The sequence below is a fragment of the Cottoperca gobio genome, chromosome 3, assembly GCF_900634415.1.
Source record: "Cottoperca gobio chromosome 3, fCotGob3.1, whole genome shotgun sequence".
Taxonomy (NCBI): domain Eukaryota; kingdom Metazoa; phylum Chordata; class Actinopteri; order Perciformes; family Bovichtidae; genus Cottoperca; species Cottoperca gobio.
This window is the reverse complement of record NC_041357.1, coordinates 29532720-29604410: the sequence shown is the minus strand read 5'-3', so window position 1 is coordinate 29604410 and position 71691 is coordinate 29532720. Positions and strand designations below refer to the sequence as shown.

At 42.3% G+C, this 71691-nt stretch overlaps 5 protein-coding genes and 1 pseudogene across 6 annotated transcripts in view; 4 read left to right on the top strand and 2 right to left on the bottom strand.

The window, feature by feature from the left end:
• Positions 1 to 986, top strand: part of LOC115004325 (CUB and zona pellucida-like domain-containing protein 1) — a 7334-nt gene extending 6348 nt beyond the window's left edge. Inside the window, exons 10-11 of the mRNA XM_029426086.1 lie at positions 192 to 393; positions 498 to 986. Coding sequence (XP_029281946.1) covers positions 192 to 393; positions 498 to 634 — 339 coding nt within the window. The 3' untranslated portion in view covers positions 635 to 986. The remainder of the gene's footprint in view (positions 1 to 191; positions 394 to 497) is intronic.
• Positions 987 to 3778: 2792 nt separating this feature from the next.
• LOC115004293 (craniofacial development protein 2-like) lies at positions 3779 to 4358 on the bottom strand (annotated as a pseudogene).
• A 2503-nt stretch (positions 4359 to 6861) lies between these two features.
• pnoca (prepronociceptin a) lies at positions 6862 to 12108 on the top strand. The gene is made up of 2 exons (XM_029426084.1): positions 6862 to 6870; positions 11377 to 12108. The coding sequence occupies exons 1-2, from the start codon at positions 6862 to 6864 to the stop codon at positions 12034 to 12036; spliced, it is 669 nt and encodes a 222-aa protein (XP_029281944.1). The 3' UTR covers positions 12037 to 12108.
• A 12022-nt stretch (positions 12109 to 24130) lies between these two features.
• pdpr (pyruvate dehydrogenase phosphatase regulatory subunit) lies at positions 24131 to 37099 on the top strand. Of its 2 annotated transcripts, none has more exons than XM_029459404.1 (18): positions 24131 to 24264; positions 24925 to 25198; positions 25861 to 25994; positions 26666 to 26747; positions 27120 to 27283; positions 27459 to 27580; positions 28176 to 28293; positions 29143 to 29292; positions 30979 to 31171; positions 31339 to 31463; positions 31559 to 31714; positions 31797 to 31930; positions 32363 to 32511; positions 32712 to 32824; positions 33582 to 33676; positions 34008 to 34097; positions 34207 to 34389; positions 34821 to 37099. In XM_029459404.1, exons 2-18 carry the CDS (start codon positions 24936 to 24938, stop codon positions 35226 to 35228), a joined length of 2679 nt encoding a protein of 892 aa, XP_029315264.1. In that variant the 5' UTR covers positions 24131 to 24264; positions 24925 to 24935; the 3' UTR covers positions 35229 to 37099. The 2 variants fall into 2 exon arrangements, with proteins under 2 accessions (XP_029315264.1, XP_029315271.1); XM_029459411.1 differs by lacking the exon at positions 24131 to 24264 and having other exon boundaries at positions 24936 to 25198; positions 34821 to 35716; positions 35801 to 37099.
• A 1590-nt stretch (positions 37100 to 38689) lies between these two features.
• On the bottom strand, positions 38690 to 46383 carry mrps11 (mitochondrial ribosomal protein S11). The gene is made up of 6 exons (XM_029428696.1): positions 46197 to 46383; positions 45341 to 45445; positions 44518 to 44616; positions 43226 to 43355; positions 39106 to 39171; positions 38690 to 38878 (listed from the first exon to the last, which is right to left on the bottom strand). The coding sequence occupies exons 1-6, from the start codon at positions 46283 to 46285 to the stop codon at positions 38771 to 38773; spliced, it is 597 nt and encodes a 198-aa protein (XP_029284556.1). The 5' UTR covers positions 46286 to 46383; the 3' UTR covers positions 38690 to 38770.
• Positions 46384 to 46846: 463 nt separating this feature from the next.
• On the top strand, positions 46847 to 50491 carry mrpl46 (mitochondrial ribosomal protein L46). Its single transcript, XM_029428694.1, has 4 exons — positions 46847 to 47154; positions 48000 to 48201; positions 48587 to 48757; positions 50126 to 50491. Exons 1-4 carry the CDS (start codon positions 46894 to 46896, stop codon positions 50371 to 50373), a joined length of 882 nt encoding a protein of 293 aa, XP_029284554.1. The 5' UTR covers positions 46847 to 46893; the 3' UTR covers positions 50374 to 50491.
• Positions 50492 to 71691: the final 21200 nt, after the last annotated feature.

Below are 71691 nucleotides of genomic sequence, written 5' to 3'. Positions count from 1 at the left end.
CAACCATTTCCCTTTTATCTACTTTCATTTGTGTTCAACAATTTCTTAATGGATTTCTAAATGTAGTAATCGTGTCGGGTGTTTTCAGATTCGGTTCCACATTTCGATTGGTTGTTACAAATTGTGACTTTAGTAATTGTGGATCTGATGCCTGACGATCATGTAATGACAGCATGTTCTGTTGTCTTCAGGTGTACATCAGCTGTTCAGTCCTGATGTGTGAGGCAGGGAGCCACGGCACCAGGTGCTCGCAGGGATGCATCAACACTCCCTCATTGCCAACCGGTCTTCACCACCACCGAAAGAGAGAGGCTCACGCTCAGAGTTCAAGGCACTTTGTTTCCCAGGGTCCCCTGCGTTTAAAGAGATCAGCAGAAAGCACCGGGAGCGCAGGTATGAAAACAGGGAGTGTTTTCCTAAGAACACACCTGCATAGTTTGAGTCCCAGTTAGACTTTGGACAAGATCTAATCTAAATTGTGCTTCTCTTTCCTCCAGCGGTCAACCTGAATCTGAACCTGGTATTCATCGCTGGATGTCTTCTTGCAGCTGTCGGCATGATCAGTGCAGTGGTTCTGTACAAAGTCAGAATGTCAAAGGTGAAATACCAACCGTTACCCACAGATGAACGTTAAGAAAGCGGCATGTGCAGAATACAATTTTAGTATTAACGACATTTAACAACAAGCTTTTTTAAATTGGTTTTGCTATCAGATATTGGGTGTTCATGTTTCTTATGTGCAAATTTAAATAAAACATTTAATGTCAACACTTTTAGAAATACTTAAGTGAAGAAGAATCTGTACCTGTGCAAATAGGAAGTTTTATATGAATCAACACTGAGGATGTTCAAGCACTGCAGCTGCTGATTGTTTACTTGTGAAGTTTACTGTTTACCCCGAGATCCCATGTGCCTTTACAGATGCTTCTGCTATTATGTATTGCATGACAAAAGGATTGACCTAACTGATGATACACGTGCTTAATGATCAATAAAAACATATATTCTCTTACATATCTTTTTGTTTTTGTCCACTTTATTTCTCTTTCTCTCTTACACACAAACACACACTTCTGCAACTTACTATTTTAATGATTAATCAAACCATTACTTTCTCAATTGGTTTGTGTGGTCCATCAAATGTCAGGAAGCATCTAAAGCTGAAGACGACTTCTTCAAATGGCTTGTTCAGTTTGATCAACAGACACAAATCCAAGGACTTGAACAATTAATCACTTATCAAAGTAGTTACTGATTACTTTCTGTTGATCGACTGACCATTTATGCTCTCGTGGTGAACTGTGGACTCAATAAACAAGCATCACTAAAGATATTATTATCTTTTCATTGTTTACATTCAGGCATCCATTTACAAAGTACAGCCTCAGCTTTGTGTTTACTGAGAAATAAAATGTTAAATAAGTATGTATAAGTATATGTAAACAATATATACATACATATATACATATATTAAAGTACATTCTGCATTAGAAGTCTTATTGCGTTATTACGCCACAAGATGGTGCAACTATTCACTTTATTGTGAGTCCTACACATTGTTTTAGCACCAATGTCTATCTACTGTCATGCAAAAGCGTAATGTAGGTCACTCGGTGAAATGGTTCAAATATGTATTGCTGATAAACTCCATATTTTATTTGTAGTAAAGACGTTTGACCAATAAATTCCCACTCCCACGTATTTTGTTTGTTGCCATTTATAGATTTATAAGGCGGTTTTCATGTATTTCAATGTTAATCCAAAGGGGAAAATGTTGAATTCTATTTTAGTAAAATTATACAGTTCTTTTGTTGTTGTAAAAACCTTTTGTAGGTAGATGTCAACAATTCTATATACAGTGGCCATTCTAGACCAATATCACTCCGGGGGCCTGGCCGGGGCCAAGTGTTGTCAGAACTACTACTAGGTCGTCCTCAGACGGGCCTTCCATCGGTGCTTCCAGTCATCCCGATCCTCCATGCATCTGGCTAGCTCGCCAGTATTTTCTGCTCCCGCATCTTTCCTGAGTACATCCACGTTTGTTATTGCGGGACGCCCTCGTGATCGGTGCCCGTGTGTTGGCTCCCACAGCACAAGTTTGCTGGCTGGCAGCTCTTGGTGTCTCTGGCAGTGACCTGCCAGCCTCGTTCTCCTCACTGCTGTTTTCTCACCCACCCTTAGCGCCCCCTCATACAAGTGCGGGTTGGTGACATGCTCATCCTTGTTGATGCCAAGTACCACACGCAGCATTCTTGTGTAGCACCCATCTAGGGATTTCTGCAGTGTGGGCTTCAGGGTCCAGCACTCCCCTGTTGCATGGAAGAAGCTGAGTTTCATTTGTCGGGGGAGGTTGGAGTTCCACACACAGGTCATGCTGTTCAGGGCCCTCCATGCAATCGCCTTCCTCACTTTAAGGTCTTGCTCGGACGAGTTGACCCACGAGCCCAGGTATTTGAAATCATTGACTTCCTTTAGAGCAGTGCCTCCTGTTGTTTTTAGAGATGGATGGTCCGGGGGGATGTTATATGTTATGAACTCAGTTTTCTTGGCATTTAGGTGAAGGCCAACCTTGGCGCACTCTGTCTCCACTCTGCCCAGGAGTTCCTGTGCTTGCTCTACGCGATCAGAGAGCAGACTGATGTCATCCGCATAGTCCAGGTCCGTTAGGACTAGAGCAGGGTGTCGTCTCGACCTCCTAGGTGTTATTGTGAGGCCAAGTTCTAGCTCCCGTCCACTGATGGCCTTCCTGAGCGCATAGTCTAGGACTATGATGAAGAGGAAGGGGGCAAGGGTGTCCCCTTGCAACACCCCAGCCAGGATGTCAAACTCTTCACTGTTGCCATCTGGGGTTACCACCTTTCCTCTTGTACCCTTATACATGGTCCCTATGGCCTGGAGTAAATTGGAAGGGACACCGTAAGCCTTGAGTATCTTCATCATCACGCCTCTGTGTATCGAGTCAAATGCCTTTTTGAAATCGATGAAGCACAGTACCGCTGTCAGGTTGTTCTTCTTAACCTCCTCGATGATTCTCCTCAAGGCCAAGATCTGGGTCACAGTGGTCCTCTTCTCTCGGAAACCGTTTTGGTTCTCTCTCAGGTGGGGGTCGATGGCGCTCCGTATCCGGTTCAGTATCATGCGGTTGTACATTTTTGCAATGACACAAGTCAGACTTATGCCACGGTAGTTGTCTGGCTTCGAGAGATCTCCGGACTTAGGCACTGGGATGATGTTAGAGAGAGACCACATATCAGGCTGGCTGTTTGTCATAAGGGCGCGGTTGCAGAACTCCAGGATGATGTCGTCAAGATCACAGTTCTTACAGACCTCTGGAGGGATGCCGTCCGGCCCAGCACTTTTTCCCTGCTTCAGTGTGGATTTCACTTTGGCAAACTCCCTGACTGTAAAGGGACCATCGTCAATGGCGAGATTCGTGAGGACGACAGGTATCACTTCCTCAGGTCCATCCACTGTCAGGTGTGTTCCCAGGAGATTTCAGAAGTGAGTGAACCAGGAGGTCACCCTCTCTTCTGGGCTGTCGCCCGCCACCTGTCCCTCCTTCAACCTTTTTCTCCCACTCATCTCATTGATGACCCTCCATGCCTCCCCGTACTGCTGTTCACCATGCGCTGCCTCCACTCTCTGCACCTTCTCCATCAGCTCCTCCCCCCTGATCTTATCGTAGGTATCGAAAAGAAGCTGTTTGGCCATATTCAATACCATGCGATTCTCTGCAGTTGGCTCGTGCCCAAAGCCTCGGTGTGCTTCCTCCACTCCCTCACGCGCCACCATGACCTCCGGATGCCTGGACCACTCGATGATCAGAGCCCACAGAGTTGAACGTGCTGTAAGGTTCAGCGTTCAAGATGGAGTTTCTCCACCTTCACCTTACTAGTATGTAGTCCAGTTGACGTTGCATACCGGTAGCCCGATCCTGGAAGGTCCATCTCTTGCCCATTCTTTTCTGGAACATGGTGTTCGCAGCTAGTAGCTCGTGCTCCATAAGTAGGGCTGCAAGATGTTCGCCATTGCGGTTAGTGGAGTTGTGGTACGTGAGAGGTGCGTCCTCCGGTCCAAGCCTTGCATTGAAGTCACCCAGGATTGCAAGGAAGTTGTGAGCCGGGATATCACGGACCGCTGTTGCAAGGTCCTCATAGAACTTCTCCACCTCCTCAGCTTGTGCCACATTGGTGGGTGAGTACACGACTATGATAGTCAGCACTAAGGATCCTGTTGGTGTGATAGTGTACCCTAAGGAGAGCCTTACGCGCCGGAGAACTCAGCAGTAACCCCACTCCGCCAGTAGCAGCTTGTGCCTCGTTTCGCCACGCTGATGAGGTGATGACAGAAGGACACATTCAAGCCGGTACAAAAGAGACGAAGCAGTGTTCAAGACTTCAATATTTTTATTAGTATAAATAATCGCGCACAACAAAACAATACCATGATTGGTTTGTTCCTGACTGATGACAGAATCTCTCCAGTGATCTTTCATGTTATTAGCGTTGTCATTTTCTCTCCTTTTTCTTTTCACACTGGACACGTTGTGTGAGTGAGGCGTGCGTGTTTGTATTTACGTTCCCATGGTAATGAGTCAGACCTTCATACTAGTGATGGGAGGTCCGGCTCTTTTCAAAGATTCGGCTCTTTTGGCTCTTACGGCTCCCAAATGACTTTTCATGTAGTGTCACTCGGAGCCTTCTATTTTAGACTAATTTAGCAATTATAAATGGTTTGTGTTGGTAAGCAATTTTTCATTCAGTGTTTTTCATAAAAGCCTTATTTTTAAACATTTTCTTCGTTACAAACAAAATTCACAGTTATTATTGTTTAACATTTAATCAAACCTTTAAATGAACAACTTAACACAGAACCACAGCAAACAAATCAAATAAATAAAGGTCAAAGTCTGAACATTATGACACTTTAGATAAAAGTCTTTAGTGCAGAGCTTCGTTTTCGGTTTTCGCTCATTTCTTCACTTTCTCCCGACCTGTTGCATTTAAATCCCTCGTCTCCCCGTCGCTCTGTGTGCACCTGGCCTGTGCCACTACACTCGCTGTCTTTAGAGCGTCTGTCCCCCTTCCTTCTTTCACATAATGGTATGATCCAGGGGTCGGGAACCTATGGCTCTTTCGATGACGCGATATGGCTCGCAGACAATTTTGAGCTGATATTTTTTAACATGATTAACAAGTAATAAATAATTACACTGTGTCGAAGCACTTTGTTTAGTTCATTTTAAATATTTAATTCCCGGAGAGCGAGTATCTCTGAAAGAGACAGGAAGCCTCATTTGAGAAATGTAGGTGGAGCTCTAAAATATCGTAATTTTTGGGAAGGTTGATGAGCTCAGAGCAGTGTGTGTGTGCATGCATGTGTGTGTGTGTGTGTGTGTGTGTGTGTGTGTGTGTGTGTGTGTGTGTGTGTGTGTGTGTGTGTGTGTGTCTGTGGTGATGTGAGTGATAAGGGTGGAGGGGAAGGTCTGACTCCTTATCTGCTCCTTCGCAGAGATGACTCGATTACAGTAATTGTTCCGGCCACTTATCAGACCAAAGCAGGAGATGGTGTGTGTGTGTGCATGCGTACATGCTTGCGTACGTGTGCATCTGATTTGTGTTTGATGAAAGATAAGTGTTGGGGATTCTCAACATTATCCAAGCTGCTCTTCAACTCGGCATACACAACAGGTCGTTTCATTCGGGCAATGTGATTGGTTGTAGCTGTAGTCCAAGATTTCTAGTTGTTTGTGCACTTTTTGTGTTTGTGTGTAATATCGCACTTAATAATCCCACTTACAGATGCATAGTTATGATATATTTTTACTTTCTTTTGTTTTACAATACAGTCTACTTTGTGTTTTCATGCACTTCTCAATATTGATATTTTGCTTCCATAACATGTTTTCTATTAGACGAGTGGAAAGAAAATATCAAAATCCACGTCCAGAGTTTATGTTTCTAACTTTGTGTGTTTGTGTCTGTAGATTTCTCCTAAACTCTCCAAGAGTTACATTACACAATGCCTCATTTACATATTTAAACATGTCAGAAAACTTGTAATATAAAAAGTAATTGTGTTATTGTGAGTAATGAAGTGGGGAAGTTTCATGGTGTTTCATCTGTTAGTTCATTTGTTACCCTATTCACCTGTAGTGTGTCCCCTCAATTCAACATTATCCTCCAGCGATTGTGTCTTGGGTGCCTTGCTCAAGGGCACTTGTTACTGAGGATCAAGAGGGCACTGCACATTCTTCCTCCCTGTGCAGGGAGTGATAATGTGATGTATTAAAGGTTCCACATAGTGGGTACATTACCTGCATTTCTTGTTTCCAGGTCTGTTTGCAGACAGCGGTCACAACAGGTTACAAGAGTCAGCTGGTGATTGGACGGCTGCTTGGTTGAATTCCCAAAAGACTTGGATGAAGACATAATTGAGTGATACTACCTTCCAGCAGTGTAACACACAGTTTCAGTGCTTTGTGGATAATGATGTCTGCCCCTGAACACGCTTTAGTCCCCAGGTTATACCCTCTCCCTGTCTATCACTCAATCAAGGTTGAAAACAAAGCTTTACGATACTTTTGGGAAACTAATATTGTCAATCAGACAGACTTGTTCATGCCCAAACCTAATATTTTATCTGCCAGTTAAATACTTAATGTTGAACAGAGCTCTGAAGTCATCGGGAGAAATCTGGAGAACACGATGTGATGTCATCCTGTCCATTACAAGAAGCAAAGCAATGCATCAAACCTCCCACATCTCCCAAACCTGAAGCTCCAGCCAACCAAACCCTAATGGGATCTCAAATGGTTGCTTAATATAATTGTCTTTATTGCGTATTGTCTCAGTGCAGGGCATGGCGGGGGTTAGGGCTGCAGTTAGTGTTGAGTGAGTGGGAAGGTATGCGTCTAAAAGCAGAGCCCTGTTCAGGAGACAGTGGAGATTGCTCTTTATGGCCTTGGTGGCTGAGGCCCATGCCAGAATATGGCCGTCCATTACAGCGGGCTCTATAAGGTTAATGACTTCAGCAGCTTTATGGCCATAAGCTCATTACTTAGACAGGCCAATCTAATCAGCAGCGCACTGTGACCACCGACATAGCAAACCGGTTAAAACGGGCCCAAGGGTTCTCCCTGTGCAGTAGAGATGCACGGATCGGCTCTGACGTCATCCGAATCCGCATGTACGCATAAATCATCCACCCACACCAAATAATAATTTTCTCCAATTTAGAGACACGCACCTCTACTGGCGCGATGAGAGTCTGCACATATTGCCTGACGAAAAAAGTATCTTAAAATATGTTGTTCACATTTTACAGAATGCAATTAATATCATAATCATGCCAGTTTCACACTTGGTGTTTTGGTGCATACGATAAACAATAAATATATTAAGAGGAGATAAAAATACAGATCCAGGACTGAGATAGTCAAGAACATAAATTGAAAATAGAAAATGACAATAAAAATATGAAAGATGCAATAAATATGTAGAATATTCCATTTTAGTGCCGGATGTGAAGAAGCGCGGGCTTTCCATGAGTTGTGATGGTTGCAGTGGTATTACAGGCATTTCATCTGTGTGGAGATAAACACACTGACCTGGTCAGGTCAGACTTTGTGTAGATGCCCTGCAGTGTTTATGGTTTTATGATGGGCACCTGATACAGGCATGTGTGTTTTACGTCTTTGTTTATGCTACTGTATGAGGCCCACTCACTGGGAGGGACGCCATGCATGCATGCATTAAAGATCTGTAGGAGCAGAGATGAATATTGTGTTTAGTGCATTTGTTGCCTCACTCATCATTCTCTAGACAGCCACTCATTTTAAGTTGCCACGACATTTCAGGGGGTTTAATTTTAAGTTGTCATGACAACTGTATTTCCAACTAACGTCACGCTTACAAAAGAACTATGATGTACATACACTGGAAAAAAGGATAAAGGTTGTAAAAATGTCTGGAAAAAAGTCTGTCTGGGACTGTGCGTGCATGATTGTGCGTGCGTGTAAGTGAATGTTTTTTTTGTAGATTGAGAATCTTTAAGCCTCCGACATGCAGGCGGGCAGACAGTGATGAAACACAGCAGCAGCAGCATCGACTGTTCCTGCATCGACTCATCAGCCTCGTGCTTCCTGGGTCTGCAGTGTTCGATAGGAAGCTGCAGGAGTTTGTTTAGTTCATCTCACACGTCAGCGACTGACAGGGTGATTTAAAACCCAGAGTGTGATGGTACACAGTGGTCTGAAGCTGGGGGCGTGGCTTTTGAAAAAGTAATCCAACTATTGCTTCATCACATGTTCAGTCACTTTATTTTGTTCTTCTCTTATGCTCAGTTGTTGATTTCCTTCCGTATGTTTTGCAACAGGCATGTTGAGCCTCTGGATACTTGGGTGACAAAAACAACGTTCTAAGTAAGTTATCAATAACTTACAGAAACATTGTGTGCATTGTCTCCATCCCAAACACACCCAACAAGTGCAGCAGCGCTCAGTCCGTCCGTACCTTCATGTATGTATGTTGACAGAACAAGTCACGTTCATTAAAGACTAACTCATTTAATCCATCATTTCATTAAAAAACATTTTTTAAGGAATGACGACAGAGATTCAAAGCTTTATTGGCAAACCTCAATACATTTTTTTTTTTTTACTCGCTTTTCTTTTTTCTGCATACGTTTTTTTGTCCGTGAACTTAACTTAACTTAACTTCGTAAATGTACGAGCGGTGCATGATTGTGTGTGTATGTGTGTGTATGTGTGTGTGCGTGAGTGTGTGTGTGTGTGTGTGTGTGTGTGTGTGTATGTGTGTGTGTGTGTGAGAGACAGAGACATGACAGCAGAAGTGAAGCATCCAGGGAACACTGGTCGAGTGTTTCTGTTCTCTGCTCTGCTGAACACCAATCACTTTCTCTTTCAGATAAAAACCCAGAGGGGTGAGAATAGTCTAGTGTGAGTGTGTTTTTAAGTCCTTGCAGGGATGTGTGACAATGAACCATTTACTGTTTAAGAAGTCCTGTATTAAATACTTCTGCAGTTCTGCTGATCCAGCTTTCCTTGAGTCACTTTTCTCATTTTGGCTTGGACTGACCCTCGGGCGGAAAACCCCCCACAAACCATTAAGTCGGGCATCTCTCTGTCCCCGATGCTTCGGCCTGCTGTCCACATCCAGATTTCCTAGCTAATGGGTTCTGACCTCTATTAGCGCCCCTTTCCTCCACAGACTCACCTCTTCCATCCTCCTGCTCTGCTCCTGTTTCTTAAATATACTCTTTTATTTTCCTCCACACTCCTTTGAAGCAACTCACAACAGAAGCTCAGACTTGTTGATAATAATATCTCTTCTGACTCCTCCTATGTATGCTAAACCAAAATCAGTGTGACTGAATATCATGTAACATGTTTAATGGATTAATAATTAATCTCATTGTACACATTTGAATACTTGTGTTTGTATGTGTTTACTACAAGTATGACACAACTTTATTGTAAACGTCTTTACCCTGTGCACAGATAAAGCAAAAGCCACAAGTGATGGTTTGTGTTCCATGTATGGACACAAAAACATACATTTTAAAAGAGTTTGTAGAGTTTTGCAAGAGATTCAAATGTTTTGCAGGTTAGTGTGTAGAGTTTTGCAAAAATAGTCTATAGTTTCAAAGATTGTGCCGAAGCAATCAGGAAAAAAAGGCTTTTTTCTCAGAAGATAACTTATCATGCTGTTTCCTGGCTGCCTCCAAATCAATCTTGTGACTTGTGCTTTTGGAGTTGCCTCCCCCAGGTTGAGAACCACTGGTGCTGATCAATATGGCTCCCCAAACCTCCACCTCAGCCTATTAATAGAACCCATCCAGATAAGGAGCTCTGTGGGCCGGGGAGGATCCCAGATGTGTCCCTGTGGCCTGTTCATCTATGAATCGAGAAGCGTGTTGAATTGTCGGATCCTCCTTCTTTTATTTCTAATTTTTTAAAATCTTTTTATTAAGTTAAAGCAGAAAATTACCTGACATAAGACCTCAGAAAAACAAAACGAATAATAACAATCATACAAAATGTGTAAATAATAAATATATATATATACAGTATATATATATACTGTATATATATATATATACTGTATATATATATATAATATATATATATATATATATATAAAAATATATATCTTTATATATACTGTATATATATATATATTACTGTATATATATTATATAATATATTATATAAATATAATGGTTTATATATATAAAAATAGATATATGTATATATACTGTATATATATATAATATATATACATTATATGTATATATTATATATATATATATTAATGTATATATATATATATATATATACAGTATATATACTGTATATATATAAATATATATAAAAATATATATATTTATATATACAGTATATATATATATATATATATATATATATATATACATTATATGTATATATATATGTATATATATAATGTATATATATATATATATATATATATAATATATATACTGTATATATATATCTATATATATATATATATATATATATATATATATATACAGTATATATACTGTATATATAAATATGTGTAAATATATATATACTGTGTATAAATATGTATATACAGTATATATATATATATATATACAGTATATATATATATATATATACAGTATATTATATATATATATATATATATATATATATATATATATATATATATATATATACTGTATATATAAATATGTGTATATATATTTATACATATTTATAAATATGTATAAATATATATTTTTGTATATTTATATATATATATATATATATATATATATATAAATAAGAAATATGAATACATATGAACCATCCGTTGTGTGAACCTGTGTCAGTCTGTAACCACACACTTATGTTGGTGGTTATGTGGTATTTTAATCTGACACACTGTGGAATAATGAGCTTTAAAGGGTCAGCAGAAGCACCACTCAGCTGTTTAATTATTCACTATAGATAAACTAAAAACATCGTTCTTAGGAGGTGTGAAGGGTTTTGGACGGGAATCTTTACTTGAGTCTCATCCAGTCGTATACTTACTACTTCTCAAACACATGCACGCACAAGGTTTTACTGGGTGAAGTGTTCTTTACTATCTGCAGAGGACTCGTCGTCATTAAGCTTTTGTTCAGGAGGTATAATGTTAGCTTAGCATGCTAACATTTGCTAATTATCAATTTGCACAAAGTACATTTTAGGCTGATAAAAACGTCCTTAGTTTTACAAATACAAAACAAAACAAACAAAAAGGTGGTGGCACTAAATAAAGAGTTAACCAGAGGGGAACATGAACGTATTTGTATTTGTGTGATAAGAATAAAGTAAAGACGATCTCTTGTCTTTGTCTCCTTCAGGTGTGTCTCACCGAGTGCGAAGCCAACGTCTCCCCAGCCTTCTCCTGGGACTTCTGTCGTAAGGTGCTGTCATCGCCACTTTCCTCCCTCACCGGTATCGTGCGTAAGAGATCTCAGGAGGAGGTGGAGGCCCTGTTCCCTGAGGAAGAGGAGGAGCAGGTGGCAGGAGATCTGTGGCTGCCCTTTGCACTGCAGAGGTACGATCACGTGACCCGGGCGCTCGGGGTGGACGAGAGGGATCTGGGTGGCAAGGGCCGTCAGCTGAACACTGCCTACAATTCCCAGAATGCCCTGTCTCTGGAGGATGAGTATGAGGAGGAGGCAGGGCAGGAAGAAGGGGCTGCTGACATGTTAGCGAGAGGACAGGGCGATGTAGGGCTGAGTGTCTCCAAGAGGTTCGGCGGCTTTGTCAAAGGGAGGCACGGCTACAGGAAGCTGATGTCTCCCGGGAGATCGTACCAGAAGAGGTATGGCGGCTTCATCGGCATTCGGAAGTCAGCCCGCAAGTGGAACAACCAAAAACGTTTCAGCGAGTTCCTGAAGCAGTATCTGGGGATGAGCACGAAGGCCACTGAGTTCAACAGCGTGTCCGAGGACCTCACCCAACAGAATGAAGTTTAACTCCTCACTGACATCAAACTGTTTCCTGATGTGCAACGTATCTTAATGCAACGGTTCGTACCATCATACCAAAGTATCCTGCCTTTCTTATTTGTCTTGTTTTCCTCTTTTCTCCAACACCAACCTATTGAACAACTGATGGCTGGATTATTGACGCTCTCGCCATTGACCAGCTGATGACATCCCGCTATGACTAATGGGTATTGAATTTTACAGCACCACCGAGCTCTCTGTCATCATTAAACTCCTTGGTTTCAACAGGCGATCGCAAGACAGTGATTGAGAAATATGTTTAATCCATTATTTGCTCATGAGTTCTAGCTGATGTGGCCATCACAGTGTGGCTTTTAGAGGCTGATAAATCAGCCAGCGTGGTGGAGGTGGGATTGAAGCCTAATTGGCTCCGGCCTCGAAGAAGGTGATGATGAAAAGAGCAACACAATAAAGCTGTGATCTTCACGATGGAAGGGGATGGTTCATGTAAGAATCGAGATTCTTACCATCAAAGTTTTTTTAAAGAGTTTATAGGTTTTTCTCTGCAAAAGAAGCTAAATATTGCTACTGATGGACAGTTATCCTGCACAACAAGTTGCGTCGAGCATTATAATACCAGTTTTACTTTTATTTAAGTGGCAAGTTTCTGAGAAATTAAAAGTTTAAGTTTAGCATTAATGAATGTTTCCTTTTGTCTCAGGTTTACCTTTGTGTGTTCACATTATTGCGTCAGTTGTGATCACTTTTTCAAATATAAAAACTCTGCTTTCATATCATCATTTGCCATGTTGCGGAGTGGAGTAGATCCTGATATTAGCACTCTCATTAGCAATCGGGATTTTTTTTTTTAATTAGAGATACCGAAAGATTCACACACATTTTTTAACAACAACGTTTTTCCGGAGCCATGGAAAGTTGTGTGTAGACGGTGCAGGTGCAGGTGCAGGTGCAGGTGCAGGTGCAGGTGCAGGTGCAGGTGCAGGTGCAGGTGCAGGTGCAGGTGCAGGTGCAGGTGCAGGTGCAGGTGCAGTTGCAGCCCTGTCTGTAGGACTGGAATGAGTAGATCGATACGCAGAACACGATTTATTAGTTGGTTTCATAGCCTGCTTTCTTTTCGTGGTTGTGAAGAGTGAGAGAGAGCGCACATCCCCCTGCATCATGAATTCATAAAATATGAAGCATTACGTTCTTATGTGAGTGCTCTGATTAATAAATGCATTCTTTGAATTGAAGCAGTAGCCTTATGTTGTTGTTATTTAGCCTTTCTGGGGCTATTACATGGTGAAATCGATTTTGTTTTTATGATTTTTTTTTTAATGTAATATACACCTCTGCAATTGGCATGGACGTAATAAATATTAACATTTTACTCTCACTTTTGTCGCACATCAACGTAACATTTCTGTTATTTGTCAAACCTGCAGACGTTCACCTGATTTTTGTTCCTGCAATTCACTCTCACTGTGTTTCTTTCTTCTATTTTCGCTAAATCCTTTCATTAAAGTTGTAAAGATTGGCCCCCGCTTTTAAAAGGAGGGGGAGGCAGGGCCCACGGGTAATGAGCGTATAGGTCTGCAGGACTCTTGTGGGACATCTCAAGCGCTCTCAGGGCCCTCTGGTTCCCACAGGCGCCTAAGCAGACGCTCAGTCCACTTATGCCTCGTGCCGGCTCTGACAGTACGCGATACAAAGTGTAGAAGGTAGCTGTAGTGTCTCTGCAGCGAGCAAACACCTGCACATCATCATCAGACATGACGATGGTAGCGGCAGGAGGATGACCATTAACCTTAATAGACATTTGCTCAATTATATGGGACGGAGTGGAGAGAAAAGGGGGCAGTCACAGTAACCTTTCTGACGCCTTCTGAATGAATCACATCTGTGACATTTGGTCCATTGAGAGTCTTTTGCACATGTTGTGGTGGCTAACAACACCCCCGCACCACATGAAAAAGTTCAAGATCGTTGAGTATAAAACACGATGGCCACGTACTGTATGTTGTACTGCATCCATCTTATCCAGCTCATATTTTCTTCCAAAAACACATTGTTGTCTCAGTTTGAATCTGTTTTCACATCAGTCTCAAAACTTTTCTCACAGTATGTTAATGCTTGTCCATCTTCCAAAAACATCTCCCAATGAAATCCCTTCAGTGCTCCTTCAAGATGACATAGACTTTAACCAGTGAACCCCCCCCCCCCCCCCCCCCCCACCTACTTCATATTGAGGCAAGGTGTAAAAGTCGATGAATTCTTTTAACCAGGTCTTGATTGGATCAGGCCTCTCAGCGTCTGGCAGCGTGCAGATAAGACTTGTTATCTCTTCCCGACAAACCTGCAACCTCCCTCTGTCCTCCCCATGACTGGACCAGAGGAAGGGGAAGAATGAAAGAACGACAGAAAAGACAAAAATAGCCGACATTAGCATATATATAATAAACAACGGTGGGAAAGGTATATGAAAAGTGTGTAAAAGGAATTTGTCAAATACAAGAAGGAAAATGTTCTGTGTAGTAAATATAAAAGAAAATCACATTTCTTCAGCTTGTTTTTTGCTCTTGCACAGCTGGGAACATCGTCGCTGGTGTGGAATGAATAAAGACTATATCAAATACAGGAGTGTATTGAACTTATGTTTGATAACGTTAACGCTGGAGATTGGGCTAGTTTGGTTAGCTTAATTATTTATTGGTGGGTCTATGGGATGAGGAAAACTGACTGAAACATTATAGTTAGAACAACAGAGAAACTAGACAGCTCACATCTCCCAGTGACAGAATACTTCAGATAAGGTAGGTTACTATACGTAGGTTAGCAGATCTGAATATGGCCTGTTTGCTTTTTTTGTGGGTCCTTCAAAGAAAGCAAAATTAGTTAATTGAACATTGAGGTCAATGTTAAAATTCCATGGTGGTCCTGCAGAGACAGTCTGTACATCATCAGGAGGACACGTCCCCTCCTGTAGACACACACTGTACATCATCAGGAGGACACGTCCCCTCCTGTAGACACACTCAGTACAACATCAGGAGGACACGTCCCCTCCTGCAGAAAGTCTGTAACAACATCAGGAGGACACGTCCCCTCCTGTAGACACACACTGTACATCATCAGGAGGACACGTCCCCTCCTGCAGACACACTCTGTACAACATCAGGAGGACACGTCCCCTCCTGCAGACGCACTCTGTACAACATCAGGAGGACACGTCCCCTCCTGCAGACGCACTCTGTACAACATCAGGAGGACACGTCCCCTCCTGCAGACACTCTGTACAACATCAGGAGGACACGTCCCCTCCTGCAGACACTCTGTACATCATCAGGAGGACACATCCCCTCCTGAAGACACACTCTGTACATCATCAGGAGGACACGTCCCCTCCTGAAGACACACTCTGTACAACATCAGGAGGACACGTCCCCTCCTGCAGACACTCTGTACAACATCAGGAGGACCCACCATCCCCCCTCCTGTAGGACACACACTGCTACATTCATTCATGTCGAGGAACACGTCCCCTCCTGAAGACACACCTTGTACAACATCAGGAGGACACGTCCCCTCCTGCAGACACTACTGTACAACATCAGGAGGACACGTCCCTCCTGCAGACACTCTGTACATCATCAGGAGGACACGTCCCCTCCTGAAGACACACTCTGTAACATCATCAGGAGGACACGTCCCCTCCTGACGAACACACTCTGTTACAACATCAGGAGGACACGTCCCCTCCTGTAGACACACTCTGTACATCATCAGGAGGACACGGTCCCCTCCTGCAGACACTCGGTTTACAACCACATCAGGAGGACATGTTTCCCTCCTGAAGACCAGACACTCTGTAAACCCACACGGAGGAAACGTCCCTCCTCAGACCACACTGTACATACATGCGGAGGACGTTCCCCTCCTGGTAGACACCACTCGTTTTGACAAAATCAGGAGACACGTCCCCTCCTCGAAGAAACTTGTACCAACTCAGGACGGACACAGGTCCCCTCCTCAAGACACTCTGCTACATAATCAGGAGAACACGTTCCACTCCCATGAAGCAAACCTCGTACAAACATCAGTGAAGGGACACTGTCCTTCCTCCCTGCAGACACATTCTGGTCAACATTCAGGAGGACACGTCCCCCCTGCAGAGCACATCTGCTACAACATCAGGGACACGTCCCCTACTGCAGCACACTGTTACAAAATCAAGGAGGCACACGTCCCCCATTCGACACGTACTGGATACAGAGAACCTCTGAGAACTGTAAATCATCAGGCCAGGACACGTCCCCCTTCCTGAGACACCACTATGCAACATAGAGACACCTCCTGAAGGGACATGGACACATCAGAGGCTCCTCGTGACACAACTTACATTAAGACCGCTCTGAGACACATCTGTCAACATCAGGAGGAAACGTCCCTCCTGACAGACACAATCGTTACAACATCAGGTAGGACACGTCCCCTCCTTAGACAACCTCTTAACTCTATCAGGAGACACGTTCCCCTCCTGAAGACAACTGTACATAATCAGGAGGAATCCGTCCCTCCTGAAGACAGGACATTGTTCTCCACAATACTCAGGATGGACACGTCCCCTCCTGTGTAACAATCCTGAACATTACATCAAGGAGGACCTTCCCTCCTGGAGACACCTCTGTAAAACATCGCGAGGAATGTCCCCTCTGAGCCAGATCACTGTGTACACCACATGTCTAGGAGTGAACACGTCCCCCTCCTGCAGAACCTTGTACAATAGACACGTCACCCCGTAACCACTGACTAAGGCCGTCCTCCTGGCAGACAACATGTACAACATCAGTGAGGACAAGTTCCCCTTCCTGCAGAACCTACTGTACAACATCAGGCAGGAACAAGTCCCTCCCTGGCAGCACCATCTGTAAACATGAGAGGACCACGTCCCCTCATGAGACAAGTGGTACAAATTCAGGACGGAACGTCCTCACTGCGAACCCCTCAACTCGGCACGGCTCATGACACACCTGTACAACATCTCCCCCGAATTTCTTCCCCTTCCTTCACTTTTCCTTGTAAAAACTAGGAGGAACTCCCCTACTTGCACCTCCTGTCAACGGGGACACCACCTTGTAACACATACATCAAGGCAGGACACGTCATCCTAACACACTATCCACGGAGCCGTCCACATCTCTGTAGAAATTGCATCCCCATCACGGAGGACACGTACCCTCCTGCAGCACCACATGTACAACATAGGGGACATCCCTCCTGACAGACACTCTGTCTACAAAATTCCTTTCCTTTCCCCTTCCCTTAGACAGTGCCACGTCCCCTCCTGCTAGACAACTTGTACAAATCAGGAAGACACGTCCCTCCTGGAACCGAACATCGCTCGGACACACATACAGGAGACAACGTCCCCTCCTGCAGACACTATGTACAACATCAGGAGACGACACGTCCTCCTGCAGCACACCTCTGTACAACATCATTTAAAGGGACCACGTCCCTCCTCGAGACACACCTGTAACACGGAGACGTCCTCCTGCCCAGAATGTAAGGACACGTCCCTCCTTAGCAGAAGACTGTACACATCAGGAGGACATCTCCCTCATGCAGACCACTCTGTAAAAACTCAGGAGAGCCTCCTGAACCATCTGTACATGCGACACGTCCTCCTCCTAGAACGCATTCGAGGTACGTCCTGCGAACTGTCCAACATCAGGAGGACACGTCCACTACTCATGTAGACACACTGTACAACTCATCAGCGAGAACAATGTCCCCATCCTGCATAGACACTATGTACAACAGACAGGACGAACCCCTCTGCGACCCACTTGACAAGGACAGGAACACGTCTCAAACACACGTCACACAGGAGGACACGTCTCAACCATGAGACACATCTGCCACCATCAGCAGGTAGGACAAGTCCTCCCACACACTCTGTCACCAGAGGAAACGTCCATCCTAGTACACATTCACATTCAGGAGGACACGTCCCCTCTCTGAGACACACTTGTCAACCAAAGCACAGATCCCTCACTGCAACATCAAATCAGGGGACCGTCCCCTCTTCCGAAGAAACTCATGTACAAACATCAGGCAGACACGTCACCATCATGCAGCACCTTTGTACAACATACTCAGGAGAACGTCCCTTCCTGGACACTGTACTCCGGGAAACGCCCTCTGTACAACATAAGGAGGACACGTAACTCCTTCCTCCGAAGACGACCTGTACAACATCAGGAGGACACGTCCCCTCCTGCAGACCACTCTGACAATATCAGGAGACCGTCCCCTCCTGCAGACACTCTGTACAAAATCAGGCAGGACCGTACCCCTCCCCTGCAAACACTTCTGTACAAATCAGGAGGGACCGTCCCTCCTCCGCGACACACTCTGTTTAAAACTTCAGGAGGAAACGTCCCCTCACTGTAGACACTCTGTACAAATCAGGAGGACACAGTTCCCTTCCTGAGACACTCTGTACAATCCCAATCAGGAGGACACGTCTCCTGCAGACAATATGTTTTTACAACATCCCAGCCGAGGAAAAGCGCCCCTTCAGACCACTGAAAACAGCGACTCGTCCCTCTGACACCTCTGTATCAGAGGACACGTTCCCTCCTGCACGCACACTGTACACATTTCCGGAGGAATCGTCCCCTCTGCAGCACACTCTGTAAATATCAGGACGGACACGTCTACCCTCAGCAGACACTCCTGGTACACAATCATGTCGGGGACACGTCCACCATACCTGTAGAGAACCACTCTTGTACATCAAGGAGGACACGTTCACCCTCTGAGACACTCTGTACACATATGCCGAGGTACACGTCCCCTCTTGAGAACACTCGTGACAACATCAGGAGAGACACGTCCCCTCCTGGCTTAGACACACAGTAGGACGTCCCTACTGCAGACATCATGGACAACATCAGTGTGTCCCCTCCTGCCAGCACCACTCTGTACAACATCAGAAGGACCCACGTCTCCCTCCTGCAGACAACTCTGTACAATTCATCGTGAGGAACGTCCACACTCCTGAGGACACCATCTGTACATATATAGGAGGACACGTCCCTCATGCTAGAACACACTCTGTTACAATACAACATTACAGGAGGACACGTCCTCCTCCTGAGAACACTCTGTCAACATTATCAGAGGACACGTTCCCCCTGCTTGACACACCGTACAACATCGGTTAAACATGTCCCTACCTGCAGAACCTGTACAACACGAGGGACACCCCTCCTGCAGACACACTCTGTTACAACCATCAGGAGGACACGTCCCGTCCTGAAAGACACACTCCGTACAACATCAGGAGGGACATTGTCCCTCCTGCGCAAGACAACACTGTACAAACCTCAGTCGAGGACACCCGCCCACCTCGCAGAACACTCGTACAACAAATCATGAGGACAGTCACCTCCTGCAGACTACACTTGTACAACTTCAGGAGGACAGTCCCCTCCTGCTAGACACCACTCTATGACACATCAGGAGGACACGTCCCTCCTGCAGACACACACTGTATCAACATCAGGACGGACACGTCCACTCCTGAAGAAGGACACTGTACAACATCAGGAGGACCACGGTCCCCTCCTGCAGACACATATCTGTACTACTATAGGAGGACCGTCCCCTCCTGACCGGACACCTTGAAAATCAGGAGGACACGTTCCCTCCGTGAACACACCTGTAAATATCAGAGGACGGAATTTCGTCCTCCTGCAGACACTCTTTGTGACAACATCAGGAGGACACGTCCCCTTGACAGAATACCTCTGTACATACATCATCGAGGGGGGGAACGTCCCCTCCTGCAGAACACTCTGTACAAAATATCAGGAGGACACGCTGCAGCCTCTTACACTAGGAGACAGCCCTCCTGCAGCATTGCACACATCAATACCCTCCCAGAAATACAAAAGAAACTAACCCTAGACTGTCAGGAGTTCTTCTGCAACCATCGAAAATAGAGAAAGCCCCTGCACACTGTCAACTAGATCACCTCTCTGACCACTCTGTACAAATATCAGGAGGACACGGCACCCTCTGGGGACACTCTGTACAACATCAAGGAGGACACGTCCCTCCTCGCGAAACTGTTACAACATCAGGAGAACCGTCCCCATCCTCCAGGATACACCCTCGTACCCAACATCCAGTAGGACACGCACTACCTGCAGACACCCTGTACAACATCAGACGGATACGTCCCTCCTGCAGACCCACTCTGACCAACATCAGGCACCGGAAACCACGCTCCTGCAGACACACTTGTAAACATCTGGAGGAACCGTCCCCTCCTGTAGACACATAGTACACATCAGGAGGAACGTCCCCTCCTGCAGACACTCTGTACATAGTCAGGCCCGGACACTGTCCCCTGCGAGACACTCTGTACAAATCAGGAGGAACAGTCCCCTCCTGAGAGACACAGTTAAACATCAGGAGAAAATGTCCTCATGAGAAACACGCTGTCAACATCATTAAGGACAAGTCCCTCCTGCTAGCACACACTCTGTACAACATCAGGAGGACACGTCCCCTCCTGCAAGACACACTCCTGTACAACACCATCAGGAGGACACCTCCCTCCTGAAGCAATCACAACATCGGAGGAGTCCCTCATAACACTCGTACATCAGGAGGCACACGGCCCCTCCTGCAAGACACAATTGTACAAACATAGGAGGCACGTCCCTACTGCAGTACACATCTATCTACAAACATCATGGGCCACATGTCCCCCTTCTGCAGACACACACGTAGTACAACATCAGGAGGACACGTCCTCCTGAAGAAAACACTGTATAAAAAACAAACATCAGGTTAGGGACACGTGCCCTCTGAAGACTAGACAACTCCTGCCTCACAACATCAGGAGACAACGTCCCCCCCTCCCTGAAGACCACCATTCATCGCTCAAACCATCAGCGAGGGGAAACCCGGTCCCTACTGCCAGGACACTTTGTACAACATTCATACAGGCGGACTACGTTCCCTCCCCGTGTCAGACACACTGTTACATAATCCGTTGAGGACAGTCCCCCTCCTGCCCAGACCACTCTCGTACAACAACTTCAAGGAGGACAGTCCCCCCCATGAAGAAGACCATGTACAACCACAGGAGGCACATTCTCAGAGATTTATTTCCCCCTCAGTTCCTCATGTTTTATAAGAACAACGACGACATTACAAGGCATGATTTGGTGAATATAAAATAGTACATTTTCCTTTTAATTCTGAATAAAACAAATATAAAACCTGCTCTGTCAGCCTCTCTTCCTCCCGACAGCTCGAGTCTCATTGGACATCAGTTAAATGTACAATTTGAAAGACTTAAAATGAACATGCACAATAAACATCTGTATAGCTGTGATCACTTATCGCCCTTATTTCCATAAAATTATAATTCCATAATTCCCACTTAGAACTTAAATAAACTTCACGCACGGTGTTTCATACAGGACTCCACCAGGACAGATAACGGAGGTAAATGTAATCTGCTGCGTTAACTTTATTCTGATTGCTTGATTTATAACGTTTACTTCACTAAGTCATCACTCTGCTGGCTCGTCTGTAGAAAAGTGCCAAATACTTTGACATGGGCAGCTCTCTTTATTCTACCACCATCTTGTGGCAGAATGCGTAACGCCGTCTCTTTCACAGGACAATGTTGTTTCATGTTTTGGCATCATAGTCAGAGTAATGTCAGTGATGTGAAGTATATTCTTGTGATTTGTGGTAAATAAATGAAAACATGCAAAAACACAGCTGGAAGTCGAGAAGTTGATTTATCCCAAAGCAGACACAGCGCTCGATGTTCAAACACAAACACGTGCACAGGTGAGCTACAGACGCCTGTATGTGCAAACAGGATGTGTCTTCTTCAAACTGTAACGTTGTGAAATGTTTCCTGCGATGAGAACTTGTAAATAGTTGAATTTAAACATGTCAATAAAAATAGTTTACTATTTCCTTTGTGGCTTGTTATCCAGCATCTGCTTCTGTGTCTTGAGGTTCTGTCAATATCTTTACTTCTTTATTCGATCAGATATTATGCTTTAGTACATCTGTTATAAGTCATTGATAAGAACAAGGTCAGGGCTGTCAGGTTGTGTAATGCTCCTTTGGCCGGGGTTTGTCCTTTCTTTTAGGTAATAAAGCAACTATAAATGTTGTTAATCCCTTAATAAATGCTTCTTCTTTCTCACTTTCTAATAAGCCATCAAGTCTATTAATACATCTTTAATAATGGGACCGTTTAGTCGGCACTTATAGTAAAACCTTGTTGTTTTGCAGGAGGTCAGATGGAGGGGTGTACCTGAACCGAAGAGCTAGAAAAGACACATGTTTCACAACCTGGTATCACTAAATGATGTTCATATTCATAAGTGCATCTACAAAGCACCAGTGCATTACATATTAACCAGAAGCGCACTGGGAGACCTCTGCCAAGGCCTTGCTCTCGCTAGCAAAATTAAAAAGGAGAAATATAATCATTTCATGACATCCAGACCAGAAGCGTTTCTTTAACCCTGCAGAAAAACAAACAAACAAAAGTGTGTGTGTGTGTGTGTGTGTGTGTGTGTGTGTGTGTGGCCAGTAACGTTAAAGCCTTTTTAAATAGATGTATTGCCACTTGCACAGTTACAGGACAGTGCATTTTAAATCTTGTGAGTTTCTCTCAGAGCTTTATAAAACAAACAAAGTCAGTTAAAAAAGCAACATATAAAATGGAAATAACTATATATACACTATAAATGATCTAAAAACACACTCACCGTGATGCTCCTGGAGAGAATCCTGCAGGTTGGATTATAAACGGGCTCATTATGCTACGCCCTGTGGTCACTGGAGGACATGCTCATGTGTATCACTTATTATAAAAAGTCAAATCTCCCTGCGCTCCCCGAGCTTCTGGCGCCTCTTAGTGGTCAGTCCTGCGTGTGCTCAGCTGCATGTTCTACATTTCATGTTCCATGAGTCAGAGGTTGGTGAAGTCTGAGACTGTGGGCCTCCCCTCACCCCTCCCTCAGTTTACGAGCTTTGATTTGCTTAATTCCCAGATGCCTATGGAATCAGGAAACTATCTCTGAAGTCTTTCACCAAATCACTCACATTAAGGTTATTCTATGTCATCTTGAAAACTCATTGTAATAACTAATGTAAGTTTTTCTCACTGAGCCTCCCCTGAAATAGTTTGGAGCCCCCCACGAGAGGCCCATCTCACACTTTGAAAACTTCTGCTGTAGGCTAAGCTATTTATAACTATCCCAACCTAATGTTAGGACAAGTAAAAGTAAGGACAATTAGCAATACTACACTGCAGTACAATACAATACTTATGTACTCATTGTGCAGAATCCCTTCAGAATGACGTGTGGTCATCGATGGTGCAGAGCAGCAGCACTGTCGCCTCGCAGCATCTTGAGCTCTTCTGTGTGGCGTTTGCATGTTTCTTCAAAATGTTACTTAAATAACAATATGTAAGTACAACCAAGAAAATGTATGCCTACTTAAATATAAAATTATAAGAAAATGCAGCAAAATGGGCTCTTCAGTAGTTACAACATTAAATATTATGATATTAGATTATCATTTTTGATGCAGTAACATGTAAGATATATTTTAAATATTGTAGCTGGATGCAATAGAGCTAATTATATTCAATGTTATACTGTTGGTTGGTTTAAACTTACTGTAATGTAATAATGCATTGTTTTTTAAAATATCTATGAGCAAAGTAACTAGTAACTGAATTAATCTGATAAATGTAGTGAACAGAATATCCCAGAAACAGTGGAGTAGAAGGTAGAATAACATTAACATGCAAGTAAAGTACAAGTACCTCAAAATAATACTACAGTAATTGAGTAAATGTACATACATTGACGGTATATTACATAATTTTCAGTTTACCCAGATGTATGACCTTAATTTATATAAGGCTAGACAGTTAATGAGTGTCTCTCCTTTTAACCAGGCCAGTGAATTAATAACACGTTTGTTGACATATCACTGCATCACAATACAACACTTGCAAGCAGAATTCTCTTATTTTGAAGTATGAGACCGGAAGTGCCCGCTATGATTGACGTTAGTTTGACATTGGCGCTGACTGCAGTACCAAAACAAGACTTGCTGTCATAATACTACATTACAGGTTATTAGTCATTATTAAGGACATAAAACCGGCTGGACTTGCTTGATTCGGTGAGTTTTAAGTCGTTATTAACAATAAAGGAAGCGCCGGGGGAAATGTTTCTCATCACGGTTGACGTTTAGCTAGCTCCTGGGGAACAATCAACACTAGCTAGCTTTACGATAGCCTAAGCTACGCTAGCTACCAGCACCACTCACGCTAACTTTAACCACAGGAGCTCAAACACACACAACATGTCAAGAAACCTTTACGAAACTTCATGAATGTATAGGTCAGCTAAGACTCTTTACCTCTAAGATACAGTTTCAGGATAGTTTATAGAGATACTGTAAGCTAAAGCTCGCTCTGATGCTAACGGGATATCTAACGTTACATGGTTAAAGCTAACATTAGTCTGTAATATAATTGTGACACTTGAAGGACTATTTTAAGTTAACCTTGCTGGATTTCTAGGCCCCATTTGTGTTGCAAAGTGTTAAATCGTGTATTTAATGTCAACCTGGGTTAGTTGAGCTAACTTACAGACAACTACTTGATCATTCGTAATGTTAGTCTCCGAAAAACCACAACTAAATAGAGGATTGGCACTAATTTACATCTTCATGTAACCTTGTAGAAATAACAAAGTGACGTTTGTTGTGTTCAATTAAACGTATAGTAACCTTGAATACATGACAAGTGCGTGAGTTTGTGCGTGTTTGTGATTGCAGAAAGCACAGCTATGTGCAGCTGTGTGCGGAGCTCCAGGGCTCTGTCCCCTGTGCTGCGCCCCAGGCTGCTGCTTCCTCAGACGGGGTACAGATTGGCCGGCAGGGGACTCTGGACGTCCCCGCACAGTATGGCTGTCAGTGGAGACTCCCAGCTGCTCCCACTGCCCAGCCAGGCCCGTGTGGTGATCTGTGGAGGAGGTATTGTGGGATCATCTGTAGCCTTCCACCTGGCCAAACTGGGCTGGACTGATATTGTGCTGCTGGAGCAGGGCAGGTGAGAGATGTGTGATGGTTGGGAATGTTTGTTTTCATGGTGGCAGGGGGGGTCAGACTTCTTTGGCTGGGTTGGCCCAAGTGGGGGATGGCATTACAGAACAAGCACACACAAGTTGGTGATCTGGACAACTTGTACTTCAGGTTAGTCTTTACTTAGACGGTTAAAATAATACTTGATGAGCCTCAGTCGGCCTTACTCAAATAAACAAGTTTATTACAACTCAAATCTGACGGAGAAGATTGTGGTTTAGCTTGTTGACACAATCTTGACTTTAGCTTAAAGTAACATTGCCTTCGCACATTACACACATGTATAATCACGCCATGTTGGAGGAGGCAAAACAATGTTTAGTGTGTAACTCTGGCTGCAGGATGTTACAGTCAAGAATATCTACAAGGCCTTCACCTTATCTTGACCTTCAGACTCCCAGAGTCTTCTCACGTGTTGCATGCTAAGTGTGAAGGACTGAGGCCTTTTCAAAATACCAAATGGATGACAACAAATAATACAGTCTTTCATGTCTAATACAATATTTCCACGATAGTTGGGATATCTACTTCAAATACTAGCATTACAGTTTCTGGCATGAGAGAATCAGTAAGAGCTGTTGACTGGATATTGTTCTGCTAACGCTGCCTCCCCTGTGCTCCTGCTGGCAGGCTCGGCGCAGGAACAACCAGACTGTGTGCTGGCATTGTCAGCGTGGCCAAACCTATTTCCATCGAGTGTCAAATGGCAAACTACTCCAATAGTCTTTACCAGCAGCTGGAGGAGGAGACTGGGGTCAAAACAGGTGACATGTTTCTCTCATATGTTACTTATCTTGACACATGTTTACTTTATGACTAATATTATTATCCTCACTGCTACTAAATTACCAAAAACAGGGTTAGGGTTAGACACAGATCCATGTTCCTGATTGTTGTCTGTCGTTCAACATGAACACGAGCTTCCTGGTCGCACGCACGAGCGTTATCTTGAATATGACTTGCGTTTGTTGCGAATGTTGACAGTTTACAGTGAAAATGTATTTATCAAGCTTACATTTACTTTCTTTTATTGAACTTATTATAGTGTAATTATTTTAGGAATACTGTATGACCGATATTTTTTTAATTCACATTTATTTTATATGTCAAGTACCCCCGACAGTACTCCAAAGTACCCCCGTTTGAGAAACACTGCTCTGGGGGATTTAGAGATGTGCAGCATCTGCAAACATTAGCGTGAGGCGTGCATTACTTCCTATAGATTATTATTATTATAGATCGTGTGCCTTTCTATAACGCTTCCTTTTATGTTTTAGGCTTTTCCAAAGCGAGAATAATATTTCCTTCAGTTTTAAGTTTTAATATCATTTTTGGCTTTTTTGATGTGGTTGCGTCATTGAGGGGGGGGGAGCCCGAGTCGTTTGAGGTCTGCTCAGTCGCGTATTCTATGGTTTGGTTTGTTTGTGTGTTTCAGGTTATGTGCAGACGGGGTCTCTGTGTCTGGCCCAAAACCAGGATCGCTTCCTCTCTCTGAAGCGCCTGGCATCCCGACTAAAGTAAGACCCTCAAACCTTAATACTTAGTAGAGATACCTTTTGGCAGCAGCTACCTGTTGGGGATGAGGCAGCTCTCTGTCAAGTTGCACAAGGACTTTGAGTGAAAACTCATTTTCCACTCTAGCCACAAAGTCTTGATTTAATCGAGGGCTTGACACAGACTTGGGCTTTATGCTTTATTCTTTTACTGTTTTATTGCTGGTAGAAAATGATATCTGCTCTCAGCTCCCAGTGAGATTAATGTTTGTCCTCACATCAGAAGGTGAAATGATCGCTGTGCAGTCTTTACCTGATATTGCATACGCTGTGAAACCAGGTCAGATGTGCATCTGTACGAGACCTTCTTCTTCATCTTTTCCACTCTATTCTTAGGGTGATGGGGATCAGCTGTAACATCATTAAGCCCAAAGAGGTGGCCAAACTGCACCCTCATGTTAACATTCATGACCTGGTGGGGGCGCTTCACCTCCCTGCGGACGCCGTGGTGTCTCCACCTGAAGTTAACCACGCCCTGGCTGTGGCTGCTGCTGGACATGGCAAGACACTCAAACTCACAGCTTGCTTTTCATAGAGCATTAAAGGACCATTATAACAAATGTTTCACAAGCATATTTGACCTTTAATTCTCCTCTTTATTGGCATCCCCTCCTCCCTTCCATCCCCTCCCCTGTCTCCTGTTGACCATCCTCCTACCTTCTCTTTCCTCTGCAGGGGTTCAGATCCTGGAGCGGACCACTGTTCAGCAGGTTCTGGTAGAGAAGGGTCAAGTGACGGCGGTGGAGACTGATCGCGGCTCCATTGAGTGTGAATATTTTGTCAACTGCGCTGGACAGGTGAAGCTCGGAGTGGGATTTAGATCAGGGAATGAATGAGAAACACCTTTGTGAGCATTTAGGAAGGTATTCTTATTTCATGGTCAGCTGATGAACAGTGTGACTAAAGAAATCGCTTCAAAGTTTAATGTGCGTATATTTCTGCATTAAAATGTCTAAAAACGACGACAACAACAAAACATATGTTATATGTTTTGTTGAGTTGACTTTTTATCCAGACACTTAACTGTTTTTAACTTTATATTTGAAGGATGAAGGATGTTAGTCCTCGGACGTCTGGATCTTAAGTTCTCAGAGAAACAAGCTGAGCAGACGTTAGCCGTTAGCCGTTAGCTGTTAGCCGCTCCGTCCAGTGTCCACCGGAGAAACACTGATTCTGAATGTGAAACTGCTTCATTCTGTGTTTTTACTGGTTTTAATCTGCGGGGTTGTTTGTTTTTGAGAGGAAGAAACTTCTGCGGATAATTCTGCTCCTGTTAAAAACCTCCTGAACGATCAACAATGATCTTTGCAGGGCAGATTGCAGCGTCTCCCATATGGGACACAATATACCTCAGAGTAGCAGAGAGATGTATATGTTTTGTCTCTGCTCTAGTGGGCGTACGAGCTGGGCCAGGCCAGTGAGATGAAGGTGTCCATTCCTCTTCATGGCTGTGAACACTTCTACCTCCTCACCAAGCCTCTCAAGGAGCCACTTCCACCCAACACGCCAGGTCTCACACAAGAACACTTTGCTTTGTCTTTTCAGGCACAGTTGCTAATGGATTGTAAATTCCAATCACTTTTTGGCTGATGGAGCAACTTACACAGTTTATTATCTCCCGGCCTGTTCCCTAGTTACCTCTTCATAGATGAAGTTACGATTAAGTTTGTGTTGTGAAAGTTTGCACAATACTTTTCATAGCCAACACCTCAATTTAATGAGTAGTTTCACCATCATCACAGTGAAGCATACGTCAGTGCTAATGTGAAATGCACTTAGAGACTGGAGAAAGAACACTTCTGGTAATCCAACTGAGAATGTAACTTCCCTTGATTCTTGCGAGAGACGGGATATAGTTGTGCTGTTTATTGTTCAATGTATTGACTCTTTCTTATTGTGAAGTCATTTAGCCACTTGGCCCCTATCGATTGATACAGAAGAGTATGTCAACAATAGAATAAGAGAATAAGGTCAAACCTTTAGATCTTAATGCCACGAATAAGAAACGATAAATCTTCGAGAATAAAGTCTAAATGTTGAACTTTTCTAAATAAATCAAACTATTATCGTTAGCGCATATACTGAAAGCTCAGCTTTATTGTCAATATTTCAACTTTATTCTAGAAATGCTAAATATCTTTTGTTCCTTTGTGCCCTAATACTCTTCTGTCGAACATTTAAACCAAAATAATGTTCGTTAAAGTTGATTGTTCTGCATGTTCTTGCCTGTCACATGAGGTCACAAGAGGTCGCATGAGGTCGCATGAGGTCGCATGAGGTCGCATGAGGTCACACGAGGTCACACGAGGTCACATGTCCAGAGGAGCTGATCTCACTGAACCTTGTGTCTTGTCTCCAGTGCTGCTCGATATGGACGGCAGGATATATGCACGGCCATGGCAGGGAGGCGTTCTGTCTGGAGGCTTTGAGAAGAACCCCAAACCCATCTTCACTGAGGGCCGCAACCAGCTGGAGATCCAGAGCATGCAGGAGGACTGGGACCACTTCGGTAATGGAGGGAGGAAGATGGTTTTAAAGGGACTTTGTTAAATGGGAGTTTGCAGTTGCATCTTCAAAGAGTCCGAAGAACATTGTAGTTGCAGATTAATTTTCATCTTTGTGAAGGTTCAGGTCCAAGACCAGCATCTCTCTTTCACAATCAATATTGGTGCATAAGATAAACGTAGTGAGACGAGATGAAACGCCAGTACCAAAATCAAGACACATAAATATAGAATAGATTACAATAAAAATATAAATAAATACTATAAAGGATATGCACAGTATCTCTGAATTAAAACTAAAGATGTTTAGAAGATCATTACAATAGAAATATACAAATAAACTATGAAATGATGTAGAATGTATCTGAATTAAATGAAAGAGTTCAGTTTATTATTATTATTATTATTCATGTTTATCTAAAGTGTCCTTCATTGGTTGAAGAACAACATGTCTGGGGGAGCTCAGGTGTCTTGGGACAGCCGTTTATTTCATGCTGTTAATTTAAAATGTTGGTTCAAAGTCCACCTCACAAGTAAACACACACACACACACACACACACACACCTGTCTTCTGGCCTTGGCTTCAGTAACTCGAGATTCCTCTTGCAGCTTGACGAGATGTCGTAAAGACGGCCGTATATCACCCGGAGCGAGGCTCAGTCAAACTATCACTGAGCGCTACAGTTATTCATAGTAATTGTAGTTATTCTTAACGTTTGCATATTGTATTGTAAAAGAAGTACCTGTCTCATGCATTTATATCAACAAAGTATATTGAATTGAACACCATCCTGTCGATAATGGGTTATTATGCTCCTTTAGGAGAACTTCATCGCCACATTTGACCCACTGGTTCAGCTTTCATGTTGGAAAACCAGCTGGACTGCTTATAGCACAACATGACAACATGGAGAAAAGGGTGCAGCAGGAGACTTTTCACTTGTTGATTTTTGTGTTTCAGTAACTTGAGCCGTATAAAAGGCCAGAAGATAAGTAGCGGTCTGTTTGTGGCAGGAAGCGGTTTATGGGAAATGTGGCTTTAAATGCTGAGAAGTAGTTTGAAAATGCAGTTTTATTCCATAACAAGTCTTCTTTCAGAACATCCACTATCCACATTCAGGAGTTTACTTTACTCACTTTGTCTGTTTGAGTCTGTAGATTTACATCATGCATATTTAAACATGGTTGAATATATGGAATGTTACAATACATATCTCTAAAGGAGCTTTTCTCTAAAGGAGCTTTTTCTCCCACTCTTCAGCAGAAGTCTCCACTTCAGCAGCACTTACATACACCAAACTTTCCACTTTCATTCCTCTCTATATTCTGAAGCTTTGTGCAGAGGGCTTTGTTCACATGTCACTCACAGCTCATGTTATACACGCTACACTCACTACATGCAGGAGATGCACAGAGTTCTGTGTGTTGACAGGAGTTAGTGATTTATGGAGTGATACAAAGACAGATCCAGAATCTGTACAAACCTTTGACATGTGAACAACATGCAACACTTTGAACCAATGTTCAGATTTATGTTCTGGAAATGAACACATTTAACAAGAGAAAGCCTCATCTGCATATTTAAACATAACATGTAAGAAGACCTGTAATTTAAACAATGATTGTCTTGATGCGAGTCATTTGAACTCTTCACCTGTAGTGTCTGAACCTTAATGTCTTCGACCTCCAGAGCCGATGCTCAGTTCCTTGCTGAGGAGAATGCCGAGTCTTGAATCAGCTGAGATCCATCAGCTGGTCAACTGTCCCGAGTCCTTCACCCCGGACATGCGCTGCCTGATGGGGGAGACGCCGGGAGTCTCTGGCTACTACGTGCTGGCGGGCATGAACTCCTCTGGCCTGGCCTTCGCTGGAGGAGCTGGCAAGTAAGCGTGGGAACAAGTATATTTCCTAGATGATATTCTACTGAAGACGTCATTTAGGAGGGTCGAGAAAATAATGGAGCCTCATCTTTAGTCATTTCAGAGATCAGCTTTGTGATCTTCATGTTTTAAAGTACAATGAAGCACACGTGGTGTGTTCTGGTATCCAGGTATCTGGCGGAGTGGATGACTTATGGCTACCCCACAGCCAATGTCTGGCCCCTGGACATCAAGCGCTTCGGCAACCTGCAGAGCAGCCGAACCTTCCTGCGACACCGAGTGATGGAGGTCATGCGTGAGTAGTGAACACACACACACACACACACACTGCAGAAGCCTCATAATGACGTGTGTGTGTGTGTGTGTGTGTGTGTGTGTGTGTGTGTCCAGCCCTGCTGTACGAGCTGAAGGTTCCTCGCTGGGACTTTCAGACCGGCCGTCAGCTGCGGACCAGCCCTCTGTATGACCGTCTGGACACGCAGGGAGCTCGCTGGATGGAGAAACATGGTTTTGAAAGGCCCAAATACTTTGTTCCTCACGGAAAAGGTCAGGTTACTCCCCAGCAACACGCTACATTCTCTTTATCCTGAAGTCTTCTGTGATTTTTAAACGGTGTGTGTGTGTGTAGATTTACTGTCTCTGGACCAGAGTAAGACCTTCTACAAGCCGGACTGGTTTGATATTGTTGGAGCGGAGGTGAAATGCTGCAAAGAGGCCGTCTGCGTCATCGACATGTCCTCCTTCACCAAGTTTGAACTGACTGTAAGTCACTTAGCACGAAGGACAACTTGTAATTAGGGCTGCAACTAACGAGTATTTTCTTTATGGATTAATCTGATGATCATTTTCTAGATCCAGATTGAAGTCCAAGGTGTCTTTAAATGTTCACTTTAATATGATATCAAACAGAGAACAGGAAACTGAAAACTGCTTTTAAAGACATTTTTAATAATTCTAAAAGACATAATTACTCAAACGATGTGATCATCACTGGAGCACGTGTTGCAGTCCTGCTGCACCCCCCTCTTTGTGGGTTCTAACCATACGTTGCTCATCTGGTCTGATGCCTGTGCCAACATGTAGAAGAAGTAGTTTTTTAAACTCAGTCAGCTGGGAGCCGTGCGGCGGCGGTGGATTCAGTGTGTAAGAAAGACACCATTAAGTTGAACCTCGTGGTTTGTCCTAATGTCCCAGTCAACGCAGGACCAGGCTCTGGATCTGCTGCAGCATCTGTGTGCCAACGACCTGGACGTCCCCGTTGGACATATCGTCCACACCGGCATGCTGAACGAGAGGGGGGGCTATGAGAACGACTGCAGCGTGGTCCGCGTCAGCAAGAACAGGTCTGTAGCACCGGGGAAATAATACCGTAGACAGTTTCCATCATCACTTTTAGGAAATGTGGGGAAATGATTCATGCAAGATGGAGATTGTTATCTTCTAAGTTCTTCTAAGTTCTAGTTTCTGAGTAAGCACCTGCAGGGCCCCGTTGTGAAGAGAGCTTTCCCTCACGTGGTTCCCATATAACTCTTCTCTTCTCCAGCTTCTTCATCGTCTCTCCGACAGACCAGCAGGTCCACTGCTGGTCCTGGATAAAGAAGCACATGCCCAATGACCCTAACCTCCACCTAGAGGATGTCAGCTGGAAGTACACCGGTAAGCTCGCAGCACCACTGCTGAGCTCCTGCGGTGACGTCGTCACCTCGTGCACCATCGAGTGCACACGCAAGGTGGAAGCAGCAGCATCTGCTCTGAACCCAGTTATTGTAGTGGGTAGAAATCAGACACCAGGGGGACCAAGAGGGAGTTTAATATCATGTCCAAAACTAATGTGTATATTTAATTACCTTAACTTTCTGAAAGATAAAAACACCAGCTGAGGAGCTCCATCCCAAACGTGCCCCGTTTGTCTCCACTGTTAAAGATGTACGCATGATATTCATCTCCTAAAACAGAATGATCTCAGGCTTTGTACAAATGATAAAACATGGCTTGACTCCTTAAAGGGACAGTTCCTCCAAAGATGGAGCTCTATTTGTTTTGGTTTTAGTTGCAGAGTGTTGGAGATGTCGGCCGTACACACGTGTGCCTTCGCTCCAGTGTAACGGAACAGCAAAGTGTCCTTCCAGGAATCCTGACCCGGTTACTCAGGATGAGCCACAGAGCTTGTTGTGAGCGGGACACTCGGGATCCAGAGGCTGATGCTCACTCGTTCCTGTAAAGAGACTTTGCTGTTGAGCTTTTCTAGTTCTAGTTCTAGTTCTAGAAGGCAGACGTCTCCAACACTCGGTGACTCGCTCCAAAGCTGCCACAGCTCCTGCTCATTCGATGAAAGCATCATTACTATAGTTATTGTATTAACAGTGAACGGAGTCGTTGTAAAGTGTTTATATCTCTGGTTCTTCCCTCACAGCTTTAAATCTGATTGGCCCTCGTGCAATGGATGTTCTGGCCGAGCTGTCGTATGTTTCCATGACCCCCGACCATTTCCCCTCCATGTTCTGTAAGGTAGGAAACAACATTCATCGAGAAGTCATAGTAATAGTGGTGAGAGCATATTAGTAGTTGCAGCTGCAGTACTTGAGGTTGCTTCAGTATTTGTGTTTATCATCCCCACGTTGACACGGCGTCAGCTGACGTTGGAATATTCTTAAACAAACTACAAATATCTTCTCTTGCAAACCGCAACGCCGCTTTGGTCGGACGCCCTGTTTCTACTTTTTCTTGTATTTCGCTTTGAAAGCGGCGCAATGGACGAGGAACAGCTGACTGGAGGTGTGTGTGTGTGTGTGTGTGTGTGTGTGTGTGTGTGTGTGTGTGTGTGTGTGTGTGTTTACAGGAGATGAGTGTTGGCTATGCTAATGGAATCAGAGTGATGAGTATGACTCACACTGGAGAACCAGGGTTCATGCTCTACATCCCTATAGAGGTGCGTCCCGCTCACGTGTGTGTGTGTGTGTGTGTGTGATGTGTTTCCACGGTTGGCTGGTGAAGTCTACTAAAAGTCTAACGTGAGTGTTTCCCTCTGCTCTCCACAGTATGCGCTGCACGTGTACAACGAGGTGATGTCGGTGGGTCAGAAGTATGGGATCCGTAATGCAGGGTACTACGCTCTGCGCAGTCTACGCATCGAGAAATTCTTTGCCTTCTGGGGTCAGGACCTCGACGCCTTCACCACGCCGCTGGAGTGTGGACGCGAGTTCAGGGTTAAATTTGACACCGTGAGTTAACAGTTCAGCTGTGTGAGCAAAACTGTACGATGTCAGCCGCTGTGGATTCTGCTGCAGGGATGTGACACACACACACACACACACACACACACACACACACACACGCCTGCATGGTAATACTTCTCTCTGAACATGAGAGAATGACGCAGGGACTATGCCTCCTGTGTTTTACTCTTTGCTTGGATGTCGAGATAACATTCGTCATCACTCTCGTATGTTGTACGAGTGTAACATCAGCCGTGCTGTCGGCACGGTGTTAATGACCGGACCTCACAGGTTCGATGCCTTTACTGGAACGTTTCTCGCACAGATGTCTGAAATGAAAAGTTGTTTCCTGCTGCTCCCGACAGAATGGTGCAGTGTTTGCAGATGAGTAGTGTGTCGACCTAACGGTGCTCTTCTTCTCTCTCCGCCTCCATCAGGACACAGACTTCCTGGGTCGTGAGGCTCTGCTGCAGCAGCGTCAGGACGGCGTGTCTCGCAGATTCGTCATGCTGGTTCTCGAGGACCACGACACTGAGCTGGACCTGTGGCCATGGTGGGGCGAGCCCGTCTACTGTAACGGTCAGCTGGCTGGGACGACCACCAGCAGCGCCTACAGCTACACTCTGGAGCGCCACGTCTGCCTCGGCTTTGTGTCTCCGCCGCTGGGCCCAGAGGGGCTCCCCACCCCCATCACGCCGGACTTCATCAACCGCGGGGACTACGAGGTGGACATTGCTGGCCAGCGCTATGCAGCCAAAGCCAAACTCTACCCCTTCAGTTCCCTCTTCACGCAACAAAAACGCCGCAAAGAAGACATGGAGCTCAGCAACCTCCAGGGGAAGTGATGCAGAGTAACACAGAGCTGTGTGACGCTCCTCCAGTCCTCCAGTCCACTCCTGCACCCGGCAGTGCCACCCTATCGCCCCTTTTCTAGCTCCTAACCTCGAGGGCTGTGTGCACAATCACTCCTTGTCTCTGCAGTTTTTAACTTCCACGCTGCATCTCCCTCTTTAAAAGTGCAATATCTCAGAGGCACCAAATGCTTGGGCTGCAGCGGCAGCAGTGCTCTGCTGTGTGATCGCAGATGCTCTTCAGCCTGCCCTGCGTACTCAACAAGTGCCTTTGATAAGGCATCATCAACAGTGTCGAGGACTCTTCACTTTGTTCACTTTAACGCATCCACAAGGGATTCACATCGACAATCTGCTCCAGTCCTGTTCCAGTCGCTGTCACGCGTCGACGCGTCGCAGTCTGGAAGAGTGTGAAACGTTATTCGATGCTGATGCTGATGTTGACTCTTTTGGTATTCGACATTACCATGAATGTAAAGAATGTGAGTGATGTGATGCAGAGAGTTTCATTAGAGCTGCAACTAACAATATCTTCATTATTAATTAGTCTGCCAATTACTTTCCAGGTTAAACGATTGTTTGGTCCAGAGAAAGTCAGAAGATTGGGTAAAATGTCCGTCTGTCTCCAACATCCAAAGATATTCACTTTAATATGAAGTCAACAGAGAAGCAGCAGATCTCCACATCGGAGGCTGAAACAGCATTTTTTGCATGAAATTTAACGATTATCAAAATAGCTGGCGATTTATATTTCTGTCGATCGACTGAAGGAGTTCCCGACTGATCGCTGCAGCTCACTGACCCTCACTACGTCCTCCTCCGTCAGGAAGCCTGATCTTATCGTAAGCTAACCTCTGTTGGCTCCTCTTCGCTCTCCTTCGCCTCAAAGTAAACAAAATGCTCTTTATTATGTGTATCATCAACCTTCAGCTGTTCTGGTGGTATTCGTGCTCATTGTGTTTACGGTGATATAATCCGCCCTGTTATTTATGTGTGTTGAATGTGTGGCTGCAGCTTTAACCCGGACATGTTGGTTGTTGGCGTCCATGATATCTTACAGTGGTGATTTGATTTCTGTCTGTGTAAAGGACTTCATTGCGATTTGAAATAAAGCAATGTATTTTTGTATAGCAAGTGTATAAAATCTCTATTTTCAGTACTGCACCTTCGTTCCTTCAGTTTCAAGTCTTATTATCTGTATGAATCATCTGTACTTTGTTTTACTTTTGCAGTTCTCCCTCTGATTGTGCTTTACTTCCAAAGTTAGTCTGTACAAGTAAATGTCAGCTTGAGGTTTTCCTACATCGTATTCACCTTTCCTCGCGTCACGCTGGGCAAACAGTCGACACGTTGAGAGTTTGAGTGTTTGTCACCGCGTGTTCTGCCGAGTGACGAGGGTCAAATATCACGTTTCTGATCAAATCCCTGTTTTACTGTCTTATCTCCAGCGTTTAGTAATGAAGTGGTTGTGAAGGGAAGCACACTGTACACACTGCAGACACCAACTGAATCAGTTATTAATGTTTTACAATGTTTAAGAGTTGTGTGTGTGTGAAGAAATGGCCCTTAAAGATGATTATCAGTTAAAGGACAAAAGGCTTGTTTACAGTGCATCTCCAACTCTGTTCATATCTGTAATCTCAATACACCATTCTTTTTATTTTAAAAGTCCTCATCTCAAAACACATATCTTATATCTTATATTTATCTTGGGATGGATACAAAGCTCAACTGATGTTTAATATACTCATTAGTTTCTAATACATATAAGTATGAACTCAGAAGTCAGATGTTGCTTTTTTTTTTTAAAGGGCTAATTTCTCTTTGTTTTGTTTGTAGGCGTTAACATTAAATGAAGCATTTTACATGTGAGTGGAGTGAATCATTGTCGGTCTGTGCAGTGGTACTCTGCATTGGGTCTGTGAAAACATTTTGGGTCATTTATACAAGAATCTAACACATTTAGACTCATTTCTAAAAAATGTAATGTCAGTATTTTATTAATAACCTAAAAAAATCAAAACCTATATTTGAACCCATTTACCTTGTCGTGAGACAGCTATACAGTCTGTTTCTGCAGTTATGCACGCTCTCGTCAAAGCCACCAGACTCCATTGACAAAAACAGTGATTTTACCTCACAGAACATGGGAGTTGTTCGTCTAACCGCTGCCTCGATTGGTTGGTTAGTTTGTGCAATTGTGCATGTTTGGAGAATCTAAACTAACCCTTTAAAACACCAAAGTCACACAATAACACAAACAAACTAATGAATCTAGGCAGCGGTAGACAAGCAACTCCCATGTTCTGTGAGGTAAAATCACTGTTTTTGTCAATGGAGTCTGGTGGCTTTGAAGAGAGCGTCGATAACGGCTTCAGTTCCGTCTGACGGCAAGTAAAGCTGTGAAAATATTATAAAAACAGATTCTTTTTAGGTGGATAAAACAAATGTTGCTGCTTCCCCGTCGCCAGCAGTGCAATGCTTTGCTTCCGTGCTGATTCTCACTATGTAGAAACAAACTGCTGTGTTGACAGTGATCACTTGACCTCTTACGTTACATCAGCTGCTGCCATTTACTTTTCCAACTGTCCCACTACATTGTTTAGTGCACGATTGAAGGGGAATTGCTCATGTGCACTGAATAAGAGCAGCCTGCTGGGTTTTGTTGATGTATGTGGTCACAGGCTTTCTGTGGCGTTGAAGGGATCAGGGTTGTACGTGTTCTTGTATTTCAAACACTAGTGGTGCATGTTTGTCTCATCTAAGCTTTCCATTTGTACACCTCTTGTACAGGACTGATGTGTAACTGCATGTTTTCCTCAGAGCTTTATAATAATGTATTTATATCATGTTAAAGTATAAAGAGAAGCTTTGCTGAACTTGCTTCATGTGTTCACTTCACAGGGTTCCCGTCAATGAAAGAATGTGGCTTTAATTTCTATTAAAATGTCTTAAATCAATCTTTCAAAAGGTCTTCAAATTGTATTTATGACATTGGGATTTATAAATGATTTAGTCGCATTAATATCACTCAGATCAGCTAGTGGAACGAGCAGCACTCATTGGTTTTTCTTCTTCATAAAAAGCTCAAACACGTGGAATCTGAACTTTTCAATTCAGATTTGGGCTCCAATTAAATAATAATGTGAACAGCCAAACACACAGATGTAATCTGAGCAGCGAGGGTTGCAGTGTGAGCGTCGCTGATGGAAACCCTGTTGTGTGTTAGTGCGGCTTTAACTCGGTTCAAGTGTTCAGTCTCCATGACGACCAGCTGTGTCCACGTCAAAGTGAAAGCATCGACGCTGCAGTGCAACCTCGTCTCCGTGGAGGCAGCGAGGCTGAAGATGGTTGGTGAGTCAACAGTCGCAGCGGAGGACCGACACACCTGTGCTCATTAATAACTGTAATTACTTCCACTAATGAATTATGTAAGTTCAGCTCAGAGTCGGGGAAGTTACACAACAAAACACTTTATTTAGCATATTACTGCACGACCGCTTCCTCCTGCTGCAATGCATTCTGGTTCAGGGAGATCACATCCTTCTGGCTTTGCGTGGGCGGCATCCATTGTGCGGCACGGGGGTGTTGTCGGTGATCGATATCACCTTCAGGCCTCCCATCGTCAAGCCTTCGATGGCAGACTGCACACAGAGAACAATACGCTCGTTCATTACGGAAGCTGGCGTAACAGATGAAGAAGTCTGAGGCGCCTTCGACGGCCTTAAATTACCCGCATTACAAAAACAACCAAACTCAAGGTGTCTAAAGGTTAAAGAATAACGTCTACAATCATTTCAGATGTGTTGGGGCCGACACGCATCACAAGGCCTGTGGTAGAAACAGCGATGCATCTTCTTCTTCGACTTACCCAACGTCCGGGACCGAGACCTTTGACCACAACACGCACGAACGTCACGCCCTTCGCTGCGGCTTTCTGTTCAGAGGAGACACAGAAGATGTCAGCTACATTAGGCACACTATAATGTTACTGTTTTTATGCCATAGTAGGACTTATTTAATGACTTATTTAAGACTTATTTAATGACTTATTTAATGACTAATTTAATGACTAATTAAAGACTTATTTAATGACTAATTTAAGACTTATTTAATGACTTATTTAAGACTTATTTAAGACTTATTTAATGACTTATTTAATGACTAATTTAAGACTAATTTAAGACTTATTTAAGACTTATTTAATGACTTATTTAAGACTTATTTAAGACTTATTTAATGACTTATTTAAGACTTATTTAAGACTTATTTAAGACTTATTTAAGACTTATTTAAGACTTATTTAATGACTTATTTAATGACTAATTTAAGACTTATTTAATGACTTATTTAATGACTAATTAAAGACTTATTTAATGACTAATTTAAGACTAATTTAAGACTTATTTAATGACTTATTTAAGACTTATTTAAGACTTATTTAATGACTTATTTAAGACTTATTTACGACTTATTTAAGACTTATTTAATGACTTATTTAATAACTAATTTAAGACTTATTTAATGACTTGTTTAATGACTTATTTAAGACTTATTTAAGACTTATTTAAGACTTATTTAATGACTTATTTAATGACTAATTTAAGACTTATTTAATGACTTATTTAATGACTAATTTAAGACTTATTTAATGACTAATTTAAGACTTATTTAATGACTAATTTAAGACTTATTTAATGACTAATTTAAGACTTATTTAAGACTTATTTAATGACTAATTTAAGACTTATTTAATGACTAATTTAAGACTTATTTAAGACTTATTTAATGACTAATTTAAGACTTATTTAAGACTTATTTAATGACTAATTTAAGACTTATTTAAGACTTATTTAATGACTAATTTAAGACTTATTTAATGACTTATTTAATGACTTATTTAATGACTTATTTAATACTTATTTAATGACTAATTTAAGACTTATTTAATACTTATTTGATGACTTATTTAATGACTAATTTAAGACTTATTTAATGACTTATTTAATGACTTATTTAATGACTAATTTAAGACTTATTTAATACTTATTTAAGACTTATTTGATGACTTATTTAATGACTTATTTAATGACTTATTTAAGACTTATTTAATGACTTATTTAAGACTTATTTGATGACTTATTTAATGACTAATTTAATGACTTATTTAATGACTTATTTAAGACTTATTTGATGACTAATTTAATGACTTATTTAATGATTTATTTTAAGACTTTTTAAAGACTTATTTAAGACTTATTTAAGACTTATTTAAGACTTATTTAATGACTTATTTAAGACTTATTTAATGACTTATTTAATGACTAATTCAAGACTTTCATGACTTATTTAATGATTTATTTTAAGACTTATTTAAGACTTTTGTGACTTATGTAATGATTTATTTTAAGACTTATTTAAGACTTTTGTGACTTATTTAATGACTATTTCAAGACTTTTATGACTTATTTAATGATTTATTTTAAGACTTATTTAAGACTTTTGTGACTTATTTAATGACTTATTTAATGACTTATTTAATGACTTATTTAATGACTTATTTAATGACTTATTTAATGACTAATTTAAGACTTATTTAATGACTAATTTAAGACTTATTTAATGACTAATTTAAGACTTATTTAAGACTTATTTAATGACTAATTTAAGACTTATTTAATGACTAATTTAAGACTTATTTAAGACTTATTTAAGACTTATTTAATGACTAATTTAAGACTTAATTAAGACTTATTTAATGACTAATTTAAGACTTATTTAAGACTTATTTAATGACTAATTTAAGACTTATTTAATGACTTATTTAATGACTTATTTAATGACTTATTTAATACTTATTTAATGACTAATTTAAGACTTATTTAATACTTATTTGATGACTTATTTAATGACTAATTTAAGACTTATTTAATGACTTATTTAATGACTTATTTAATGACTAATTTAAGACTTATTTAATACTTATTTGATGACTTATTTAATGACTAATTTAATGACTTATTTAATGACTTATTTAAGACTAATTTAAGACTTATTTAATGACTTATTTAAGACTTATTTGATGACTTATTTAATGACTTATTTAATGACTTATTTAAGACTTATTTAATGACTTATTTAAGACTTATTTGATGACTTATTTAATGACTAATTTAATGACTTATTTAATGACTTATTTAAGACTTATTTGATGACTAATTTAATGACTTATTTAATGATTTATTTTAAGACCTTTTAAAAACTTATTTAAGACTTATTTAAGACTTATTTAAGACTTATTTAAGACTTATTTAATGACTTATTTAAGACTTATTTAATGACTTATTTAATGACTAATTTAAGACTAATTTAAGACTTATTTAAGACTTATTTAATGACTTATTTAAGACTTATTTAAGACTTATTTAATGACTTATTTAAGACTTATTTAAGACTTATTTAAGACTTATTTAAGACTTATTTAATGACTTATTTAATGACTAATTTAAGACTTATTTAATGACTTATTTAATGACTAATTAAAGACTTATTTAATGACTAATTTAAGACTAATTTAAGACTTATTTAAGACTTATTTAAGACTTATTTAAGACTTATTTAATGACTTATTTAAGACTTATTTACGACTTATTTAAGACTTATTTAATGACTTATTTAATAACTAATTTAAGACTTATTTAATGACTTGTTTAATGACTTATTTAAGACTTATTTAAGACTTATTTAAGACTTATTTAATGACTTATTTAATGACTTATTTAATGACTAATTTATGACTTATTTAATGACTTATTTAATGACTAATTTAAGACTTATTTAATGACTAATTTAAGACTTATTTAATGACTAATTTAAGACTTATTTAATGACTAATTTAAGACTTATTTAAGACTTATTTAATGACTAATTTAAGACTTATTTAATGACTAATTTAAGACTTATTTAAGACTTATTTAAGACTTATTTAATGACTAATTTAAGACTTATTTAAGACTTATTTAATGACTAATTTAAGACTTATTTAATGACTTATTTAATGACTTATTTAATGACTTATTTAATACTTATTTAATGACTAATTTAAGACTTATTTAATACTTATTTGATGACTTATTTAATGACTAATTTAAGACTTATTTAATGACTTATTTAATGACTTATTTAATGACTAATTTAAGACTTATTTAATACTTATTTGATGACTTATTTAATGACTAATTTAATGACTTATTTAATGACTTATTTAAGACTAATTTAAGACTTATTTAATGACTTATTTAAGACTTATTTGATGACTTATTTAATGACTTATTTAATGACTTATTTAAGACTTATTTAATGACTTATTTAAGACTTATTTGATGACTTATTTAATGACTAATTTAATGACTTATTTAATGACTTATTTAAGACTTATTTGATGACTAATTTAATGACTTATTTAATGATTTATTTTAAGACTTTTTAAAGACTTATTTAAGACTTATTTAAGACTTATTTAATGACTTATTTAAGACTTATTTAATGACTTATTTAATGACTAATTCAAGACTTTCATGACTTATTTAATGATTTATTTTAAGACTTATTTAAGACTTTTGTGACTTATGTAATGATTTATTTTAAGACTTATTTAAGACTTTTGTGACTTATTTAATGACTATTTCAAGACTTTTATGACTTATTTAATGATTTATTTTAAGACTTATTTAAGACTTTTGTGACTTATTTAATGACTTATTTAATGACTTATTTAATGACTTATTTAATGACTAATTCAAGACTTTTATGACTTATTTAATTATTTATTTTAAGACTTACTACAGTGCGAGTTTCTGATTTCTTCCTGATATGACCGAGTGGAAAAACAAGTTACGGTCTTCACTAATATTTACTTATTATAGGCAAATCGTCTCGTGTTCCTGAGCAACACACTGATCTCTGAGTGTCAGAGTAACATGCACACGTACAGTAGCAGCAGAGACGCCAGCGCTCTGAGAGGCGAGGGGCGTCGCCTTCTTGACGTTCTTGAAGCCTTCGGTTCCGCAGGACGTCCTGACCATCGACTTCCCTGAGCTCTCTGTCAGCTGGATGTGTGTGCTGGTGCAGAACAAGACATTTTACTGGGTCACTGACTCATAACTGTGTGAACAGTCGGAAATATGCATCATGTTTAAAGCTGGTATTTGTGCACAGATACAGAAAAAAGACACAGACACAGATACAGATACAGATAGAGACACAGATACAGACACAGACACAGATACAGATAGAGACACAGACACAGATACAGATACAGACACAGACACAGATAGAGACACAGACACAGATACAGACACAGGTACAGAAAAAAAGACACAGATACAGATACAGATAGAGACACAGACACAGATACAGACACAGACACAGATACAGATACAGACACAGATACAGAAAAAAGACACAGATACAGACACAGACACAGATACAGACACAGATACAGACACAGATACAGACACAGATACAGAAAAAAGACACAGATACAGATACAGACACAGATACAGACACAGATACAGATAGAGACACAGACACAGACACAGATACAGACACAGATACAGAAAAAAGACACAGATACAGATAGACACAGACACAGATACAGACACAGATACAGACACAGATACAGAAAAAAGACACAGATACAGACACAGATACAGATACAGACACAGATACAGACACAGATACAGACACAGATACAGATACAGACACAGATACAGACACAGATACAGATGAAGCTGCACTAATATTATTAGTTTTATACTATTAGTATTTAGACTCCAGTGGTGCTGCAGAGGAATGTTTCCGACTGTGATCCAAACATTTCCAATAACTTCAGAGCGTTTAAAGTCCAGAAGTCAACTGTAATCATTTCCCAACATGTTCTTATCAAACCAAATGTTCTTCTTCAAACTATATTTGTTGGTGTTTAACCTCAAAAACAACATTTTCACTGCAGTCAAATAACAGTTTGCTCTCCTGCTTGTCGCGCACAAAGGGAGGCACGCAGCTGTAATAACCAACAGATTCATAAACTACATTTAAATAAACTATTTCCTTTCTCTTTTTTTCAGGGTGAAACTTGACGAGTGACATTTGAAGCTTCATTTGTAAACTCAGTAGAAGCTTCGACATTCATAAAGAAAATAGTCATTAACTTTTGCTACAACTCAACACCCACAAGACCATCAGGAAATGTTTTACTGTTTAATTTACACAATCCACTCACTTGTTGTATGTTGATTTAATGTGAACGATTGGTATCTCCTCAAACGTCTTTCCCTCCCATCTCAGTAAACTGTCCTGGCCAGGCAGGGGAGGAAACTTGCTGTAGGATTCAAACGTAAAGGTTAATATCACGTCGACTTTATTACACTGCAGCGAGAAGTTCTTCTGTTGAGTCTTTATGTGACCAGGTTTGTCCAGATAGACAAGCAAGACAGAGTCAAGAAGTTTCAACAGTTAACACAGAAGCACACAGATTTCAGTGAGCACACAGGCAGCCTGGACTCTCTCAGGGTTACTATGTGTTAACGTTTAAGATCAGTTTCATGCAGAAGGTGCAGACAATCTAAAAGCTTTATTTCACAATTCTTGAAAGAAGGAGGAAGGAATTTTACCAAGAATAGTTTTTTAAATACACACATATCAGTGACTGAGGCCGATCCACTGTAGAGTACAACACACAGCGGTGAGGAAGAGATCTGATGTCTGTAATGAATCCTAGAGCTCCATGACACAGCGAGCAAAAGGCATTTATGTACAAAACATCTCCGGAATCAACGACGGGTAAAACGATAGAAGACAACAAGAAAATAAAGTGGAAGCTTCTGCTTTGCAACATTCTAGATGTGGGCCTTAAAAGAAAAGTGGACATAAATGAATAACCCCAGGTATATCAAATAAATACCAACTCAATCTGTTGAGCATTTCTGGTTACACTTTTACAATCCTGATCCAACCACTTCAGTTAAAAGGAAAACAGTAGTAATAAAGCAGAATCAGTGCGTCAGTAGACTCTATGTGCAGCTGCGTGTGTGGCGTCGTCTGACCTGAAGTCAGTGTTGGTATTCTCAGCTTCTGTGCTCGACGCTTTGGCCTCCTGAAGTCTGACAGCACTGGAACACAATGTCCGCTGCAGCCCGACGCTTCCACACCTGAAAACACACACTTTCATCAGCACCATCGTCGTAAACCAGTGTGGCCATTATCTGGTCAATATGTACAATAAGAGGACACTACAGGTGAATAGGCATAACATTTTAACTGATTGATATCACCATGAAACTTCCCCAGTTGACTACTTACATTAGGACACATATTTTCCATATTACAAGTTTACTGAAAATGTATGTTTAAATAAGCAAATGAGGCATTATCTCATTAAATATGTGCTCATTTGCATTTCTGGAACAGAAATCTGAACATTGGATAAACAGGTTCAAAATTCTTGTTTCATTTTGTTGACATTAGTTTTATTTAAGTGAAAGGTTTGTTGTATTTAAGTGGTACGGAAGTGGAAATGTCTATAAGTATACAAAAGAAAACTCATTTTGATAAAACAGCCCTTAAGATATGTATTGTTAAATGTCACTACAGGTGGATAGGGTTCAAAACTAAAACTAATAGATGTCACCATGAAACTTCCCCAGTTGATTAACGTTAACTGATATTAAGACAATTGTTATTGGTATAACAAGTCTTCTAAAGTTGTGTGTTTAAATCAGACATTACTTAATGTTAACTGGAATTTAGGATACATCTACAGAAGCAAATAAACAAAGAAAACAAAGATCAGTGCATAAAATAACATGCATACTACATATAACACATGCAGCAGACTGACTTCATCAGAGCTAACATTAGCCGCTAGCTAACAGGGATGCTAGTGAAGCACAGAACACTTACAGGGAGCTTCCGTTTGCATTTACGGAGGCAGCAAGCTGTCGGCATACGTTATTGACAGAACTAACTAATATACAATTTAATTTAAACATGTTTTAAACGTTTAGAAACAAATTCGCTGAAAGACGTTCAGCTACTTTACACACAACAAATGTGACATTGAAGGTGCTGTACATCCAGACCAGACCAGACATATTTTTGTTTGTTGAGGGGTGGCAAATTCACAGCAACATTTTTATTTCAATCACAAGTACAGTTGTACATTTTAAATGTATTTAAAAATACAAATATGTTTAAGAATATTGTTAAAATATATGTTGTAGTACGTACAATGATATATTTTCTTTTTTTTAAAGTATATTAATATCATCCTCTCCCAGTTTTATCTAAATAGACCATTCGTTTTTCTGCACAGGATTGTGGGTAAAAGTAGAGAAATGCTGCCTTCAGGTTCTTCATAAACCGTCGTCAATATGGGTTATCATGGTGAACATTCGCTTGAAGCACTCAAGCAACAATCAATACATCTTATACTCAAAACAAATATTTTAATAAACGTCACTTAAGGAACTGGCGTCAATGTGTTTATCTTGTATTCTGTTTTCACTGAGGGAGTACGATGTTTCAAAATCTCACCTTCAGCCAGTTTTGCCAGCTTCAGGATTTCTTGCATATACATTGAAAGTAGCACAAAACAAAGATGGCTGCGCCCTGCAGAAGGATGGCAGGTCGGTCTCTCTCACAGTTTCTGTCTTGTTTTAGCAGGACATCAGTCGGGAACACGGGGTTTCGTCAGTTCTCCAACACGTCTGTTTGTCGGGAAAGTCGGAAGACCGAAAATGTGACGGAATCAGCGCGTTCACCGTGGACTGTGATGGCAGCCGTGTGTCTGCAGAGGCTTCCGGTCATTACAGCGGACTGCAGCCCGATGGAGCAGCAGTTCGGACAGATGATAAACCAGGTGTGTTCACCATTAATTAAAGACGTGTAAACATAATGATCTGTCTATGCTGTACAACAGGTGACCAACAGCTATCATGTGAGTCACCATGATAAAACATGCAATGGCAAATATATTATTTAAATGATTTATACCTTTCATACAAACATGCAGCCAAAAGTGCGTCACGTAAAGAATAAAAAACAATACATACAATTTTGCTAGACTAAAAATTACAACAATAAAATGGTAAAAATTAATAGGTAAAAGTCAATAGAATAAAATAATCACCTGGGTAAAGATATAACAAATATATGTCTTTAATTTCCTTTTGAAAATACAGAGAGAGCTGTAATAGCTATTGTAATATGCAAAGGCAGTGAGTTCCACAGTTTAGAGACATAAAAACAGAAGTCACACTCACTGGTACTTTTATGGGACACAAAAGGTACATTTCAAAGTCTTGAAACATGATTTAAAACCCTGTGCGGAGACTCTTTAATTCAGCATACTGTAAGTCAGTAAATTCATTTTATGAAATGAATTCATATTTTGAAACAACCTGCAGTAATCAGAATGGCCACTTCTAATTCCTGCAATGCAAAGTCTCTCTCTGTAAGTAAATGAGGTATTCTGCCATTTACACATCATTAAAGTTGTGTTTGATAAATATTATTACAATCATATGTTGAAATTAAATGCAATACTTGAGAATAAACCGCAGTCCATCCTAAAGTCCATCCTAAAGTCCATCCATCCATCGTCTACCGCTTATCCGGGATCGGGTCGATATATATATATATCAGGTCGTCACTTTGCTCCAGTGCAATCAGCAGATGACACCATGCAGCACCTCTTAATTTCAGATGGAGCTGGAGAAAAGCGTGCTGACGGACCACGAGCTGCGGCTGCAGGAGGAAGCTGAGAGACTGAGGCGTTTGCAGGCAGGCGAATACGACTCTGATGAAGAGGACAACCAAATGAAACAGGAGATAATTTTGGCTCAGGACCTGGAAGACCTCTGGGAGCAGAAGCTGAAGAACTTCCAGCCAGCGCAGAGAGTCAACGGTCAGTATGGGAAACGGCAGACGTGTGGACTCGAGTCACACGTGTTATGATTTTAGACTTTAACACGAAGGACTCGTGACTTCACTTAGACTAAAAGTATATTATTTAAAAAGTGTTGCACAAATCCTTTCATTTCCAGAATCAACCAACAGTGAAGTTATTAATTCCCAGGAAGTCGACACTTACTTCTCAGATCCACTTAGTTTGAACCGATCACGTTGCTCCACTCCAAGAGCTGAATTCTAATGTTTCTTTGACGTTCGTTCCAGGAATCCCAATTTGCATTTTATTCCCTGTGACATTTCCAGAGTTTGTGTAAATGTTGCTGTCCAGTCGCAGAGACGTAGTTGTTGTGAGGAAGCTAAAGGTCCTGTCTGTTGTTCAGCTGACGTAGATAAAGACCTGACCTCGGCGGAGCGCTGCCTGGCCGACACGCTGCTTCTTCTGGCGGAGCAGCAGGTCGGGGGGGAGAAGCTGTGGCTGCTGCCTCAGACTCAGTGGCAGGACGGAGAGACGCTGCGGCAGACGGCAGAGAGAGCCCTCCACTCCCTGCCAGGTGACGAGAACACGATGAAACTAATCCTGTTTAAGGGAAGCTGCAGACACTCAGTCCAATTACTATTCAGCACATAATGAACCGAAGCTCACTTTTCCTTTTCTTTCCCCCCGTGTTCCCTCGAAGTCTTGAAGAAGACTTTATGTGTTCTTGCCTCCACGGAGCAGTGTAGTCTCCTGTCCCCGGCTGTATGTTCACCACCTCCCAGACTCTCCTTTAAACATTACTATTTATATATACTATTTAAACCCTTCATGCAGTCTCACGCGGAGGAAACGTGGACATTGCCTCTGCTTACAGCAGGATATCAGGTGTTCTCCACATCCTAACTGTCAGCTGTTACAGGCTGCGACACTCTAATGTCTCCGGCTGCAACGACCCACACTCATCCTCAGATCATTACAGTGTGATGGGATCTTCTCAAAGAGCTGTGTGCTACAAATGCTCCTTATTAACCACAACAAGAGCACCAGCGTGCTTAAAGCTCATCTGCACACGCAGCAGCCTTTCACCGTAGTCCAGTTCTTATTCATATTCCATGTGGTCGCATCCACTTAGACCTCCGCTGATGTCCAGGAGAAGGAAGCAACACGTGGAACAGATGTTCCGTCACACACAACATCACACATTAACAGTACAACTGGGTTTCTCTTCTGACTGAAGTCTTCAAGCTGTTTAAATGTGGCTTCATGTGAAACGGTGTCACTGCTCATGAAGTATTAATGTGCCAGCTCTAGCCATCACTCCCCATTAGGACTCCACTTGACATTAACGTGCTGCAGGGTTTTATTTAAAGAGTCTTTAATACAGTCGCACTGAGCGGGAAGTTCTGCTGCACGATCATCCAGATCAATAACCACCATGATTCTTAGACTTGAATAAAGCCGAGCTGTCACTTCCGTGTTGTGCGTTCTGCTAGTTGACACATGTTTGCATCAAAATAAGACTTTAATACTTTTCTCCTTCACGGCGGAGCATTCTATACGTCTGCAGAGCGGAGAACATGTAACTGGTGCTTCTCTGTATGTTGAGCCAACGTGTGATTCAGACGACAAGATGTTGATTTAAAACTTCTCATGTTGTTCATTTATAAACCTGATGTTGAAGCTGCATCACATCTAACTCTCTACCCTTAGACACCCTCACGCACTGATGTGGACTCAATATGCAGCTTTTAAATGTCATTAACTGCAAACGAGCGTCTCGCAGCGCAGCAGCAGAGAGTTTCACTGTGAGTTCCTTGTTGTGCTGTTCGGGTTCTCGTGTCTCTTCTCAGCTCGAGCTCGATGACAAAATGAAACCTTGGAACATCTGCACTCACCTTTTGTCTCCCGCTGAAAGAACTCACACTGTGTTCTCTTCCTGCAGCGGCTGATTTCAAGGCGACTTTCCTGGGCAACGCGCCCTGCGGAGTGTACAAGTACAAACTGCCGAGAGCCGCTCGGACGGAGAGCTCGGTGGGAACAAAGGTGTTCTTCTTCAAAGCCGTTCTGTCGGACGGCGCTCCCCCCGCCGCCCCCGACGCTCCTTTTCTGTGGCTGAAGAAAGGTGAACTGCAGGGCTTCCTGAAGCCGGCGTACAAGACGAAGGTCGAACGCTTCATCCTCGGCCTGTGACGCTGAACGCAGAACAATATTTATGAGGCTCAGAAAGTTATCTGTCGTCTGGTTCCATAAAAGGTTCTTTTGTTGACGATACGTGTTGTACTGTAGAAATAAATAGTTTTTCCAAACACATTTTGTAAGTTTTAAGTGACAAGAATCTTAGAAGTTACTGCAGCAAAGAGTGAATGTGATTCTTAGACTGACACACTACAGGTGAGGACTTCTATAACATAACTATATATAATATAATATAACTTTCAGACGAGTGGAAAGAAAACATTCACATATTTATTTTAGTAACTTTGTTCTCCACAGCTACATTACATAACGCCTCATGTACATATTAAACACTTGTAATATAAACGTGTGTTGATGTGAGTCATGAAGTGGGGAAGCTTCATGATATCTGTTAGTTACATGTTTATCTCTATTCACCTGCAGCGTCTAAGTAGACTGCAGTTATGTGTACCCACAATGCACTAAATCAGCCCCCAAAAGGTGCACGTTGTGTTGCACACGTCATTTACTGAAACCTATAACGTCTTTGTGTGCTAATCAAAATCATGATTAATTGTTTTAGGGCTTTCCTTCAATATGTTCCATCACGATAAAAGATTTTTCATTTTGGATTTCTAGGTTTTGCTTAACTCACCACAATTCTTCTAATATTATTGAACATTTTATTATTGATACATATGAACAATGAACACCCAATGAACTTCCATGTTACATTAGAGCAGCAGGTGAAAGTGTTTTTGTTGTTTGGAGCTGCAGCAGTTAATGAGAACACATCGAGCACTGACAACTGGGAACCAAATGTTGGTGCTGTGTTGAGTGCACACTTAATGCTGAAGTGTGTGGGCCGCTGCAGGACTGTGGAGCTGATGCAGGACTGTGGAGCCGCTGCAGGACTGTGGAGCTGATGCAGGACTGTGGAGCTGATGCAGGACTGTGGAGCCGCTGCAGGACTGTGGAGCTGATGCAGGACTGTGGAGCCGATGCAGGACTGTGGAGCCGCTGCAGGACTGTGGAGCCGCTGCAGGACTGTGGAGCTGATGCAGGACTGTGGAGCCGCTGCAGGACTGTGGAGCTGCTGTGGAGCCGCTGCAGGACTGTGGAGCTGATGCAGGACTGTGGAGCTGATGCAGGACTGTGGAGCCGCTGCAGGACTGTGGAGCTGCTGTGGAGCCGCTGCAGGACTGTGGAGCTGATGCAGGACTGTGGAGCCGCTGCAGGACTGTGGAGCCGCTGCAGGACTGTGGAGCTGATGCAGGACTGTGGAGCTGATGCAGGACTGTGGAGCTGCTGCAGGACTGTGGAGCCGCTGCAGGACTGTGGAGCCGCTGCAGGACTGTGGAGCCGCTGCAGGACTGTGGAGCTGATGCAGGACTGTGGAGCTGCTGCAGGACTGTGGAGCCGCTGCAGGACTGTGGAGCTGATGCAGGACTGTGGAGCCGCTGCAGGACTGTGGAGCCGCTGCAGGACTGTGGAGCTGATGCAGGACTGTGGAGCTGATGCAGGACTGTGGAGCTGCTGCAGGACTGTGGAGCCGCTGCAGGACTGTGGAGCCGCTGCAGGACTGTGGAGCCGCTGCAGGACTGTGGAGCTGATGCAGGACTGTGGAGCTGATGCAGGACTGTGGAGCCGCTGCAGGACTGTGGAGCCGCTGCAGGACTGTGGAGCCGCTGCAGGACTGTGGAGCTGATGCAGGACTGTGGAGCTGCTGCAGGACTGTGGAGCCGCTGCAGGACTGTGGAGCCGCTGCAGGACTGTGGAGCCGCTGCAGGACTGTGGAGCTGATGCAGGACTGTGGAGCTGCTGCAGGACTGTGGAGCCGCTGCAGGACTGTGGAGCTGATGCAGGACTGTGGAGCCGCTGCAGGACTGTGGAGCCGCTGCAGGACTGTGGAGCTGATGCAGGACTGTGGAGCTGATGCAGGACTGTGGAGCTGCTGCAGGACTGTGGAGCCGCTGCAGGACTGTGGAGCTGCTGTGGAGCCGCTGCAGGACTGTGGAGCCGCTGCAGGACTGTGGAGCCGCTGCAGGACTGTGGAGCTGCTGTGGAGCCGCTGCAGGACTGTGGAGCTGCTGCAGGACTGTGGAGCTGCTGCAGGACTGTGGAGCTGCTGCAGGTCTGTGGTGCTGCTGCAGGTCTGTGGTGCTGCTGCAGGACTGTGGAGCTGCTGCAGGACTGTGGAGCTGCTGCAGGACTGTGGAGCTGCTGCAGGTCTGTGGTGCTGCTGCAGGACTGTGGAGCTGCAGCAGGACTGTGGAGCTGCAGCAGGACTGTGGAGCTGCTGCAGGTCTGTGGTGCTGCTGCAGGACTGTGGAGCTGCTGCAGGTCTGTGGTGCTGCTGCAGGTCTGTGGTGCTGCTGCAGGACTGTGGAGCTGCAGCATACGCATGCCTCTCCGTGTAACTGAAGATGGCAGTATTTGCACACCAGCCACAGATGAGCGAGTGAGAAGCTGTGTAATTACGCCTGTGTGGTGACCTCAGAGAGCTGCTGCAGAGAGAGCTTTTCTGATCAACTTGGCTTCCTCTTACTGAAAATATCCATCATAGCAGGCAAATGTTCCTCTGGAAGAGCTACGATAATTCGTCTTAGGTAAGAGCATTGTGATGTTCCCGACCCAGTCTGCGATCAGCCTGTTCTTTTCTATTTGTGTCCGCTGGGACAAAGAGTTATTAATGTTGGAGACACTGGCATTAGATTTTTCCATCCTTATTTTCAGGGTTTGTTGAAAGCCTGTGGCTTGAGCCTTCTGTGAGATTGGCTTAGTGCAATGCAGCCCCCCCCCCCCCCCGTGTCAGATGTGATGTGAAGGTCAGGACGGGCAAATAAAGGCCATTTTCTAACCGTTCGACTATTTGTTTTTCACACAGAAGCTTACTGCCGGCTGACAGTGGCCTCTCTGCTGCCCTCCTCCAGGTCTGTGCCTGACGTCAAATCCAGGTGTAATCACAGCAGAGCAACAGTCGCTGCTTTCATCTCCGAGGGGAGTCTGATGAAAGCCTCTTTACACAGTTTGCAGTGAAAGGGTCTAAGAAGTGAGAGGAAATTGGTTTAGGCTCAGAAGCCAGTCTGAATCCTGACACCATCAGGTGACCTGGCCCTTGAGAAAGACACTAACCCGCACTGCTCTGTGGAAAACAAGAGAGGACTCGTTGTCATAGTGAAATAACTCCACGAATGCAAGATAGATAAATGTTAAAGGGGTGTTCCACCAATTCAAGTCAACGTGATAGTCATGAGGAGTGCTGCTCCCTGTTCCCTCCACAACTAGCATGCAGCTTTTTAAACTCTTTTCTGTTTTTTTCCGATGCCATAAACGCGCCGGCGTGCAGAGAGAGTAAACAGTAATCTGTTACTTATTCAGTCCCTCAAACTCTCAAAGCAGAGCTGGTGATTGTTGGAACTGTGTGAAGACAACACAGAGGTTTAATGAGTTTTATGAAGGTAAAATGACTCTTTCTGTAAATGGAGTCTGGTGGCTGTGAGGAGAACATGTACATTCTATGTTTGTACGTTAACATGTTGTAATAATTCCCTGTTGATTTTATTTATTATATATCTCTTGTCATGTTTCCATCCCTGCCGATCGGAGTCGGTGCCGGACTTTACTTTAACTGTGAAAACAGTTATTAAATGTGTCTCTGGAGGAGTCAAGTCCCAATGATCCTGATCCAACTAAAACATGCAAACCCTTTTAACATGATCTCTCACTTACAGTTAAAGGTGTAGTCCCCCCCTCTTGATCCTACATTTCCCACAATGCAACTCAACAGCCCGTGTGAGACGTCCCCTGCCTGATACATTCCCACATCGTTTGACCTTCATGCCCCAGTTTACACAGAATGATGAGTAAACTGAAGTTAGTGTGACATCTGTGAAATAAATGAAACAATTGGTTAATATTCGACAGTCTCCGAGTAAAGTATCGCACCTCCTCTTCCTGCTAGAGGCCGCACAGTCTACCTCTTCATCCAATTAGGTGGCACGTGATCGCACCACTATAGCAAATGTCAAAAGAAAGGTCTTGCAGTTTTTCGCCACTGAAAAGGGTAAAAGGGGAAACAGTAAATGCCGAGAATGAGGCGCGTGGAGGCGGCTGATGGCCCCTTTTCAAGCCCTTCTGCTGGAAACAGAGCAGACGATGCCCCCCCACACACACACACGGTCACATTCACACTGGCCTCGTTCTCACTGGGGATTTCAAACTGATTTTAAAGCAGCCGCTGAATTTTTTTTAACCTTATTCTTGTGATCCTTTGAAGTTCAATGCAATGAGTGAGGCAGTGCCAGGCGGAGGGGCTCAGCTCCATCAGGATGTCCTGTGCTAATAATAGGACACTCACATTATGGCTGTTCCGACACGATCAGGGGACAAGCCTCCTCTGCCTGGTCACTGCATCTTCAGTCCCACTGTTGGTCGTTGCAACGTTACGCTCAAAGGATAACATTAGTGGTAATGCTTCATATAAAGGTCCTGATACAGACTGGACAAGGGTTCAAGTTGTACAACGAAAACACCCAAACTAGACAACGTCGTGGTAGTGACCTGTCAATCACATGTAGCCCCTCCCTAAAGAGACGCTGCTTTATCCTATTTTAAATGTTTCCATCAGTGACTAAATGAACATCATTTGTTGAAGATTTGAAACTACAGACTGAGACATAAACTCATCAGGGAAATGTTACTGAGGAAATAAATCAAGAGAGAAGTAGAAACATTTTCTCATAGACTTCTATACAACCAGAGGAGTCTCCTCCTGCTGGAGGTTACAGAGGAGTCTCCTGCTGGAGGTTACAGAGGAGTCTCCTCCTGCTGGATGTTACAGAGGAGTCTCCTCCTGCTGGATGTTACAGAGGAGTCTCCTCCTGCTGGATGTTACAGAGGAGTCTCCTGCTGCTGGAGGTTACAGAGGAGTCTCCTCCTGCTGGATGTTACAGAGGAGTCTCCTCCTGCTGGAGGTTACAGAGGAGTCTCCTGCTGGAGGTTACAGAGGAGTCTCCTCCTGCTGGATGTTACAGAGGAGTCTCCTCCTGCTGGATGTTACAGAGGAGTCTCCTCCTGCTGGATGTTACAGAGGAGTCTCCTCCTGCTGGATGTTACAGAGGAGTCTCCTCCTGCTGGAGGTTACAGAGGAGTCTCCTGCTGCTGGATGTTACAGAGGAGTCTCCTCCTGCTGGATGTTACAGAGGAGTCTCCTCCTGCTGGATGTTACAGAGGAGTCTCCTCCTGCTGGAGGTTACAGAGGAGTCTCCTGCTGCTGGATGTTACAGAGGAGTCTCCTCCTGCTGGATGTTACAGAGGAGTCTCCTCCTGCTGGATGTTACAGAGGAGTCTCCTCCTGCTGGAGGTTACAGAGGAGTCTCCTGCTGGATGTTACAGAGGAGTCTCCTCCTGCTGGATGTTACAGAGGAGTCTCCTGCTGGATGTTACAGAGGAGTCTCCTGCTGCTAGATGTTACAGAGGAGTCTCCTCCTGGATGTTACAGAGGAGTCTCCTCCTGCTGGATGTTACAGAGGAGTCTCCTCCTGCTGGATGTTACAGAGGAGTCTCCTCCTGGATGTTACAGAGGAGTCTCCTCCTGCTGGATGTTACAGAGGAGTCTCCTCCTGCTGGATGTTACAGAGGAGTCTCCTGCTGGATGTTACAGAGGAGTCTCCTCCTGCTGGATGTTACAGAGGAGTCTCCTGCTGCTGGATGTTACAGAGGAGTCTCCTCCTGCTGGATGTTACAGAGGAGTCTCCTCCTGCTGGATGTTACAGAGGAGTCTCCTGCTGGATGTTACAGAGGAGTCTCCTCCTGCTGGATGTTACAGAGGAGTCTCCTGCTGCTGGATGTTACAGAGGAGTCTCCTCCTGCTGGATGTTACAGAGGAGTCTCCTCCTGGATGTTACAGAGGAGTCTCCTCCTGCTGGATGTTACAGAGGAGTCTCCTCCTGCTGGATGTTACAGAGGAGTCTCCTCCTGGATGTTACAGAGGAGTCTCCTCCTGCTGGATGTTACAGAGGAGTCTCCTGCTGGATGTTACAGAGGAGTCTCCTGCTGGATGTTACAGAGGAGTCTCCTCCTCCTGGATGTTACAGAGGAGTCTCCTCCTGCTGGATGTTACAGAGGAGTCTCCTGCTGGATGTTACAGAGGAGTCTCCTGCTGGATGTTACAGAGGAGTCTCCTGCTGGATGTTACAGAGGAGTCTCCTCCTGCTGGATGTTACAGAGGAGTCTCCTCCTGCTGGATGTTACAGAGGAGTCTCCTCCTGCTGGATGTTACAGAGGAGTCTCCTTCTGCTGGATGTCACAGAGGAGTCTCCTTCTGCTGGATGTTACAGAGGAGTAGAAACATTTTCTCATAGACTTCTATTCAACCAGAGGAGTTAATAGGTAATAAGGCCCTTGAAGGTTCTTATAAGAGGATTATTAACATTAATAAGTGTTAATAATAGCATCATATTGTTAAGACATCTATAAGCACTAATAAGAAACTTGTTCACAGTTTATAGATGAGTTTCTTAGAATTGTTTATAATAGCGCTATTTGTATTTATTTAAGTACCTTACCTAGTGTCTCACATATTAAGTCCTTGTCATCAACAAAGGTGTTGTGTTGCTTTATTATATATTTATTAACACATAATAAGAATATTATTAACTAACGCTTATTACAAAGACTTTAATTCTTATATAAATAAATATGAAATTATACTTCACAGGTAGAATCTTAACATAATTGCAGCAGTTTGAACTCGCATGAAACTTCTCCAGTGAGACATGTTTGTTTCGTCTCTGCTTACAAACAGAACCAGGAGACCCCCCCCACCCCTGTGCTTATACACTGCAACTTCTTCATTTTATTTTATGCAAATGTGAGACTGGATGGATGTAAGCAGGCCAGTCGTCCACAGCGGCTTACAAAACCATTTGATAAAGCAGCTTATTAAGACTCTTTATGTGACACAATGACGCAGGAGCATGCAGGTAAAGGATCGCAGCTCAGACTGAGGCTTCTGGATCCCGACCGAGCCGGACCACCTTAAGCGCCTTAACAAGCAAACTCCTTAGTTCCACTCTCCCAGCATGCATTGCTACCAGCACTGCACTATATGTCTAAACCATTCAGTGACAGTCAGCTCACACTCTTTCAGCCCATCCTGCTTCCACTTTATACAGCGGCACACACCTAAGCACCGGACAAGAGATTAGATTACATCCAGCTGTGTTGTCACTGCACACAGTGAGGACCAGTACTTACATCTTACAGTGCAAACAGTAGAAAGAGTATATATAGAGAGATACTGATGTACAGAAGTACACACTACTACCCCTGTGCAGCCAGCTGATGCCACCCAGCACACTGCAAACAATCCCTTTCTACAAACCATCCAACTGTTATCTACACGTAGCATGAAAGCATCATCTACCGGGGGAGAAGGACTCGGGGAGACCTCTGCAAGGGAAGCGAGAGACGACAGATGTGAAGGAGCATCTTTGCTGTTTGTGTTCGTTAACTCTCAAATGAACATGCTCAACAATATCTGGCCTTTAAACTATGTAATATGCATAAATAAACAATTACCAATTTTATTCAATTAGCAAATAGAGAAATTCCACACTGCTGGAATATTTAGATTTTGTAATTAATCACAAGTTGTTAAAAACATTGTTGATAACATTAAGTATGAATATTTAAACAACAAAGATCTGATTCATTCAGATCAGATTTGATTGACAGTCGCAGACAACCCCCGCACTGACCCGTACTTTGATGGAGCACGAAGATATTGTTGACATTTTCAGTGCATTGAAAGTAAAACCCTCCTGTAGCCTCTTCTTCTGCCCCCGTCGTATTGTGAGGCGACCTGTTGCTCTTACTAATATCTAATATCGCAGAGATATGAATTCTGTGTCTCCACCGGCTGGATAAACATCTTCATCTCCAATCATAAGACGATCAAAGTAGAGTTTATTCTCCTGCATGTGAAGCTGTGGGGTCACTGTGGGGTCAGTGGGTCAGTGTGGGGTCTGTGGGTCACTGTGGGGTCTGTGGGTCAGTGTGGGGTCTGTGGGTCACTGTGGGGTCTGTGGGTCACTGTGGGGTCTGTGGGTCAGTGTGGGGTCTGTGGGTCACTGTGGGGTCTGTGGGTCACTGTGGGGTCACTGTGGGTCTGTGGGGTCACTGTGGGGTCACTGTGGGTCTGTGGAGTCACTGTGGGTCACTGTGGGGTCACTGTGGGGTCTGTGGGTCACTGTGGGGTCTGTGGGTCAGTGTGGGGTCTGTGGGTCAGTGTGGGGTCTGTGGGTCAGTGTGGGGTCAGTGGGTCAGTGTGGGGTCTGTGGGTCAGTGTGGGGTCACTGTGGGTCTGTGGGGTCACTGTGGGGTCACTGTGGGTCTGTGGAGTCACTGTGGGGTCACTGTGGGTCACTGTGGAGTCACTGTGGGTCACTGTGGGGTCTGTGGGTCAGTGTGGGGTCTGTGGGTCACTGTGGGGTCTGTGGGTCACTGTGGGGTCACTGTGGGTCTGTGGGGTCACTGTGGGGTCACTGTGGGTCTGTGGAGTCACTGTGGGTCACTGTGGGGTCACTGTGGGGTCTGTGGGTCACTGTGGGGTCTGTGGGTCAGTGTGGGGTCTGTGGGTCAGTGTGGGGTCTGTGGGTCAGTGTGGGGTCAGTGGGTCAGTGTGGGGTCTGTGGGTCAGTGTGGGGTCACTGTGGGTCTGTGGGTTCACTGTGGGGTCACTGTGGGTCACTGTGGAGTCACTGTGGGTCACTGTGGGGTCACTGTGGGTCACTGTGGGGTCACTGTGGGTCACAGTGTGGGTCACTGGGTCACTGTGGGTCACTGTGGGGTCACTGTGGGTCAGTGTGGGTCACTGTGGGGTCACTGTGGGTCTGTGGAGTCACTGTGGGTCACTGTGGGGTCACTGTGGGGTCACTGTGGGTCACTGTGGGGTCACTGTGGGTCAGTGTGGGTCACTGTGGGGTCACTGTGGGGTCAGTGTGGGGTCACTGTGGGTCAGTGTGGGGTCAGTGTGGGTCACTGTGGGGTCACTGTGGGTCACTGTGGGTCAGTGTGGGGTCAGTGTGGGTCAGTGTGGGTCATTGTGGGTCACTGTGGGGTCACTGTGGGGTCAGTGTGGGTCACTGTGGGTCAGTGTGGGTCAGTGTGGGTCACTGTGGGTCAGTGTGGGTCACTGTGGGTCAGTGTGGGTCACTGTGGGTCAGTGTGGGTCACTGTGGGTCAGTGTGGGGTCACTGTGGGTCAGTGTGGGGTCAGTGTGGGTCACTGTGGGTCAGTGTGGGTCAGTGTGGGTCACTGTGGGTCAGTGTGGGTCACTGTGGGTCACTGTGGGTCACTGTGGGTCAGTGTGGGTCACTGTGGGTCACTGTGGGTGAGTTGCAGGTGTCAGTCTCCCTGAGGTAGAAGCCTCATGAAACAAACATTAATACTATTTCTCAGGTTAAGCATTAAAAGGCTGGTAACTCAGCTGATCCTCTCGTTAACCAGCTCTATTGTCTGGTCTGTTTTTCTTTACATTAAAAGAACAGTTTAAACCCCACTGTGTGTGTGTCGGGTTGTACATCAGAAAATCACTTTACAACAATCTGAAAATAGAATTTATACAATGAATAATAATAAAACATAATTAAGAAGATATGTACAGAATATACTTTATGCTTTATGTTTCCAGTGAGGAATCTCAAAACCAACAACTTCTGAGTGAAAGATCTGAAGAAGATCTGACGTCGTGTCGTTTGGTGCTCAGAACGTAGAGATTTATTTTGCAACTTTCACCTGCTACGACTAGAAACACATTATGTAACAACGTTATGTAATAAGCAATGTAATAAATGTTCACTTCATAAAGTTAAAACATGTTGTAACAATCCGCTGTGTTTAGTAAGAAACAACATTTCCTCTTATTTATAAGAAATTATTACAAAATGACTACTTAATACAATATTGCTATTACATAATAGCTATTGTATCACTGCGAGTGGGACCCCCCCTCAAATAAAACCTGTTTGCTGTCCTGCTTCTAAACGCTGGAACGATCCACATTGATGTCAGGTCAGCAGACGGTCTGCACACCTTCTGAACACTCACCTGTTCAAACTGCAGCTGGACAATAAAATAATAATAATAATAACGTATGTTGCACGTTGTTCGGCTTATTTGAAGCTGAAGTTCCTGCAGGATTCTTGCTGTTCGGAGTTCTATCCTCATGATTGTTTGCTCTTATTGTCGCTTTGGACAAAAGCTTCAGCTAAATGTGATGTATAAACTGTAATATTAATAATTACATAATAAAGTGAAAATGTATTACATTTTGTTTAGTAATTAAAGTTAGAATGAGTTGAAATGCTGCTCAGACGTGTGGGCATCAAGTGATCATTAATGTATCTGTGGGTTCGTCAAATAGGCTACGGATAATAATATTAAATATAAACTTACATGCTTTACAACAATTGAAATGAAGTCACGTGACAGTTATCCTGTAAGTACCACGTGTGGCCACAGGGGTCGCTGTGTTCGTAAAGAGAAAACATGAACTAGCATCAGTGATAGATGGGATTTCTTCCACCAGTTGAACAATGTGAATGTGTGAATGTGTGAATGTGTGAGAGATTACTTGTATGCGACAGAGTTAGTGTTCTGCGACGCTGTATCTTTAGTTGAAGCATTAAACCGTCAAACTAAATGTTTCATATTTCACTTTTGGCTGTTCCTGTTTTGAATAAGTCCAACTGGAGTGGATCTGCATGTCTCAGGAAGAGCGAGAGGGAGCGTGTGATGTTGTTGGGATGGAACAGTTGGAGATGGCAGACGCTCCTCCCGCTTCCTCCGGTCCCGGTCTCGTCTCTGCAGGACGCTTCAGTCCTCCACACCTCCGTCTATCCTTCCTTCTCGCCTCCCTCCTTCACATCACTTCTTCCATCCCTCCATCTGAAGCTGTGTCTCACTCACTCATCATGAATATGTCATCGTCCAGCGAGAGAAATGTACATCATGATTTACTCATTTGTTCAACATATAATTCGTTTCCTCAATTTAATTAAATCATTCCCACGTTTTCATTCATTTTTGCGCACAAGTTATAATTTGTGACATCAATTTAATTAAGTCGTTCCCACGGTTTGATTAATTTGTGTGAAAATAATGAAATAATGTGGGCGGAGCACAACACCATTCATTCAGTGTTGGGTGAAGATAGTGAGAGACTCTTTAATGAGTTATACACACATGTTGACAATTATTCTTATTCTTATTGTTAGTTAGTAGGAAATTAATGAGGATATTAAGTGGATTATATCTTCGGCAATATGCTGACATGGACCTGGGGCCCAAAGTGTCAGGGGCCCCCCTTACCTTCACTTACAAACTGTGACTGGAGACACGTAGCTGTCGAGCCCGAAGAGATGCAACAAGTCCACAAAGAAACATAAAACGGCTGCAAACAGACACAAAAGCGCAGAGAGAGATGTTATACTTTACAGCTGGTTATTTGAAAGCGGCTGGAAGACTCAGATGAGAGCCGTAGATGTTTGTACTTGAAGCAGATAAACGTCAGCTCCAGGAGAAAGGCTGCTCTGTGTGCGCACGTATCACGTGCACACATTAACCAACATGTGGGATTTTATTCAATTGAGTCCACAAAACAAATCTTGTGTGCAATGAATAAAACATGGCCTCAATTTATTTATTTCTTCTCTCTATGGCGATGCCCAGGCTCTGTATGTGTGACAACATGTATAGTTGTTAATATTTAGTTTATGGGATGGTTGAGTGTATAAAATGCAATATTGTGACTTTTTTATTTACTTCTCCTTTCCCCAAAAACTCATCCAACCCTCCTCTCCTTCACCCCCTACAACACACACACACACACGCACACACACACACACACACACACACACACACAGACACACACACAGACACACACACACACACACACACACACACACGCACACACACACGCACACGCACACGCACACACACACACACACACACACGCACACGCACGTGCACACACACGCACACGCACACACACGCACACACACACACACACACACACACACACACACACACAGAACTGTGAGTCCTCCTCCCCTCCTCTGACTGTCTGGATCTGCCACCTCCTTTACATCCTTCCCCCTGTTCCCTGGGAGCTGTCACTCCAAAACAGAGTGTGGAGTGGGTTGGGTGGGGGGAGGGAGGGAGAGGATGGACAGATGACAAATGGAGGAGGGTGTTGGGGTTGGAGGCGAGGTGAGGAAAAGAAGTGTGTGAATGTACAGCAGGGGGGTTAAGGTCACATCCATACTGCGCGGTAAGATGGCAACGTGTCAGGACAGACGACCCCATCGCTGACCTCGACTCCCCTCCCCGGGCCACCTGATTGCCTGCTGGGGTTAGCGGTTCACCTCCAACCAGCAGTTGGACTGAAGCGTCATCGCACCTCCAGGTCACCGCCCGCATGCAGAAGGAAGGCAGCAACAAGTTCACTGCCACACGTCATGATGTGTGAAGACGGGCCAGATCAAACACCTCGGTGTTTGATCTGGCCCGTCTTCAGACATCTGTCTTCAGACATCTGAACGTGATCAAAAGAGCTGCAAGTGTAGAACACAGAATCAGATGAACAGAATCAGATGAGTGGCCTTTAGATAATTATAAATATGCAGCGGGGGCTGATTGGTGAGGATAATTTGTTGGCAGCAGCCCGTGAAGGGGCGAGTCCCCTTCCAAAGACCTTTCTGATGACGATCAATGGTCCCTGAGGGATTCCTGAATGGCTCTGCTTTGGCAGCGGCTCCCCCCCGACGTCCCCTGGGATTGGAGGGGCACCAGCTGCCGCAGCAGGACGAAACATCTGGCAGAAAGGTAGGAAAGTCAAAGTGTCGTCCGGAAGGTTGTTACAGGAAAAGGTGGCAGCGAGGATCATGTGAGACGACGCCGTCATCGTTAACGAACTACAAACAGCACGGCACACAACTCCCCAGACGGAGGAGTCGTCTGTAATCTTCCTCTCAAAGTGCTGCTGAACATTTCTGCAGTGATAAAAGCATTTGATGGGAAGGCCTGAGGGACGATGTTGGACTGTGTTGCAGACTGCATACATGGTGGCAGCCGCTGGAGAAGACACATTCTGTAACTGCGTTAAACTATTGCTGCATTCCAGTTTCTCTCCTGTGAGGAATCCGTGAAGAACTCACACACTGTAATCTCTGCGGCTTGTTTACGCCTTTAGTGTCACATCTGAGTCGATAAGGTCGAGTGAGGTCACCAGAGTCACGACGAGTAACGTGTGATTTGTGTTGAATAAAAGCGGTGGTGGCATTAAAGAGGCCTTTTATGATGCAGCGGAGAGTTGAGAGGAATCAATCGCTGGCTGTAAATCAATCCATCATGATTTTGTGATTGAAAGCCAAATGCAACATTTTGTGTTTTAATACGAAGACACACGCTGACGTAGTACACAACATTAAGTTAACACAATGATTACTTTCTTAATTGATTCATCTGCAGATAACTTTCTTGATTTATTGGTCTATAATAATAATAATAATAATAATAATAATAATAATAATAATAATAATAATAACAATAATAACAATAATAATAATAATCTTTATTTGTAGAGCACTTTTGATACAAGAATTGCAGCCCAAAGTGCTTCACAGCAAACATAACAATTAGTTCAAGATTAGACAGAATAAGAACATTTACAGAACAATAATCACAGTGTTGATGTACATGAGTCTGAAGTACCATTATAAATAGTATAAAATAGCAGAATTAAAATAATATAAAATAACAGAATTAAAATAGTATAAAATAGCAGAATTAAAATAATATAAAATAGCAGAATTAAAATAATATAAAATAACAGAATTAAAATAGTATAAAATAACAGAATTAAAATAATATAAAATAACAGAATTAAAATAATATAAATAACAGAATTAAAATAGTATAAAATAGCAGAATTAAAATAATATAAAATAACAGAATTAAAATAATATAAAATAACAGAATTAAAATAATATAAAATAACAGAATTAAAATAATATAAAATAGCAGAATTAAAATAATATAAAATAGTAGAATTAAAATAATATAAAATAACAGAATTAAAATATAAAATAGCAGAATTAAAATAGTATAAAATAACAGAATTAAAATAATATAAAATAGCAGAATTAAAATAATATAAAATAGCAGAATTCAAATAATATAAAATAGCAGAATTACAATAATATAAAATAGCAGAATTAAAATAGTACAAAATAACATTGGAGATCATGCCTTTTTTCCGTTCTGTGCCGTACTGAACGACCTCCTGAAACCACATTCATCACCATTCTTGTAAATGTTTTAAACTATCAGAGCCACATTGTGAAAGCATGAGATCCACAATGAACAAATCAGTTTCTTAACGTGATGCTACATAATGTCTTGTTTTGTTCAACCTAACAGTCAAAAAACTAAGATTATTCAATTTAATATCATATTAAAGCAAGGAAACGTTTTTGACAGCATTTCCAGCATCCTTCAATAAAAGATGTTATTATATTTGTGTGTGTGTGTGTGTGTGTGTGTGTGTGTGTGTGTGTGTGTGTGTGTGTGTGTGTGTGTGTGTGTGTGGTTGTGTGTGTGTGTGTGTGTGTGTGCTTTTAGCTCTTTTATCCTCCCAACACGTGAGAAGAATGCTTGTCAATTTGACTAAATCACTGCTATTAAACGCATAAAAAGAATCCAAATAAGACGCACTTTCAAAAGCCAAAGTCAAATAGAAACACGTTCCTGTAAGTTCAGTGGGAATGTTTCTTCTCAGGTTGTGTCTCTTCCACCAGGCTGGTGCAGTTCACCCAATGTGAGGTTATTTATATATATATATATTATTTTGCAGCCTGTTCGTGATGCTGCACCGTAGAATGAAGTTCCCTCAGACTCAATTCAGGGCTGACGTCTCTTCATTAGAATTTATGTTATCAGTTGCATTTTATTTTAAATGCAATTGCAATTTATTTATTTACCAACTCAGCAGAACTTTAAATGCTCCGAGGTGAAGCAACACCTCGTGCAACACATCTGCAGGCAAATACAGCCAAGCTACTAAAAAGATCAACTCCAGGCAGTCCCTCCGCCCGGGATAATGATTTCAGACACAGTTTCTGACGATGTCAGTGTCTCGTAGCTTTCATCTCATCATGCACTATGCATTATTATAGCTAGTCAATGCTCATACACACAGCTTTATTTAATTTGCCCTTGTCAGTACTTACCCCTCTTCACTGAGTGAGAAGTTCCACAGGAGGTTGCTGAGCATACATTCTTAACAGAATCCCTTTTCAAATTAAATTTGAATGACCCCCTCAGCTCACAAGCAGAGGCTCTCCTGACAACTTAATTCATAATTCAGTGCTGAGCCAGGGCCTTGAGGGCCGTAATGATGGCCTAAATGGAGGTGAGATGCTACTAAATGGACTGTTTGTTTGCACCTAACCCTCTTTATAGACCACAAGTCCACAGCTCAGCACTGTGGTGGTGAGAGCTTTTGCTGACCGGCAGCTTTCGCCCGGCGCTGCTCCAACACTGTGAGGTCTGCGTCCGCTTTTTGTGTTTTGAAGAGAATCTTAAACTCAGTAAGTTACGCGCAAGCTAACGTTTGCGGTTTGTTCGTGGGCGACGTGACGACACAGAAGCACACTCATGAGATATTTATGCGGAGGAGTGGATGGTGTGAACGGTGACAGAAAAGCCACTGAAGTAGACCGACAGTTGCAGAACGCACTAACGGGAAGGAACATCTGAGTACGCAGAAGTCACAACGTCAACTTGTGCAAATAGAAGATGATATATTGTGCAGCCCTAGAGGACAGTATGGTGTAAAGAATGTGGAGAAAGAATAGAGAATATAACTATTTCTTCTTTATACAAAAAGTGTAGGTGAAGCCGTATTCTAATGGGACTAAGCAATAGAAACAATGTTTACTTGTCTCTCTCTTAGAAATAATCCTTTTTATGAATATGAGACGATACAATACTCAACTAGCATCACCATAGAAAATATTTTCTTCTGATTGACAGACTGAAAACAAAGATCCAAACACTGTTGTAGGTTAAACTGTGGAAACATCACAAGATAACAACGCTCACTGAAACTGACCTGTCAAGGTCTACACATGAACCTAAACATTATGCAAATACATGTGTGATTGCAAAATGATCATCACTACACAACATGGTGCTTAAAGAGCTAAATTAAGAAATGGGATTTGCATCCCATTTAAATCCTCATCTTGCAGTAATTGTTGGTTCTTAGATCGATGTAACATCTGAAGAGGCTCTGCTGCACTTGTGTCGGTCAGATAAGCTGCCAGTTATGATATTACCAGGAACATAAGGATTCGACCGCTAATCGACCTGAGAAATGAGCCATTTCTCTTTAATCCTGGACATTTTGGAAAGACCAAGCATACATGCACCTCACATCCACTGCTGCTCAGCTCCCCTCTCTGAAGACCTCACGCGAGCACGTTGCCCAAAGCCTCTGAATTAGTACTGACAGGGTGCAAACAGTGAAGGACACTGAACCAACAACTGGACCCACTGCAGTGAGACAGTAACACAACTCATGAGGCCGATTATATTTTATTCAATGTGACATCATCTTTGGAAGGTTTTATTTGACTTATTTTGACCTAATGTTATTTAAATTGTGTTTTACATCTCTTACTCAAAGAGCAGGCAAAGAAAGAAGAAGGAAATGAACTAACATCTGGTTTCAGTGGGAACGTTAAGGGGATGGAAACATGACAGGCATGCGTTCATTTTCATCCCCTTTCCAGCGCGATGCTATGTGACACGCATTGAAGTATATGTGTAGTAAATAACTGTGATTTGGACATATATTATAATTTATTCATGTAAAAATGCTCTCCGCAAAGCCACCAGACTCCATTGACAGAAACAGTGACTTTACATCGCTGAGCGTCGTCAAACACACTTTATTCAAACTCATCAAAAGCGTCTTTGTTAGTGTGTCCACTGTTCCAACAATCAGCTGCTCTGGTTTGAGAGTTTGAAAGAGAGACTGAATAAGTAACAGATATAAAAAGAATAAACCAGCATTGAGCTGTTTACTAACCCTGCGTCTTGTAGGGCGTACTCATCGACTAGCGTGTTCTCCTGTGTTTAAATAACCTTATTTCAAGCGTTGAATAAGCTTTTCTTGGGAAAACAAGCTCTGGCTGCTGCTCAGGAAGAACTTCACCTGCCAATCAACAGCCAGGTGTCAAAAGATGATGCTGAAGCAACACAAGGTCATCTCACTCAGTGTTGACAAGAAGATCACACACTCGAGACTTGAGATGATGAAAGAGGCCTTGAATCTATTCACTGACTCACTCTCTGGTGTATCATACATAAGTATGTCCGACCTCAAGCCATCTCCATCTCTGTAGTACACAGAGTCTAAAGACCTCAGCCGACATGTGCACAACTCAAAAACAACACAGACATCAGTCAGGAAGATATGCTGACCCGACAAACGTCGATTCTCTTGGTGTTGCAAACGTTGAGCAATCCACAATTTAACACATAATGGATCAGCCTGACAAGACCGAGGCCACCAAAATAAGAGCAGTCACTGAAAATATAGAGACAAGGGAGACATTTTCACATCACAATGTTCCATCAGAGAGCAGGAGACAGTGGAAGAACAAGGAGCTGCTGCAGTAGTAAGCAGTAGAAGAAGAAGAAGAAGAAGAAGAAGAAGAAGAAGAAGAAAAAGAAGAAGAAGAAGCAGTAGAAGAAGAAGCAGTAGAATAAAAAGAAGCAGTAGAAGAAGAAGAAGAAGAAGAAGTAGAAGAAGAAGAAGTAGCAGTAGAAGAAGAAGAAGCGGTAGAAGAAGAAGAAGAAGAAGAAGACGAAGAAGGAGAAGTAGCAGTAGAAGAAGAAGAAGAAGAAGAAGAAGAAGTAGAAGAAGAAGAAGCAGTAGAAGAAGAAGAAGCAGTAGAAGAAGAAGAAGAAGACGAAGAAGGAGAAGGAGAAGTAGCAGTAGAAGAAGAAGAAGAAGAAGAAGTAGAAGAAGAAGAAGAAGAAGAAGAAGCAGTAGAAGAGAGAGAAGAAGCAGTAGAAGAAGAAGAAGTAGAAGAGAAGAAGAAGTAGCAGTAGAAGAAGAAGAAGCGTATAGAAGAAGAAGAGAAGAAGAACGACGAAGAAGGAGAAGTAGCAGTAGAAGAAGAAGAAGAAGAAGAGAAGAAGTAGAAGAAGAAGAAGAAGAAGCAGTAGAAGAAGAAGAAGCAGTAGAAGAAGAAGAAGAAGAAGACGAAGAAGGAGAAGGAGAAGTAGCAGTAGAAAGAAGAAGAAGAAGAAGAGAAGAAGAAGTAGAAGAAGAAGAAGAAGAAGAAGAAGCAGTAGAAGAAGAAGAAGCAGTAGAATAAGAAGAAGCAGTAGAAGAAGAAGAAGAAGTAGAAGAAGAAGAAGTAGCAGTAGAAGAAGAAGCAGTAGAAGAAAGAGAGAAGAAGAAGACGAAGAAGGAGAAGTAGCAGTAGAAGAAGAAGAAGAAGAAGAAGAAGAAGAGAAGAAGAAGAAGAAGAAGCAGTAGAATAAGAGAAGCAGTTAGAAGAAGAAGAAGGAGAAGGAGAAGTAGCAGTAGAAGAGAAGAGAAGCAGTAGAAGAAGAAGAAGAAGAAAGAAAAAGAAAAAGGATAGAAGCAGTAGAAGAAGAAAAAGAATAAAGAAGAAAAGTATAAGAAGAAGAAGAAGTAAGACTAGATAGAGAAGAAGAAGAAAGAAGAAGAAGAAGAAGAAGGAGAAGCAGCAGAAGAAGAAGAAGACAAAGAAGAGAAAATAATAGAAGAAGTAGAATAAGAAGAAGGAGAAGAAGAAGAAGAAGAAGAAGAAGAAAGAAGAAGAAGAAGAAGAAGTAGAAGAAGAAGAGAAGAAGAAGCAGTAGAAGAAGAAAGAAGAAGAAGAAGAAGGAAGAAGAAAGAAGAAAAGAAAAAAAGAAGAAGAGAAGAAGAAGAAGAAGATAGAAGAAGTAAGAAGCATAAAGTAAGAAGAAGAAGATAGAAAAGAAGAGCAATAATAGAAAAAGAAAGAAGTGAGAAGAGAAGAAGAAGAAGCCGTAGAAGTAGCCGGAGAAGAAGAGAAGAAGGAGAAAGAAAGAAGAAGAAGAAAAGCTAGAAGAAGATAGAAAGAAGGAGAAGAAGAAGCAGAAGAAGAAGTAGAAGAAGAAGCAGAAGAAGAAGAAGAAGAAGAAAAGAAGGAGAAGAAGAAAAAGCAGTAGAAGAAGAAGAAGAAGAAGCAGTAGAAGAAGAAGAAGTAGAAGAAGAAGAATCAGAGAAGAAGAAGAAGAAGAAGAAGCAGAAGAAGAGAAGTAGAAGAAGAAGAAGAATCAGAAGAAGAAGAAGAAGAAGTAGAAGGAGAAGAAGAAGAGAAGGAGAAGGAGAAGAAGAAGAAGAAGAAGAAGAAGCAGAAGAAGTAGAAGAAGAAGAAGCAGTAGAAGAAGAAGAAGCAGTAGAAGAAGAAGACAAAGAAGAAGAAGAAATAGAAGAAGTAGAAGAGAAGAAGAAATAGAAGAAGACAAATAAGAAGAAGAAGAAGAGGAAGTAGAGAAGAAGAAGAAGAAGAAGCCAGTTAGAAGAAGAAGAAGGAAAGATTAGAAGAAGGAGAAGTAGAAGAAGAAGAAGAAGAAGGAGAAGCAGCAAGAAGAAGAAGAAGAAGAAGAAGAAGAAGAGGAAGAGACGAAGAAGTCGAAGAAGCGGAGAAGAAGAAGAAGCAGCTAGAAGTAGAAGAAGAAGAAGAAGCAGTAGAAGAGAAGAAGAAGAGAGCAGAAGAAGAAGAGAAGAAGAAGGAGAAGGAGAAGGCGAAGAAGGAAGAAGAAGAAGAAGAAGAAGAAGAAGTAGCCGTAGAAGAAGAAGCAGAAGAAGACGAAGAAGCAGTAGAAGAAGACAATAAGAAGAGAAGAGGAAGTAGAAGAAGAAGAAGCGAGTAGAAGAGAATAAGAAGCAGTAGAAGAAGGAGAAGTAGAAGAAGAAGAAGAAGAAGAAGAAGAAGAACGGAGAAGCAGCAGAAGAACAAGAAGAAGAAGAAGAAGAGGAAGAAGAAGAAGAAGAAGCAGAAGAAGAGGAAGTAGAAGAAGAAGTAGAAGAAGTAGAAGACGAAGAAGAAGCAGTAGAAGTAGTAGAAGAAGAAGAAGAAGAAGCAGTAGAAGAAGAAGAAGAAGAAGAAGAAGAAGCAGTAGAAGAAGGAGAAGTAGAAGAAGAAGAAGCAGTAGAAGAAGAAGAAGAAGCAGAAGAAGGAGAAGCAGCAGAAGAAGAAGAAGAAGAAGAAGAAGAAGAAGAAGAAGAAGAAGAGGAAGTAGAAGAAGAAGAAGTAGAAGAAGAAGAAGAAGCAGAAGAAGAAGAAGAAGAAGAAGAAAAAGGAGAAGGAGAAGAAGAAGAAGTAGCCATAGAAGAAGGAGAATAATAAGAGAAAAAGCAGTAGAGAAGATGAAGAAGAAGAAGCAGTAGAAGAAGAAGAAGAAGAAGAAGCAGTAGAAGAAGGAGAAGTAGAAGAAGAAGCAGTAGAAGAAGAAAAAGAAGAAGAAAAGAAGCAGAAGAAGGAGAAGCAGCAGAAGAAGAAGAAGAAGAAGAAGAAGAAGAAGAAGAGGAAGTAGAAGAAGAAGAAGAAGTAGAAGAAGAAGAAGAAGCAGTAGAAGTAGAAGAAGAATAAGAAGAAGAATCAGTAGAAGAAGGAGAAGAAGAAGAAGAGCAGTAGAAGAAGAGAAGAAGAAAAAGAAGAAGAAAGGAAGCAGCAGAGATAGAAGAAGAAGAAGAAGAAGAAGAAGAAGAAGAAGAAGAGGAAGTAGAAAGAAGAAGAAGAAGTAGAAGAAGAAGAAGAAGCAGAAGAAGACACACACACCAGCTGGAGAAGTTGTCACAAACACAGGAAACAGACGTTAAAACTCTCCAAATGCTTTTTGTCAGGTTTGTTTATTCTCATGTAACCATGAGAATAAACAAACCTGACAAAAAGCTTTGACATTAAAAAATAAGCTTCAAAGTTTTAAGTCCGAAAGGCAGTCGATGTGGGCTGACAAAATTTGAGATTGAACTTTCTGATATCTTATAATAAATACACTATATGCTGTGCACAAGGCAAATCACAGATGTGAATTTATCTTTCTTTTTCATCATCTTCTTGTTTTTTGTTGCTTGAAGGCTGTTATTGTACAGTGACGGACATTTACCCTTTTTACTGTGACAAAGTTGTTATTTTTTGTACTTGTACCTGACAAGTATTATTATTATTTTTAACTCTGTCATTTTAGTTT

Coding starts and splice junctions, on each gene's coding strand:
- mrpl46 (XM_029428694.1), top strand. CDS start 46,894: ATGGCTGCGCCCTGCAGAAGGATGGCAGGTCGGTCTCTCTCACAGTTT. Junction 48,202..48,586: donor GCCAGCGCAGAGAGTCAACG/GTCAGTATGGGA, acceptor TCTGTTGTTCAG/CTGACGTAGATAAAGACCTG. Junction 48,758..50,125: donor AGCCCTCCACTCCCTGCCAG/GTGACGAGAACA, acceptor CTCTTCCTGCAG/CGGCTGATTTCAAGGCGACT.
- mrps11 (XM_029428696.1), bottom strand. CDS start 46,285: ATGTTTAAATTAAATTGTATATTAGTTAGTTCTGTCAATAACGTATGC. Junction 44,617..45,340: donor AATACCAACACTGACTTCAG/GTCAGACGACGC, acceptor TGAATCCTACAG/CAAGTTTCCTCCCCTGCCTG. Junction 38,879..39,105: donor GTCTCGGTCCCGGACGTTGG/GTAAGTCGAAGA, acceptor CTCTGTGTGCAG/TCTGCCATCGAAGGCTTGAC.
- pdpr (XM_029459404.1), top strand. CDS start 24,936: ATGTGCAGCTGTGTGCGGAGCTCCAGGGCTCTGTCCCCTGTGCTGCGC. Junction 29,293..30,978: donor GGAGGACTGGGACCACTTCG/GTAATGGAGGGA, acceptor TTCGACCTCCAG/AGCCGATGCTCAGTTCCTTG. Junction 32,512..32,711: donor GTCCGCGTCAGCAAGAACAG/GTCTGTAGCACC, acceptor TCTCTTCTCCAG/CTTCTTCATCGTCTCTCCGA.